General features: G+C 33.2%; 4 protein-coding genes and 1 pseudogene across 5 annotated transcripts in view; 2 read left to right on the top strand and 3 right to left on the bottom strand.

Annotated features, from left to right (window-relative positions):
• Positions 1-1,195: 1,195 nt before the first annotated feature.
• LOC118042299 (phospholipase D gamma 1) lies at positions 1,196-9,410 on the bottom strand. The gene is made up of 10 exons (XM_035049935.2): positions 7,268-9,410; positions 6,734-6,850; positions 5,973-6,167; positions 5,528-5,776; positions 5,298-5,366; positions 4,985-5,132; positions 3,783-3,931; positions 3,120-3,296; positions 2,553-2,750; positions 1,196-1,824 (listed from the first exon to the last, which is right to left on the bottom strand). Exons 1-10 carry the CDS (start codon positions 9,128-9,130, stop codon positions 1,531-1,533), a joined length of 3,459 nt encoding a protein of 1,152 aa, XP_034905826.1. The 5' UTR covers positions 9,131-9,410; the 3' UTR covers positions 1,196-1,530.
• Positions 9,411-11,770: 2,360 nt separating this feature from the next.
• LOC118042258 (subtilisin-like protease SBT1.1) lies at positions 11,771-14,006 on the bottom strand (annotated as a pseudogene).
• A 2,690-nt stretch (positions 14,007-16,696) lies between these two features.
• On the bottom strand, positions 16,697-21,947 carry LOC118042298 (subtilisin-like protease SBT4.14). The gene is made up of 11 exons (XM_035049934.2): positions 21,186-21,947; positions 20,985-21,079; positions 20,745-20,842; positions 20,495-20,638; positions 20,277-20,382; positions 19,568-20,081; positions 19,377-19,471; positions 17,957-18,181; positions 17,768-17,876; positions 17,466-17,679; positions 16,697-17,380 (listed from the first exon to the last, which is right to left on the bottom strand). The coding sequence occupies exons 1-11, from the start codon at positions 21,282-21,284 to the stop codon at positions 16,839-16,841; spliced, it is 2,241 nt and encodes a 746-aa protein (XP_034905825.1). The 5' UTR covers positions 21,285-21,947; the 3' UTR covers positions 16,697-16,838.
• Positions 21,948-25,478: 3,531 nt separating this feature from the next.
• LOC118042297 (lysophospholipid acyltransferase LPEAT2) lies at positions 25,479-32,948 on the top strand. Its single transcript, XM_035049933.2, has 14 exons — positions 25,479-26,103; positions 26,505-26,685; positions 26,832-26,891; positions 27,212-27,375; positions 27,476-27,539; positions 27,650-27,718; positions 28,010-28,105; positions 28,732-28,776; positions 29,588-29,658; positions 30,412-30,478; positions 30,861-30,911; positions 32,027-32,137; positions 32,232-32,279; positions 32,496-32,948. The coding sequence occupies exons 1-14, from the start codon at positions 25,646-25,648 to the stop codon at positions 32,661-32,663; spliced, it is 1,653 nt and encodes a 550-aa protein (XP_034905824.1). The 5' UTR covers positions 25,479-25,645; the 3' UTR covers positions 32,664-32,948.
• A 21,760-nt stretch (positions 32,949-54,708) lies between these two features.
• The window catches only part of LOC118042296 (MADS-box protein SOC1), a 9,908-nt gene continuing 3,668 nt past the window's right edge, over positions 54,709-60,948 (top strand). The window contains exons 1-4 of one of the 2 annotated variants that reach the window (XM_035049929.2): positions 54,709-54,889; positions 55,103-55,147; positions 55,288-55,385; positions 55,532-55,723. In XM_035049929.2, coding sequence (XP_034905820.1) covers positions 55,542-55,723 — 182 coding nt within the window. In that variant the 5' untranslated portion in view covers positions 54,709-54,889; positions 55,103-55,147; positions 55,288-55,385; positions 55,532-55,541. Of the gene's footprint in view, positions 54,890-54,955; positions 55,148-55,287; positions 55,386-55,472; positions 55,724-60,948 lie in introns of those variants that run through there. The other variant, XM_035049931.2, reaches the window with a different exon arrangement.

Below are 60,948 nucleotides of genomic sequence, written 5' to 3'. Positions count from 1 at the left end.
TATGACATATATGCAATAGAGCTCAAATTAAATTGATCTAGTTTGGAATTCAAGTGGCATGTTGCTTTTTCTATTTTTAGGTAATGTTTGACAATAAAAAAATAGAACGGTTGAAATGGTAATGAAATTGTATTCCATTGTATAGATGTTTGACTAAAACGAATGGGATGAAATCGAGAATGAAAAATGAGAATAAAAATTAAATATAATTTTACTTTATGAAAGAAGTAGGGGAAAAAAATAAAAAATGTGAATGACTTTTTTTAAATAATGATATTTTATTTTTACTCATTATATATCTATTATTTTTATCACTTTTATCATCGTTTCAATTACCATCAATATCACAACCATTATTAATACTAATAACATCTCAAAAGATTATTGTTATTTAAAAAAATATTTCTCTCAACGAGCGAGGCTTTGAGATTGCAACAGGGCGTTACAGATGAAGAAGATAAGCCATTTACGAGGAACTTATTGGATGGGAATTCCAAAAACAAACTGGCAGCTGCTGAACTGAAGCTTCAAGGGTCAGTCGATCTGCCTGAGCTAGCTGGACTTGGTCTCGGAGCGGAGGTGGACCAAAACACCCAGCGTGCAAAGCTTGTTAATATCTCATGATGATGATGCCTCTTTTGTCTCGTTTTCAAAGTGCTATTGATCCAGTTAGTGATAACCCAGCTTAAATTATTATTTCCAAGAACACAGCTAACGAGATATTACAAAATCATGCCTCTTTTGTCGTGATTTTTGTCAGGTTGGTATAATTAGAATGATCTGACAGTCGTCTCCTCAATCTCTGAGGGAGTGTAGCAAGAAATATGAGGGAGGAAAACCTCACGAGCAATTAGATGCTTCCTGCAATTTTACTTCTCATTATCCGATATCTGAAGGGTAGCAAGGTGATTGCTTTTGTTGAGAGGTGTTTTTTCCCTTTTCATCCAATTTCAAACAATTGGTGAGGGTAACTCTCTGATTCTCATGCTCATGCATTGGGATCTCCAAATGTTGAAAGGAATATGGTGAAGTGTCAGCTTATAATGTCTGAAAGCACAGCACCCTAAGCATAAGTCAACTGGTAGATGAAGAAGATGAATGGCATATGGCCATAAATTCACTTGTGAAATATGAATGCATGTTTCCTTCATTCAAAAAACAGCAATCACAGCCTATCAATGCTCACAAACATCAGTTGAAATAAAAAACTCTCAAACGTGAAACATTCAAGGTAAAACATTCATGTACCAGCTGTTTTTACAAAAATATAAAAAAATAAAAACCAAGCTCTTCAATCTCAGTTCGCCACAAGAAATATTTTCTTGAAGATGTACCATCCTCCATACAAGGGGTTTTGTGAAATTTATCATGTTAATGCCCACAAAACAGAGTGAGGGTGAACATACAATATTATTGGCGCTTTTTACAAGTAAAGGTGTGTATTTTCAAAACTGTTTACTCACTATCCTATACGTATGTTCATCCTATTTTGATCTGATAGCCAGTGGAAACTGCGTGTTAAAGATTTATTTAGATAGTCAGATTCTCCTGAATTGCGAGAAACGAACCCGTTATATTTCCTCCGACATCTGGGAAAGTTTCAGATCCAGGGATAGGCCTCACCTTGCCCTTTCGATCAACTTCAACCGGGTACTTCAGCAGGTGCCCTCTCATCTCTGATACCTCCTCAGCAGCAAATTGTTTCCAGTTCATCTCCCCCATTGTTCTAATTCTCCTAACACATTCAAGACTCTCAGGTTTTGTAAAGGAGTCCTCAATAACTCCAGTATGCTCTGCCCAGAGAGACATCCGATATCCATGGATCTATAAAAGATGCATTTTGTTCAAGAAACAGCATGTCGGTAAATACCAGAAATTTCAGAGTTTCAAATATCAAATAAAATGAGCATGTTCTTTTGGATATTTTAAAACAAGTTGTCTAATGTAAATATACTTTTGTAATTTCCAGAGATATCTACAACAAATTCATCATTGTTTGGGACAGTAATATTTCCTGGCAATGACACTCATTTTCTCATATAGGTTTTCTAACTACATTCCAAGGCAAGGGCGAAGGATAAATAAATAAAATTTCCATCTCTCCCGTCATCTTTTCATGCATGTATTGTTGACAGGAAAGACTGACATTAAAAGCTGGTCCTGCTGTTGAGCAGCACAATAGTTCATATTCTTTGAATTTTTTTATTTCTTATACTAATTTTTATTTTTATTTTCATATTTAATTTGTTCATGCAAACGTACACAGATAAAAACATTTCTTCAAGCACCAATAAACAATTCTTCTTTAGCTTTTATGCAACTGAGTACATTGGCTCACCATTTCAATACTGCCATTCACTATCATGCCGATGGATCATTAATTATTATTGTTCTTTTAAACTAAAATTTTCCGCTATTTTATGCAATTCTCCATTTTTCCAGCAGCAACTCCTTTTCCTAGTGAATCAATTATCAATTATCAAATATTGAGTTTCTGTTTTCGACCATGACAGAAACAAATGTGGTTTTTGTATTATCTAACTGAAGGTTACCTGTCCAAGTGGATTAGATTGTTTTCTTGCCCAGGTATGTTGAGGTTGGTAGGCTCCCATTGCAATCTCAGTGTCTCTAGTGCCCTCCATGGAACGCTGATTTATGTTTGCAGATCCCAGTATTACATACTCATCATCAACTATCATCCCTTTCGAATGAACATAAATCATGAACCGCCGGCTTTTCTGACAAAGTGCCTGGAAATGCCACAATACAGCACGTTATTAAGGAGAGAAAAGGCAGGGGAGAATCTGAAAAACTTAGATGGTCACAAATGATCCAACATCTGACCCTGTTCATACAGAAGCAGATAAGGAAATAAAAATAAAAAGTGGCAAAATCATCAAATTGCTGCAAATTCTCATGCTGTGCATTGGAAGCCATCTCATGTATAAAAATAGTGGTAAGGTATCTAAGTGTGAAATTCAAATTTTCACTACACCAGTAGGATAATAGGATTTATAAAGGACGTGATTTTGCACTAGGAGGTTTCTCATTTCCCAAAGTACCAAGCACTGCAAAATACATAGCATGAATGAAACAACTGATTTCAAGAATGAAGATACCTGAGGAATGGGAGAACTTGAAGGAGTTGGCATCCCTGAAGAGTTGAATTCATCTACAGCTTCACGATTACCAAGACAGAAGAAGTTCAAAAAATCCTGTGGTGAGAATGCATCCTCAAGTCCAACCTCCACTAGGGCCTTGTAAATCGTCTCATACATCATTTGCATAGTTTTATGCTGCAGCAGTCATCAAGATTCCCAGATTAACAAAACACGGTACTGACATATCACGCAAACATTTTCTATTTCATGAAAGATCTTAGTTCCATTTGGCTGTCCAGTTCTTGGGTCTAGAAACTCAAAGGAGTAAATATGATAAGACAAGAAGTTAAGCTAGTCAATATTATAATGGCTGATGCTAGAAGCTAGCAAGTAGAAAAAGTTGCAACAGATAAAGAAATTAGGCAAATTAGTTCTGATGTCAGCTGTGACATCAGCAGTTAACTAATTAGCTTGTTAGTAGATTTTGTAGGTCATGTTGTCACATGATGCAATCCCCTGAATCACAGTTAACAATAGCTTTTTTACAAACTGATTTTTTCTATAAATATTTTCTGTTTTTACAAAGGGAAATAGTATTTTATCATCGATATCACTTGCTTGTCATCTTTCCCTGTAAAAAAAATATAGGTTTCTATTGCCAAATCCGTAGTTGGAGCCTACCTGCCAAAACAAAATCCTTTGCGTGGCAGCACCGGTTGGAACACCCTCTGGCCACATCGGAACAATAATGTAGGCAGCAAATCTCTCATGCGCTCTGATTTTATTGGCAATCTTTAGTGCAATTTCCATAGGAATCAAATTATTAGCCCCTGCAAGAAGGCAACATGACAAGAGTTCAGCATCTAGATAAAAATGTTGCAGGAACCATAGAAATCAGATATTTACAGCATTAGTCCATCTAGTTGAGATAGAGAAGAACAAAAAAAAAAATGTGAATATTGGTGAGCTGATGTTTCAGACGTGGGAAATTTTTGTTGGAAATAGTAGCAAGTGTGAAGTCTGCTAACACCATATTGCATTCCATAAAACAGCGCAAAAAGGTCAATTATCTATCTTAAAGTCGTGCAGGACACCCAATGAAAGCATAAAATTTAGAACTTTTTTTTTTTTTCTGGCAATCCAGAAGGATCCAGGATTAGCAACTGATGTTCAATAATTTGAATTAGAGGACAAAAAAGTAACAGAATATATCACTCCGGGAGTTGAGGGTGTTTACGGTGCAGATTTTGAGAAGCGTAGCTACATAGATCTACAATCATGATTGCTAACATAGAAGTGTAGAAAGACTAGAAAATTCATCAGGTTGGTGGCCTGTCTTAGAGTTTGACTCTCTTGGTGTGTATATCCTAATTATTCTGTTATTCCTCATTTAGTTGTTTTCTTTCTATTTAGTTTCTTATTTGATAGAGATTTCTGTATAAATATTGTTGTGCCTTTTAATTAATCTATCCTCCTTCAGCATTGTTCAATCAAAGTTGAGACTTCCACCATTCATATTTTATTTAATTCTTTCTGTTCCTTAATTGTGCTAATACTTTTGCACGTTACTTTATCACTAGCCTTCACTTCAAGTTTTCTAGTACCTTCAATTCTCCATCCTTCACAACTGAGCCCTGTTAAACTCCATGCCAAGCTATTTTGCCACGTTTTCTTTAAAGAAGGGAATGACTGAATAATAAATAAGGAGGGAGGAATCAGGTGCCACTACATCTTTATGCCATCAAAACTGACTACAATCTTTGTTACTAAACTGCAATGCTTTTCATGTTGGCTAGAAAGCAAGGAAGGCAATGAAATGCAGTCTTCGAGGCAACATCTTTTAACATGATTTTTTTCATACAATAAAAAAAAAGGTTCCTCACCTAAATCTTTATATGAACTCCAGTTGTACGAGGACCCAATAAAATACTGGTTCTCTATGTAAATAAAATGTTGGGCAGCACGAATGGCCTTCACATATGCTGTATGTATGCTCATGTCAATGAGCACATTCTTTCCACACACCAGGTTCTGTTACAGCAGAATATTCAGTCAACTTCCACATGCAGCCATGGACACACAAACACGCTCACACTTGCACAGGCTCAAAAGAGAAGCAACAGGCAATGGATTGCCAGATATTCTCTTACCTTGTTTGTAATTGTCAAAAGAACAACAACAACAACAACATCTCACCTTTTTTGGGGCATCCTTCGGATCCTTTGGGAAGTCTTTCACAGAGTTCGAATCAATTGAACGAAAAATCTGCAGTTTAGATAAGACAACTTTAAATGCAATTTCATTTGCAAGCCCAACCCCATGTTTCATTGCAGCAAAACTATATTCAGATCCAAGACCAAAACAACCCCTTCAAACAAATCACACCTTAGTGCATGATCACTTGAGCCAAGGCTTGGACGAATTACCTGAACATGCCAAGCTTCAGGGTCATCCTCACTAATGGAAAGAGCATCAAAAACACCTATAATGTCTGGAATTCTGTCTATCCTGAGTAAAGCATCATCATATGATGTTTTTAGTTTTCTAAGGCCCTTAGGTTTTGCAGCCTTCATCCAACGGTCCTCAAAGTTAGTTAGAACATCATACGCTGCTGGACCATCTATTCTGCTGTGCAAGTCATGCCATGGTTCTCTTTGGCAATTTGCGACACTACCCTGCTCAGTATTTAAACAAATTCATAACTAAGGAAAGAAGAAGTTGATTTCATCACTTCTAAAACTCAAATCTAAACAACAAGATCATGCCAGCTTATCTTTTATATCATCAATAGCATGCCAAATAACACTTCTACAACTGAATCATGTAGCCAATCACAAGTGTGCAATTGCAGAGGTAAAACTTAAGACTTACAGTGAAAGTAGGGTTGTGATAGTCATCTTTGTGCACAGTTTGTAGTGTCCTAAATAGAGAGTGATCAGGATTATCATATCGACCATCACATAAATCAAGTCCACCAACAAAGGCTATGATTTTTCTTCTATTATTGCCAGCATCAGCATCCACAATTACAGTTTTCTGATGATGTGTATAAATCGTTCCGACCTCCTGATAATTTGAAACAGCAGAGGAAATTCAGTTATAATTTCTACTCCATTGCTAAAAAAATCAAAAAAAGAAAACTTGCTGGAACGAGACAAAGCTCTCAGGTATTGTTGATTGATATAAAGTCCCCTGCTTCACCATACTGTGCAAAAAAAAAAAAAAAAATACCAACATGAAGCAATAAATTTCAGAAAAATCCCTTTTAAAACCATGGAGGAGAATCAAGAAGAAGAGAATATATACGCTACAAATTTCCTAACTACTATAGCCAAAAAAAGCAAGCAATGGTCAGCTTGTAATACCGAATTAATCATAGCAGGGCTATTGGCCCAAAGTAAACTAAATTTAGTGAAGGTTTATAAACTTGGCAATTGCAATCTCTGATGAAAGAATTATGTATAATTGACTGAACACTTTTAGCAGTTAATAACAATTGTAGCAAATGCTTTTGTTATGGCTGGTAAACTGACATGCTCAACATATCAAGTATGTTTGCCACTTGCCAGGCACTAGCACTGCTTTAAGCAATGACACAGTGCAAAGAACAGTAGTATTATGGGATAACTAACCCTTTGCTTGACCCAGCTATGTTTTTTCCCAGCAATGCGAGGACAAAGCAGCACTTGAACTGATGAGCGTTTGAAAAAGCGGCGAGTTTCCTCATCATGGGTTGCCATAATTCCATCCTGCATTGTGAGGAGGTTTAGTGGAAGAGTTAAGAAGCTTTCCAGTTGAAAGAGAAAGTACATAATAACAGGTAGCATGATTTAAGAATTCAGTTTGAGGATCTAGCAGGGCATTTCCTTGAAATCATTGATTAATAGACACAGTGCTCATGCTCTCCTCAAGAGCCCAGACAGAACATACATGGATCACAATGAACACAAGTAGAATCATACAACAGACAACAAAAGCAACATTTTTTATAATAGCAATAATCAAAGATGCAAGCATAAATCAAATTTGCAAAACTAATCACAGACAGGTCAATCATTTGTTAAGGATTGTAACAATCAGAAGCAGTGGTTCCAAGAACATGTATTTGACCACAAACTACAGCAGAAAATTACAATTATACAATTAAATATAGGTAAGATTCTCACAGTTTTATATCCCAAGACATTCCTTGAAGTAGGATCATCCCAAACAAGAAGCAGAACTCTAACGCCTTCCTGGGACTTGGCCCTCAGAAGATCCCCAAGGGTGACACCTGAATGCTGATCACCATCCCGGACCAGAGCAACTTTGTGCCATACAGACCACCCGGTTATGTAAATTAAACGCCGGGCTTGACGTATAGCATCAAAGATATCTTGCCAACACTTTCCATGCAGATAAGGCATCCCATTATCAAGTTGCACATTTGGAAGGCTCCCGTCAGGAACATGGGCATCTTGATAAAGAGTAACTGTTCCACCTTTCCTAAGAGGAAAATAGGTACCAGGCACACCATGATAATCAGGACCAGCACCAACACCATGTTGATAAATGCCAAGTTTCTCTATGGGCATGTACTGAATTGAAATTCTCAAAGAAGCACCTGGCTTACATTGTTTTCCGTTGTTATTCAAAATAGGGTAAACTCCCTCAATTCTTGCCCCTGAACATATCTGTTCAACTGGAATTGCCACACCTCCTATCAACTGCGACCCCACAACATCACTGTCTTTAACAACAAAACGCACTTCTGCAGCGGAATGTGCAACAGGAACATAAAAATGCTGCGTCCATTCAGGGTTTTCACTATTGCTAATCACATAAGTCCTCCCAATCACAGCATCAGCTACTGAAATTGAAACATAAGGGTCACTGGTAATCTTGGTGTACACTTGTCCTTCAATCTTGCTACTTATACTTCCAGGTAATTTGTTGACCATATCACCCAAAGTCTTGTGGAAAATGTCCATGTTTGGGAGATTCTTTGCATCATAAACACAAATATCCAAATTCCCGTGTAAGAGCAAAACCCTCAAAGACGACCCTTTACCACTCGACACTGGCACAACCTCCATACCTTGGCCATGCTTTGATCCATTACAGGAGGATGCAGGCGCACAAGGAGAAGCAGGATAGTGACCAGACGAATCAACTCTGCCCCCATAATTCTCCTCCCAATTAATTGAAAATGAGTCATTAGGATAACCATATAATTCGTGTGGGGGGGCATGTCCAAAACTAGAGCCCTGATAGCTTTGAGGGGAATAAGGCACTGAAGGCGCTGGTAGGGAAGCAGGGGCAGTAGGATGATTATTCGTATCATTCAAATGCAAATTACTTATTAAATCATCCAAAGGTGGATATGCAGAAGAAGTACCAGCAACAGCAGCATCAACTTTATCGGGATTTGATGAAGATGATCCAACTCCTAAAGATGAAGAGCTATCTTGTCTATGAATACCGGAAAAGCTATTAGCCCTAGAGGACGATTGTGAAATGCTATCAGGAGAAGGATATTGGCTCGACTGAGGTTGAGCAAAAGGGTAATTATGAAAAGTTCCACAATTTTGAAGGATTGAATTTGAAACATGAGGTACTGGTGGATATGCAGCATATGGTGATGTTGCTAAAGGACCAGAATAGTGGCGATTAAAATCTAAAGGTCCCGAATTCGTTATTGGATGTGGTGATGGTGGTTGGTGTTGAGAATAGTCTAAAGAACTCGAATGACCAGTTGGTTGTGGTTTTGAAGGATTGTGTGAATAGTCTAAAGGTCCTGAATGGCTTGTTAGATATGGTGCTGAAGGATTTTGGTGAGAATAATCTAAAGGCCCTGAATGGGTTGGTGGTTGCGGTGGTGGTGGATACGCGTAAGCACCGTATGGAGGGTATGGCCCCTGAGGATAGGGATGAGGAGGATAGCATGGATCTGAAGGTGGATACCCATAATTTGGAGGAGGAGGAGGAGGATGGTGAGGGTATGGATATGGATTGTTATAAGGGTATGGAGAGCCATGATCATTATCCATTTTTTCAACGATCAAAAATCAAAAGAAAAAACTGTGTGATTCTCTAAAACGGGAAAGATTGTTCATAACCAAAACATGCAAAACAGATCTCAAAGACTCAAACTTTTTCCCCTTTTCTTGACCAGAATTCCCTGAACAAGAAAAGGGAAGGCAAAAAGTCTCAAGATTTTAAGGAACAGCGAGCCAAAGAGAGAAGGAGTTACCTTTTTAGAATTTGTGAAAGAACATAAGGTGAAATGTCAGTTTCTGGAACCTTGAGAAAGCACAAGAATGAAAGAATCAGGAACTGGAAGAACTAAAAAAAATCTTTTATTAGAGGTGATTTTTTGCTTGTTGACAAGTGACCACGTTACACGTATACTGTACGAACAGTCACCGGCGTTTTCAGGTTGCAAGGAAGCTATCGTTATTTAGGTAAAAATCTAAATCACAGAGAAATTTAGGTACTTTCCAATTCCACATGGGAATTTTACGTTGGGTGATATTACATTAACAAAACCAGCTTACTCTTTCTTTTTTTTTCTTTTTTTTTTTTTTCATTTCAAAAATATTTTATAGAATTTTTTTATATTTATTATGACTTTGATTAAAACACAAGATTTACTTTTAAGTTTTTAGCAAGCTTATAGTGAATTATTAGGTTAACACTCTTTTCTAAAAAACTACTATTAGCTACTGTATTTGGGGTATTTGAGAATAAGTTTTAATATTTTTTATTAAAATTTCAATATTTTTATTTTAAATTAAATATTTTTGTATTTTTAAATTTTTTTGATGTATTAATATAAATAAAATTAAAAAAATATTATTTTATATTTTTCCAAATAAAAAATATTTAATAGATAATCATTATTACATTTTTGAATCATCCCTTTAATATAAAAATTATAAGTGAGGATTAGATCATAAATAAATATAAAAGAATAAAGATTATATGTTATATTTTTTTAATCAAAGGAACTAAAGTATTAATTTTTTTAAAAATATAAGAAGTAATTAAAAAAACTAATTCATAAGTACATCTCTTTTTAAAATTGTGGATTAAATTTTTTTGTTATTATCATTTTTTTCTGGATTTGAAACAAAAAAAGAAGCTTGCGGGGCCTATCTCAAATTCTCTTGACAAAATACAATTTAATCCATATACTATCCACAGTCTTCTTCTTTGGTCCTTTTATTTTGGCATTTTTGTTTTTGATTCAAAATTTTATTTTAATCATGTTTAAGTTCTTGAATTTCAAAAAAAAAAAAAAAGAACAGAAGGAGTCATAAAAAAAACAGAGGTGAAGAGAAAAAGTTGTTAGTTACCTAAATTTCAACTAAAAAAATTTATCTTATTGTTAATGAATTTTATTTAATAAAAAGAGTTTTATTGAGATATTTTTTATCTTTTATCTTGTTGTAAAAAATAAATAAATCAAGTCTTAAAAAATCTTATTTAAATTGATTTTTATTAGTACATCAAAACAATTTAAAAATATTTTTTTTTTTTTTAATTTTTGATTGCTGTAACAACAACTCTCTTTGACTTCTGAAGCAGTAGACACCACCTCAAGTAAATCTTTTCATATAGATTAGGGGTGTTCATAGTCCGGTTCGGTCTGGTTTTAACCCTTAAAAATTCAACTGAATCGGAAAATAACATTCTTTATTAATATAACCCGAATTGAACCGAGAACTGGTTCAAATCGAACCGGTTTTGTTCGGTTCGAGTCGGTTTTTTAGCATAAAAACCAGAAAAACCGGACTGATCTTCATCACTGAGCTACTGAGATTTTCTCGCATGAATTTCATTGTAATTGTATAGAAGCATCGTTCTCAAGGTGAGAAAATTTCATTGATGGCTACTAAATCCTTGACGCTGCTCAATCCAACATATAAAATACTCCTCGGTCCCTTCAAGTTTGAGCATTAAACAATGGCGCAGTACGGATCTATCTCGCTCGCTCTGTATTCTTCTCACATGAATTTCAATTTCATTGTAATTCTATAGAAGCATTGTTCTCACTGGTGATGAGAACCATTCTTGAATGATGGTTCCCTCACATCTGGATTGTGAAACTAGAAGGGAAAGTGGAAAGGGGAAGGCTGGGAAGGGAAGGCTTGAGGGGGGAAAGTGAGTGATTTGGAGTTTTGGAAAGGGGAAGGCGTGGCGGCTGGGAAGGGAAGGCTTAAGTGGAGAAAGTGAGTGATTTAGGGTTCTGAAAAGGGAAGGGAAAGGGGAAAAGGGGAAGGGGGGGTTAGCGGCTGGAAAGTGGGATTTAGGGTTAGGGATGGTTCTTTTTATACTTTTTTTTTTAAACCGGTTCGGTTTAGTCCGGTTCAATCAGTTTAAGTTTTTTTAAATTGGAACCGAACCGGACCGGGTGGTTTTTTTAATTTTTTAATCGGTTTATTCGGTTTTTTTATCAGTTCGGTTTTTTCGGTTAATTTTGTTCTCGGTTTTTTCGGTTTAATCGGTTGGTCGATTTTTTTGAATACCCCTAGTATAGATAATAACTCTTTCAATACTTCATCATACATTGCAGATCCGACAACTTTTATTTCTTAGAGGAGAGATTAACTTAGGCTCAAGTATTAAACTAGGAAATTTGTTTGGCTGTGAAGCATCTTTGTTTTATTTTTATCATATAAAATAAGCTTCCTGGAATATTTCTGCTTGGTCTGCTGTCTGCACCTAAAACAAAGTATTCTTATTCTATGTACTAAAACTACTGCCAAGTTACCGCAATGGGGCTTCTAACACTACATTTTCCTAACACCAAAACAAAAGATCCAGAAGAGGAACTACTTGCGCTATCTCTTCCTCCTGACTCGACAAAGGTCACATTATAGCTTAGTTTCTGTCCCAATTTTACAAAACTCAAACTCTGAGGCTCCAATGTCACTGATACTCCGCTGGGTTCTTTCACTTTTACTGTGTAAGTACTGAAAGGGAACCCGACATTTGTCAGGGTTCTCTTGAATGTCACCCTGTTATTTTGTGCTTTGCCTTCAAAATTCACGGCGAAAGAAGGGTAGTTCAGGTCCCCAGTCTGGAGAGCTTTATCATCAGGACAAGTTACAGTACTCCTGGACACTTTGAGTTATTTGAGAAGATGTGTAGTTTTGGCTGCACAAATAGCTTGCATAGTCTTCTGTGGTAATATCGTCTATCAACCCTGGATCTGAAGCACTCTCTGCGTCAACATGACCCGAACCAAAAGCAAAAAGAGGTAGATGATGCAGAGTTACTGGATCCAACATCCGCAATTGGAGATTTTCTGTTGTCTGTAAGACATATATGCTGTTGTCATTATTGCTTATTTAATTGCTTGCCGGGGACCATTCTTTGTGGACTGACTTAAGTGGTGCGGCGAGGCCACTAACATGAGGGCAGGACATTGAAGTGCCTGAAATTATGTTGAACAATGCGCTTCTTTTGTCACTTTTAAGTCGAGTTGGGCTAGTCAATGGTGGCCACACTGCTAAAATGTTCACCCCTGGTGCAGTCACGTCCGGCTTCATCACTTCTGATCTTACTGAACTAGGCCCTCTAGATGAAAATGCAGCCACCATTGGTGCAGGATCACCATATATTGTCCCTTTGAAGGCAATCGAAGCAGTTGCCCTCTTAGCCGAGTTCACATACTTTTTGACAGCCATACCTGCTGACGCTCCTAAAGAACTTGCCGGCAATGTGAGTCTCTGTTAAAAGCTCTTCACCTCCAGATTCCAGGTTGATTAAAAGCAATCCTTCTCCCGCTAATTTTACTTGCTCTCCTTTTTGAGCTCGGCCATTCACCCCCGTCTCGCAAACAACAATTTTTCCTTTCACTAACTTCTTTTTCAGTGACCTACTAACACAATACGTAGCTCCTTCGCCACCTGCAGTCCCTCCATACTCTAGTGGTAATTGTGCTGTTGATTTGCCTGAATATAGAGACGCACCTTCAAAAGTTTGTCCATTTCCAAGCTTGACAGTTGCTGGAAACCTCCGGTCAGTGTAGCAAGCAGCTACTGTCATGATCCATGGTGCATTGTTGGCAACCGAGGATATTGAAGGGCCTGAATTACCAGCAGAGCAAGAAACAAAAACCCCCTTTTGGATTGCCCCAAATAAGGAACCTAACTTAAGCTTAAACTTTTAGGATGAGATGTTTTTTTTTTTTTTGACAATTATCACTATAAACCCCCTAAAGAGAGTGATAACACATCAACTCCATCAGCAACAGCTTGGTCTATGGCAGCCAATAAATCAGTGTTGTTACAACCTGATGGCTAACAAATTTTGTAAGCTGCGATTCTTGCCGTATACTTCATTCCAGCTGCTGAACCATTCGCCAATCCATAAAAGCTTGCCTTGTCTACAAGGTTTCCAGCAGCAGTTGCTGCAGTATGTGTTCCATGGCCTTGTATGTCTCGAGGGGATCGATGATCAATTGTTTCATTAATTCTTTCGACAATATCCTCGTACCCTTTGGGATAGGCTCTTGCACCAATAATCTTCTTGTTGCAATTTCATGATGAGAATTTTGTGCCGCTCTCGCCTTTTCCTTTCCATTTTGAGGGTAATACAGACATGCCCGAGTCTTGGAAGCTAACATGTTCAGGCCAGATTTCAGCAAAAAAAATGCCAACTATCACATCTGAAGCCAGAATTTGAGCATTCCAGAGTCCTTTTCCACTCTGTAGTCCAAGAAATTGAGGGTGTGTGTGTGGTGTGGAGAGTTAGCTTTTCATCAGTAATGGCAGAGAGAAAGCCATTGACTTGGCTCAAGGCCTCAATTTGTTTGGTGGAGAGCTTGACAGCGAAACCAGAAGTCACTGTTTCCTAGGTGCAGAGAAGCCGAGTAAATGTTTTTTTTTTTTCCCAAGTCAAGACCTTGCTCCGCATCTTCTCTTTCCGGGTATTTGTACTAGAGATAATAGATGATTATGAGTTTCTTATGAATTTTCCACAACTACATGAAAATCAACCTTAGGAAAATTACATGCACTTAACCAATATATTTATGACCAATAAGACATATCTAGATTTAAGAAAAAATCTGGTTACTACATTCTAGAATAATAATTTAAAAAAATCATAATTTTTAATTTGATTATTAAACCAGATTTAAATTTTTATAGGAGTTTTCAGAAATTTTTTTTTTGCTATATAAGCTTTTTTGGTGCTGTGCATCAGATTTTGATCTATCAAAAATCTTGCTTGGGGTCTTGATTTCGGACTAATTTTGTTGTTTTTTCTTGTTTTTCTTGAATTGCATACATTGTTATAGATTCTATGATTATTTTTTTTAATATTTTTGTATTTTTTTTAATTAAAGTTGAGTTTTTAATGTAATTAAGGTTTTGTAAATCTCCTAAAAACACGTAAGAATTTTTTAAACATTATGTTTTTTTTTTTAAAAAATTATAAATTCAGATGTCACATTTACAACCTCTTTTACTCATCAGATTTACGTGTTGTACATTTGTTTGTTATCTTTATATTTCGCCTCCATCGTAAGGTTTTTCCTTTATCCTTGAAAAGCGCACGCCTTCAAATGGATTGGAGAGAACAAAAGAGATTGAGCAGAGCTAGTGTAAGCTTCTACGAGCTACAGAAAGATGGGTTGTGGGACTGACCTAATCAGCGTTTGCATGATTAATTTGATAACTTCAGTATGGAATCCTTGGGAAAATTGTATCGACTGTCAACTGGTTTAGACGAATGATTAAGAAATAAAAACACTATATGGTGAATGATCAGATAATGGACTTCCAACTCTCATGATTAAAAAAAAGAAGTTCATGCCTCGTTCAATGGTGTTGAATTATAAATATCACATCAATCGAGCACCTTGCTTGTTTCTTTTTAGTTTTTTCTTAAAGCAACAGAGGCAGATTCAGATTCTAGTCGAAATCCTCTCTTGCTTTGGATCAATTGCTGATAGTTGTTTGTTTCAAGTCCCTTTTTAGTCATGAGTTGAAACTCCGGGGTTACAATTTCTCGGTGGAGCACGGTGAAATCCACGAGTTTGGACTTTAAACCATATGATCACGAGAGGAAATATACCTTTTTAACAACCAGGAAGTTGTTCTTAAGGAATCAGCAACATTTATTAGATTTAGCATCAGGAAAACAATGCCCTTATGCTTATATGTGCAAACAGTGGATGGCAACAAGTTCAGACATGCTAAAATGATAAAAAAAAAATAGGTTTCTTCTTTTCACACTAGAGTTAGTTTAGCACACAGTGAAGGAATAGAAAGATAATTAGAGCTGATATATAAACAAATCTCTTAGAAGACACGATCGAAGCTTGCAATAATGCCCTCCAGGACATGATGCTTGGAGGAGTGCGATTGGTGATGGGTTTGGCCAATTTGAAACAGAGCTTTTTATTTGCCACGAGCTTTTGTTTTCATGGACCTTCCTTGTGTGTTTCAAGCCTTCTTATTTTGATAAGCAAACTACAAGCAAGAGAAAAGGCTACCCCTATGGAAACAACCACTGTACCGGAGACAATCTCTCCAGGAGTCGTCTCATTGCGAGTAAGTTAAACCTAAATCATTGCTTATTTTGATAAGCAAACTACAGAATTAAGCAACGAATGAGCAGCTTGCTTTTCTTACAAAGAAAGAGAAGAAAATCATTGTAGCATGCAAGATTAGAGAAAGCAGGGATTTGAGCATGATAATCATGGTCGAGGCTGGGGTTGAGCCCCGGTCTCTGGTTCCTCAGTTTCGAAGGGTGCAATCTTGTGAGAAGTAAAGATAAATCTGATGGAATCTACACATTGTACGATTGCAAAAACCACAAAAATGACAAATAAAAAGGCGAAAACTACCAGAAAGAACGTAGCTGAGGCATGTCGCTGTGGGGATTTGGCTTGTTCCAAGATCTTCTTGTAGTCCATTATGCCAAAAAACATCAAAAGAGCTCCCATCATAAACCCACAATTAATGGCTAAACTCTTTATGATCGTTTGCAAAACACTCTTCTCCTCTCTATGAGGTGATCCGCAAGCAATGGACAACATATCAAATATAACCAAATCTGCGAAATATCGTAGTTGAGGCTCTATGAAGATCATGCCCTTAGTTTTTATCTCCTGAGATTTGAAGAACAAAAAAAAAATAGCTTGTGTTGAATGAAAATGGCTTTTGTTAAGAAGGGCCAGCCTGGAACGTGACAAGAGAAGCAGAGAGTTCTTAATTTAGAGTATGGTGCCAACTATCTTGTTTACCAAAATATTTCTTTATTTCAAGGCTTCGAAACACGAAGCCTTGTTGATTTTTCCAAATAAAATAATTGTGGTTTTTTTTTTCTAGGAACGGTTAACCTCTGTTCTTTCATATAGTAAGTAATCTGTCTTCTTCTCCATTGAACTTTGCACTGTAAGATTAGGGTAGTCCTTGCTTTAATCTAATCCCTTCCACTAATGTTGAAAGCAAGATCCATTTCCAAATCCCTTTATACATTTAAGGCAAGCATTCCAGCCTTCCTGGGTAAATCCAATTTCTTAATCACTTTCAGCTTATCATTGTTTGGCATGCCAAGAATTGGCAAATTTATCTAGAATCTTATGAACACCGAAATTTAACAAGGCAATCATCAACAAACTATATCAGCGTGACATAATTTACCAAGTACATTACACACACACACACACACACAAACTCGTATGGTTGTATACAATTCAGAGTACTTCTTTCCCATTATCAGATTTGTATTTGAGTATTAGTCCAGTGGTTTAAAAATAACGATAGGGCTCCTCACAATATGACGATTGCTTTTCCATACGAGTGAACCTGACAACATTTGAGAACTTCGCATCGGTTTTGCCTTGACCACAACCTTAAAACTTCGCTTCTGCGAGGAACGAGAGAAGGAGAGGCTTATAGGTTTTACCACGATATCTACTCCTTTAGGAGCCTGGATGGTTGCCTTGTAGATGGAAGGAGAAGGACCTACATTGGTAACTGTCCTTATAAAAACACCGACGGTCGGTTCCTGCTTATTTTTGACACTAAGTTGCATAGTCGGATAGTTAAGAGCATCATAGCCAATTCCAGGAAGCAATGAGGAGCAATTTACGGATTTTGAACCAACTAAAACAGCCAAGGAGGATCTGTTATAGCCTTCGTGACATAGGAACTGAATGTAAGACATCTCATCCATGTCATAGACCAAGCCAGGGTTTCTAGCTTTTTCAGGATTTACTTGACCAGCACCGTAGGCAAATTCTGCATCGTTGTTCACTCTTGAGCTCATAGGTTTTGCTTGACAAAGATTGGATGGAAGTGTAAGCATGACAGTTGATTATAGCTGAATTGGGAGCTACTGAAGCAGGGATTATATTTTTACCTGTTGTCAGGATGGCGGATTTGATTGCTGCTGCGGTCCAATTTGGATGGAATGACTTTATATAGGCGGCTACTCCGGCAACATGAGGGCAAGCCATGGAAGTCCCTGACATAAGAGAAAATCTTGAGTGCTGTGTATCACCTTTCAGCCCGGTGAGCGACCTCAAGGGAGTGTATGATGCCAAAATGTCAATTCCTGGTGCTGCGACGTCGGGCTGTGTCTCAGAAAATCAAACAATGAGCTTAGGCGTCAGGTGTTTATAGAAATCAATCTTGTTTGAGTTTTTTTCCCTTATAATATACCTTGAGAAGGCGTTCTGATCCTGGATTTGGACCCCGAGACGAAAAGGAAGCGATAAAAGGAGCAGGGACCTTTACTTCTTGGGTTCTGTGTATCACGGCTGACGGAGATCTGTTTTTATCGAAGTTAGGCAGCCTGAGGACAATATAACAGAAACTGGGAATAGAACTAAGAATAGGAATGCGAATTACTTGGTGGAATGTATATAATTATTGATTGTGTCGCTGACGGTGGCGTTGACTACGGTTGCCGGAGCCATAAAAATTTGGGCAGCATCAAGATATTGCTCACTCTCAAGAATAGTGCCTTTTCCTCCAATTCCTTTAACAACAGAGTCAGCACCCCATACTCCTAACTCACACAAGACAAGCTTCCCTTTCACCTTCTTAGGGTTCAACGAGCCATCGGCACAGAACCTGTGATGAAGTTTAGAACCATTACCTAATAAATCTTTCACTGCATATTGCTTGACAAACGAACTAGCAGAAACTGTAGCAAATTGATTTAAAACACGGTTGGTCAGATATATTTATTTTATTTGAGGTTAAATTAAATGTGAGATCCATTTATTATATTTGTTGAAGTATTTATTGAAAATTGACATTTAATATAAATATTTTAACATAAAATATTCACATATTTTAAATTAATTATGTGTAAATAAAGAAAATAATTTCAAATAACTCTTAATTGATAAATTTTTTCAAATACAAAACCTCAATCTCACGTTTAAAAAAATATATAAGATTTATGCGGCTTAGATAATGTTGGCTTGAGAAGTTGAAATTAGGCCTATAAAACAACAAAACTTTTAGAGATCTACTTTAGGATATGTGGGCACCAAGCTTAAATTTAAGTTAATTGTAAAATAATTTTTTAACTCAAAAAATTTATTTTTTATCAGCTCATTAAATAACTAATCTAATCAAAATTAACTTCCACTACATAAACTTTTATTTTTAGAAAAAGGAAAATGTTAGGTATTATTTGTATTTCCACTGCCTCCACTTGGATCCCCCCTTTTTAATTATAAAGGAAAATGTTATGTTTTATTTGTATTTTATGGCAAGTATTTAAAAAGTTAAAATAATTATCAAATAATTATTTTAACTCAATAGTTTAAACTCTTAACTAAAGTTTTAAGATATAATTTATATTATATTTTAACAATAAAGAAACCAAATTCTATTTAACAGAACAGCTTTTTGATTCCTTACTGTCTATTATAGAACTTTGGAATTTGAGTGTGTTTTTCAAGTTTCTAGGATGACGTTGGAATTCTAGGGGATTGGTTGCATACAAATTGTTTATAGCCTTAAAGATAATTTTTTTAATTCTTGGCAATATTGTTTTTAATTTTGTTATTTCATCCAAAATTCATCAACAAGTAGATATAATTTAAACATTTGATATATATTTCATTGCATATATATAATTATACGTAGTTTGGTGATTAATTTTATGCTCAAGATAATTCTACAATTTTTTATCTATACATCAAAGAATTTTTGAGCTCGTTTAATTTAATATATACTATTTATATTTATATAGAATAAGGTGGCTACGTGAACTAAACAGTTAGGATTTATTTTTTTTTCCAAACAGTACTACCTTGCACCATCATCGCTTCCAGAGTAACCAGCATCTGCCGCACTGACAATTGGATATAATTTATGTTTTGGTTCAAAAGTGTTCACTCCAATACCCTACGTCACATTAAATGCAAAAACATCATTATATATAATCTGTTGTCTGAAATATATTCAAATCTGAATTTAGTATTCTGGGATGTTGAACTTTACCGAGACAATCTTCCCATTGCCTAACTCAACTTTGCTCCTGAACTCCCTGTCAATGCCACTAGCTGCAACGGTCAGGAGCCATGGCGCATGGTTCGCCACGGAGCTTGAAGATGGTCCATCATTTCCACCTGAGGCCACTGTGATAATTCCGTTCTTCATGGCATGGAATGCACCTATGGCTATTGCATTTGATACATAATCAGCGCTCATTCCACCAATCGATATTGATAGAACATCAACACCATCATGTATAGCAGCTTCAAATGCAGCAAGTAGGTCCATATCTGAGCAACCAGAGCTGACCCAACACACTTTATACATGGCTACCCTAGCGTCTGGCACTGCACCACGAGCAGTCCCTCTTGCTAGCCCAAATAGGCTGGCATCTGGAACTAGGTTTCCTGCTAGGGTGGATGATGTGTGTGTCCCATGGCCATCCACATCTACTGGAGATAAGATGTCACTGGGATCCGGATTGCCGTCGAGCTTGAAGTATCTAGCCCCTACAAGCTTGCTTTAAGATCCGAGATGAGGTGGGGAAAAAACAAGAAAGAAATAACTCAGAGATTAATAAACCAATGCAACTCCTATCAACTAGTGATCATTAAAGATTGAAAGAAGTACTGAAACGAATTCTAAAAATTAGTATCCGTTTGGGAGGACAAAAAAAAACAATTCTGTTTTATTTACACAATATACAGAAATTTACTTGTTGCATCCTGAGAAATTAGCATAGTGACCGCAAGTGCCTCTCCATTTTCTAGGTGGAGGGCCAAAACCATCATCCTTAAAGCTCTCAGACTGCGGAGTGATCCCTGGTATACACACCAAGAAACGGAGTTTTTTTTCATATAGTAATAACTGTTTTGCTGTTGTGAAAGAAACTTAAAACAAAAGTTACTTCAGTCATCAAGAAGATCCAAAAACCTGTATCCAGTAGACCCACAACTATGTTCCTCTCCATTTTCAGGTTTCTTTTTGCAGTGCTAGGAAGCCCAATAAAATCCCATGATTTGGTTGTGTGGAGTTTGTGATACCGATTGGGAAACACGGAAAGAACTTCGTCCAGGACTGAACATTAATATTCACACCAGGAATAAACTGGATCAAAATCCAAAACTGGAATCTATAATATTACCAAGGAAACATACATACACTAATGGAGCGTTACACATACGTGACAGCTTTCTGGCTTCCGCTTTAGATAGCTTTGCAGCAAATGCATTGAAGATCTTTGTGTAGCTATATATGATGGACTCCTGAGCTTCTAGATCACTGTTTCACATAAAAAGAATAATCATCTGCATGCAGGTATGGCTGTTCCACCCTCAAATCGAATATCAGACACAATTAAGGCCATGTATTAACTGCACAATCAAGAGTGAGCAGTTTGAAGGGAGCTAGAAAGTGGACTTACCTTCTCTTGATGGACAACAGAACATCAATATGTGTTTGCACCGCAGAGACATTATTGATCACCGGTTGATCTCCAAGATAAACAATAAAGAATTCCTGTTCATTTAACAAGATTCAGAATTATTGCACTGGAAGATGAATGACACGTTAGAAAGTGGAAACATATATAGAGATGGCTATTATGCAAGAGATAAATCTAAACCTTCTGTTCATCTTCAGTTGCAGCAGAAAAACCTAGCAAGATGAAGATAAGAACATTTGAAAGAAGAATGGAAGGAATAATCAATTTCTTCCTTGACATGCTTGCTGGGAGGATTAATTAATAAGGTCTTGGTGCAAATCTTATCCTCAACTACCTCTCTTCAGGACTTGTAATTTAGTTTATCAATAGCAGCACTTCAAACAAGCTTCAAAGATGATAAGAACCAGAAAAGTGTACTCATTATTCAGTTCTGTTTGAAGAGGTACTAGGTTGGGAAGCCTTAAAAGAAAGAAAACAAAGTGATGGTGCTCTTATAATTCTCTCGTCAATCAATGTCATAGGTAGCTCAGTTTGGGATTGCTTCTTTTGGAGGGACTTTGTCCTCCATTTCCTTTTCCTTTTTGTATGCTATCAATCCCCAAAACCCTCAGAACCGTACATAACAGAGTTCCTATATTAGAAAATGAAGAAACCCTAATACTACTAAACATGGAAAGTAAATAAAATAAAATATAGTTACCTAATAAGATTCCTGGCCTAAATAAATTAAAATTACCTGTATTTCGGGATTGATAATGATACACAGATTACAATAAATATTATTAAAGCAGAAACCAAATTGTAGCATTGATTGCCATCCTGATTAGTCGATATGAGGCCTAACATCTCAAATTAATGGCCGCACATCAGCTGAGGGATGGTATTATGATCCATAAACTTTCTTACACTACAGTAAGCTAGTTTCTTGGCTAACCTGCTTCTGCCACACCATCTGTTTGGCGTAGTGGAAATGACAGATAGTTTTTAAAACTAGAAATCTTCGGACATAAATGATATATAACCTTAAAAGATCGTTGTCAAATTAGGAGAAGTTGCTTGAAAACAAAGTGCCAATAACATCAAGCTACCCTCCTTGAATTCCAATTCAAGCAATTCAACTTTTTCAACATTTGAGAATAGAATTTAGGGTATTGGCTAAAAGTTTCCTTAAGAGACAGTTTAATTGGAATGGCCCTTAGTTTTTTTTTCTTACAGCAATGCAAGTGGCTTTAGTTTATCTTCAGAAAGACATCCCCGTCAGGCGAGGCCCAGGACTGAAAGAAGTTGATGCTTAGATTCATAACCAAGATTTGGTCTTTGATTTAAACAAATACAAAACTTGAACTTAAAGAGACAAAAAAGTACAAGAAATAACCTTAAAGAGAAGAAAATTAATTAAAGAATAAACTTGATTTACATGAAAAGCTTAACCAAGTGTTGGTCTCGGAAGTAGGTCAAACTAAGCTTGATACTTATATACTAAGTGTTGCCCCAGCTAATTTAAAACTTATACTAGTTAAAGTTGAAAAAATAAATAAAAAATTGATTTGGTTTTACCTGTTAAAAATTCAACTCGGTCTAATTAATTTGGTCCTTAACCAGTTAATTTTTTTTAGTTAAAACAATGTTATTTTAATATTTTAAAAATATTAGGTTTATGGGATAAGATTTTATAATTATGATTTTAATTACCACATGTGTACAACTAGTGTTTCTGGTTTCTCTCTATGCTTTTTTTATATAACTTTAAAGGTATGATGATTAAAAAAGTTTGATATTTAATGTGTCAAACCTATGTAAAAGATATATTTGAAAGAAAGTGATAAAATTTAAGAATAAAAATAGCTATAAATAAGGAATGTGTGTACTTTTTATTTATTACTATTTATCTTTCTAATTCAAAATTCATTATACCTCGCATTGAATATAGAAATAATAATACTAATAATTTATCATTGCATGAAAAAATTAGTAGAGAAAACTTTTATTCAACAAAAAATGTTTAGTGTTGGGAAAAAAACTGGTTAGAGAGTTTAAATAACCTTTACATCATTTTTCTTTACCTCTACAAAACCCACAACTCTAATTATAGGAATTATGCTGGATAATATGTTTCAGTTTGTTTTTTATTTAAATTATTTTAAAAATATTAAATTGATATATTTTTATATATTTTTAATAATTTTGATATAATTCTATTAAAAAAAATTAAAAAATCTATTATTTTAATAATTTTTTAATAATTTTTTTTTAAAGTAGCCTAAACCCTACTAATAAACAAACCAGGAAACCCTACTCCATGTTCCTCATACATCTCTGCCGCCAAAAACCTTTCTCCCTCGCGCGCCACATCTTGTCCTCCACAGCCTCTTCAAAACTCCACGGCATTCTGCTTCAAGCCGCCGCCGCCGCCGCCGCCACCTTCCCTCTCCCCTGAAAACTCCCAAACCCCAACAACAATAAAAAGAGGCAAACCTTCTTCTCTTTTCTTGATCAAACCCACAAGAAACCCCTACTCTCTGACTCGGCATTTGTTTTCCGTTTCAGTCACAGAGAGTAAATCCAAATATGAGGCCCATCGGGCTTAGAGATCCCAAGTACTCATCTTTTGGGCAGGGTCGGCTGGACCGGACATGGACTGTAGTTTGTGCGTTGGTTGTGGACCGTGAAGCGAAGACCTCGTTTGGAAATGTAGCGGAAACGAAGATTTGCAAAAACTTAGATTTTTCTTTTTGTTTAAATTTTTTTATATATTTTAATTTTTTTAAAAAATATTACTATTAAAAATAAATTTTAAAAAATAAAAAATATTATATTTATATATTTTTTTTAAAGATCATTAATACAATCTTAGAAACTCTAAAATCAGTTATTGATAGAGGTAGGTGATGAAGATCATCGGGTTAACTCTAAATTTTTTTATAAATCAAAATAACATTATTTTAGTTAAAATAATAAATAATTAACAGGTTTTTGACTCGGTCTAGTTCCAGTTTCAAGTCAATTAAGTTCTGAATCAACCCACCAAGACAAGCTAAGTTTTAAAACCATGAACCCAAGTCGACTGAAATCCTTATATGTATATTTAATTTTTTTTTTCAAAATTCATCACTCATTTTTTATTTTTATGGAGAAGTGTATTTTGTTGGTTTTTTTTTTTTATTATTATTTTTTTATTGTCTTCTATGTAATCAATCTTAGCCTCATGAACATGGTAACACAGGTTGAATTTCATCTCTCTTTTTTTCAGGTTTTTATAGTTTTTTTTGTTGAAAATGATCTTCGGCCTCTTTGGTTTTTTTGACAGCAATGAGCAGCAGCAATGATGTACAACATCATGTGGGCCGAGATCTAAATTATTGTGACCACCCTCTCCCGTTGATGTCAAAACCTCCAGAGGAATTGGGAAAAATAAGATGACGCTTACTCTGCCGCGAATCAGATGGATTTGGCTGGCTGTTTATGATACACATATCACTGTCACATGAGAATCTCAGGCCATTTGGCAGGCTGTTTATGATTTCAGAGTTTTGGGGCAGAACATGCAGGACCAGTACCGAGGAATCTTGTAAATCTAGATCCGTAAATGAAGGTATATACCTTGAATAACTGATTTATGTCTTCCACATGATGCCTAATGATTCTTTTCATGTGCAAAATACTGCTCGCCACCTTTGAATCTGGAAAAAAGTTTGCTGACTTTAGATATCCCCAGGTCAGATTTGAATCTACAAGTTCTCATTTGAAGAAAGTGTTTTACATTGTATTTTGGAAATTTTTGTCAAAAAAATTGATTTTTTTTTAAATTAATTTTTTTTATATTATTTTAAAGTGTTGATATTAAAAAATGAAAAAAAAAATATTATTTTATGAAAAAAAGACTCGTTTAAGCAGACCAACATTTGCTTATGGTCTTTCAAGAATACGAGTTTCACTTTAGTTTTCTCACTCTCATCACAAGCTCTTGTTGCTCTTGTCTCTTTCTTCTTTTTTATTTCTCCGATGATTTCATACAATAATTATTAGTTTTTAAAATTGTAGTTACATCACCTGAATTTTCTTCACCGAGTATTTACCATATATATTATTCAGAATAGCAATGAAGCTGATTTTATCAAAAATAAAATTTTAAATAAAAATTACTTTCATAAAACAACCTAAGAAATTAACTTTAAATTGATTTCGGTTTTGTAAGAAATAAAATTAAAAATAAAAAAACCACATGATGACGACAGTGTTTGGGAACGCGGTACAACCTGCGTTGTCAAAAGATTTGAAAGTTTTTTTTTGTTTTATTAAAATTGAGTGCGATTTGTATTTTTTGAATCGTTTTGATGTATTAATATTAAAAATAATTTTTAAAAAATAAAAAATATCATTAATATACATTTTAATACGAAAAATTATTTCAAAATCATTTATTATTGCACTGCTAAATACGCTCTACACGTCATGGGAGATAACATTAAAAAAATAAAAAAACCCATTCACTCGTTCACTTTCTAAGAAGCCAAACAAATAAAAGGAAACAATCCATCCACCTCTCCGTCACTCCTTCCACCTCCGATTAGCAAAAAAAAAAAAAACCCAAAAAATTCCTTCCCTTCAAACCCCTCACCTCACCTCACTAACCATCAACAATGGCAAACCATGATCTTGAATCCCCTCTCATCTCCTCACAACTTTCTGATTCTCCACATCTAATCCTCTCCGTTCCTGACTCTGACTTCTCCATTCAACAATCTAATAACATCCACCACAACCACAACCCTAGCCCTAACCCCAATACTTCTTCTCGCAACCCTTTTGAATTCCTCGGCTCAGATGGATTATCCGTACCCGCACCATCAACCCTGGATCCGTTTAAAAATGATACGCCTTATATTGAGGGATTTTATGAATTGATTAAGATTGTGATTTGTTTGCCAATTGCAATTGCAAGATTGGTGCTTTTTGGGGTTTGTTTGGCTATAGGATATGTTGCAACAAAAATTGCATTAAAAGGATGGAAGGACATGCATAATCCTATGCCCAAATGGAGGTCTAGGTTAATGTGTGTCACTAGGGGTTGTGCTCGCTGTATTTTGTTCTCATTTGGGTATGTTAAATTTCTCTTTTTAGGGTCTGTTTGATTGCTTAAAGGTTTTTTTTTGTGCGCGCGCGATTTATTAGGGTTTGCTGTTTTCAGTTTTTGGTTTTTTAGTTGATGGGGATTGATGTTTTTTTTTTTTTTGGAGGGGTATGTTGAATTAATTTTTACCCTTTTTTTTAATTAATGACCTGTTTTTTGTAGAAGTTTGAAACTTTCTGGTCTGCTTAGTTGTTGGAAAAAAGAATTGATTTTTTTTATGTGCTTGATGGAGGTTTTGATTATTAATATAGTGGGCATTACTTGTATGAAACTATGGGGATTTTATATTCTTAAAGAATTGACTTTTATGCGATACTCGATTGAAGGTAATTGATGTGATTTGTTTTGTGGTTTGGTTGGTGTTGCAGTTATCATTGGATTACAAGAAAAGGAAAGCTTGCTCCAAGAGAAATTGCACCAATCGTTGTGTCTAATCATGTATCATATATTGATCCAATTTTTTATTTTTTTGAATTCTTCCCTACAATTGTTGCAGCCGAGTCGCATGATTCTATGCCCTTTGTTGGAACTATTATTAGAGCAATGCAGGTAATCTTATTGCAAACCATCACATTAGGTGCAATTGACTGGGTTTTTTACGCCCCCCCCCCCCCCCCAAAAAAAAAAAAAAAAAACAGTAAATAAATAAATAACTGCTTTTAATTGGCACTTTTCTTGTTTTGCTGTGTTCACAGGTGATATATGTAAATAGGTTTTTGCCATCATCAAGGAAGCATGCTGTTAATGAAGTAAAGGTAGAAAGTTTCTATAATATTTACTAGTTTATGCTTCATTTATTCAATAATATTAGTGGTTAGTGAACAACATTAATTATCTAATGCTCAGATTCATGAACATGCACCTAATTTGTGAATGCTCTTTTCTGTCTGGATGTATTAAACTTGTCACTGTGTTGTTTCAGTAGTATTCCCAGTAGATCTTGAAAACCTAACAAGTCTATAAAATTGGGAAATCCAGCAGGCATATTATGCTTAGTTTGCAAAATAAATCTAAATAATTTTATCAATTTATAAGCTATTTGATACAGAAATGTGCTTTCAAGATCTGAATACAGAGAAAAGCTACATGTGATAAATTTCCTCGAGTGCTTTTGTTTCCTGAGGGAACGACTACTAACGGAAAGGTTCTTATTTCATTCCAACTTGGAGCGTTCATCCCTGGTTATGCAATTCAACCCATAATTGTCCGCTATCCCCATGTTCACTTTGATCAATCTTGGTATGACTTTCTTCATACATGGAAATTCCTTGTTGACTGTCTAGCCTGTCTCTAATGGTGTTTGGTCAACCTTACTTACCATGTTTTCTGTTTTTGTTAGGGGGAATATTTCTTTGGGAATGCTCATGTTTAAAATGTTTACACAGTTTCACAATTTTATGGAGGTATGCTTTCTTGTTACCTGTTAAATATGATCCTGGGTTACCATGTAATACAGTGACCTTAAGCTCTTATACATTCAGATAACTGTGATGATTCGTTTTAAATTGAACAGGTAGAATATCTACCAGTTGTTTCACCCCTTGACAATTGCAAAGAAAATCCTGCTCATTTTGCCAAGAGGGTAAGTAATTGATTTAATTCGTTTACTTTCAGTTCTTTGATTGATTGTACTTTTTTTTTTTTAATTTCCTTTTCTTTTTCTTGATGTGCAAATGCTCCGTATACTGCTGCTCGTTATGGACCTGTATTGTTTTTAATTTTTCTGTACGCATCTGTATTCCTTTGATGTTTGCAAATGCTCAGCATTCTGCTGTTCATTATGGACCTGTATTGTTTTTTATTTTTCTGTACACATCTGTATTCCTTTGATGTTTGCTAATGCTGATACATTGATGAATATGAATCTATGCAGACTAGCCATGCTATTGCTTCTGCTCTCAATGTTGTTCAAACGTGTCACTCTTACGGCGACGTGATGCTTCTCATGAAAGCATCTGAGTCAAAGCAGGTATAACATCTCTTTGTCAGCATCTGCCTCTCAAATTTATCTTGCTTATGGGTTTGCACTACATTTTGAAGTATTTGATTGGTCTGTTTAGGGAATGGGCATGAAAGACTAATGATACAAGGTTGACTTAAGAATATCTGGTTTGCTTTGTGTTTCCAGGACTTAACATCTCACACTGCTCTTAAGTCTGGAGTTCTAAGCTTACACCTAATAAGTCTTTAACTTCTTTATGTGATGATTAGACATGAAAAAAATTAGAAAGAAATATTGGTGTTGATCCAGGGTGGCCTTATCTCGAGTTCCTGACACTGAGGGACTGGTCATCTCAATCCTTTGCTACTCTTGAGCTGAACTGGACATTTTCCTTATTTATTGGCAACCATGTCTTTTCTGTTTGGTGTAAAAACAAGTATTATATCAAACTGGCTCTATTTTTCTCGTTTGTATATAATGTGTTTGCCGCATCTTGCTAGCATAGTTATTGCATGATGGAGCTTTACATATCAATGTGTATTAGTCTGATTAATTTGTTTAATACAATAAGAAGGTGACATTGTTGTCAGAGGAACTAAAAGGTAGTGGAATTCGTGCTGATATTTCATTTTTCTCGTGACATTGTTTTACAGGAGAAGCCCTCAAGTTATATGGTTGAAATGGCTAAGGTGGAGTCGGTAAGTATTTTGATTCAAATACTTTTAATTTGAGTTTCTTGTTAATTAAGAAAATTGAACCAGAATTATATATGTGATCTAGAAACTCAAAGAAATGGATTATTTTTCTTTGGGTGTTTTTGCCTTTTGTCTTTGGTTATGCTAAAATGCTCGTGTTCTAATTTTGAATTTTCTTCCTTGTAACTGTAGCAAGACACCTATGGGTGCTTGTCTGATAAGCTGGTAAAGTCACATGTGGTTTTGATACTAAAGACCCTTTCTCACCTCTAGTTGGGGTTTCCAGTGAGGATGAGTGTTTTCATAGAAATAACACAGTAGCAAAATCATTTTTAGATATTGCCCTTACCTGTAGTTTTGAAGTAATTGACAATGCAGGATGGATTTTCCTGAAGATTTCTGGGGAAAAAGAAAGAAGAAAGAAAATCGATCCTCATATTTCATGGTTGGGATTGTAGTATAAAAGCTAACTTATGTTTTTTGGGTGATTGTGTGTGTGAGTTTGAGAGATCAAGATGAATTGGTTGCTGCTCTTTACTCTGAAAGTAGCTCACGAATTATTCAGATAAATTGTGCTTGGCCATGTTTTTGGTAACATGAGTTTCTGCAATTTGCATCTGCACATCTTTGCTTCATTCTGATGTATCATTTTCTTAAGCCCATTGAGCTGCCAGAGCATGTGGTTTCTGCATTGCACAAGTAAAAAACTAAGTCCTGTAGTTTTTTGAAAAAAAAAGGCTTTGCATCATTCTTATTTCCTATTCACAGCTTATCTTACCATATTTTTCCTGATGTGGTTATTTTGTTTTTTCAGTTGTTTCATGTAAGCAGTTTGGAAGCTGTGGACTTTCTCGACAAGTTTCTGTCTACGAATCCAGATGCCAGGTATTGAAGTTTTCTGAACTGAGGAATTTATTGCATTATTTAGCTTTTGATTGAAGGATACTTGAATTTAGAGGCTACTGTCTAGTTATGGACCACTAAAGTGGGATCATGGGATGAAGAATTTGATGACAGTTCCACCCTTTAGCATTCAGCTACTCAGACTACTCAATTCCCTGGCAAGCACCCCCAGGTGGAATTCTTGCACCTCTTGAACTCAGTGGCAAAACTGAAGACTGTCAAGTTCCCTTAACTGTATTGTTAGATAATTTGATGCAGTGTTTGAATTGTGGCTTCCCACTTTCCTGTGTTTGATTTGCCATACTAGCTCCCTGAGCTGTTAAGTGATCTTGTGGTGATTGCTATTTTCATTTTTCTTTATTAGGATGAATATCATGTTTATTTGATTTTATATATGACTGCCTGCACTCCTTCCAGGCATTGTAAGTAGGCTTCTCTTCTCATCTGTCTCTCAATTCTAGTTGTTCTACAAGTCTGCAAGTTACTGCGGGAACATGCTTCCATGTTATGCTGTCCATAACTTTGGGTTTATTCTGTTATGTTGTCCATAAAATATAGTTTATTCTTCTTCTTTGTTGCTGACTGCTATGCTTAACATTGTAATGGTTTGACGATGCATCTAAAGTTTTAATTGAAAACACTGAAACTCTCATTCGTGACTATGATCATTGAAGTCCTTTTGTTTTTTCTTACTGTGATAGCAAATGCTTATGCTCTGACTCTTTCTTTCTACAGTGGTCGTGTTAAATTCCATGACTTTTTGAGGGCTTTGAGAGTGAGGACTTGTACACTTTCAGAAGAGGTTAGTTATCCTGAAAAGTAGATTATTGTGTAGGGCACTCAAATAAAAAAATTGTGATCTAACAATATTTGAATTAATGTTCTTGCTCATGGCTTTCTAGTTTATCTCTCTTGACTGGGTTGTGTTAAGGGTAAACAAATTGAAGATTATTATTATACTGTGGAATGGAAATTGACCAAAGCAGCAAGGCTATATCATTTAATCATTGACAAGAAACAAGGATAATCACTTGTGCTATATGAAATTTTTTGAACTCTTAATATATGAAGTTTGATCTATGTAATCTATAATTGAACAGGCAGCAGATCATGATTTTTAAACTATTCTCACGCACGTGATTCTGCGCTTTCTTGAGTAATAAGTGAGTTTTGTTGGATTGCAGTTATTTGGGTTCCTTGACGTAGAGAAGAAAGGATCAATTACATTCAAGCAGGTAAATTTGCCCTTTTGTTTCATCTTTGCCATGAATGCAGTTCACCTGCTTGAGTTAATAAGTTCAATTATCATTAGAATGGGTATTGTAATCAATTTGCGATCATAGAGACCTGAGCAGCTACCAGTTGTGTGCCCATATCAGTGACTGCTTGCTAACTTTTCTGGCACAACAAATCTATGGCACATTTCTAGGCAAATAGAAACCCAAGCTTCTTATTTCTCACTGAACTTAGAGATCTAAGAAGTTTTATTTACAGATATTTGGCAATTCATGATCTTAAGACCAAGATTAAAGTGCTCAACCACTAGGTTCTGATGGATCCTTGAACACTCTTAACTTCATCCACTAGACTCACCGGAGTTTTACTCCATTTTGGTGGTGCAAAATTCTGGGTTTTGTCAAAAAGGATGCAAAAGATTAAAGTGCTCAACCACTAGCTTCTGATGGATCCTTGAATGCTCTTTGACTTCATCTACTAGACTCACCAGAGTGTTACTCCATTTTGGTGGTGCAAAATTTTGGGTTTTTTTCAAAAAAGATGCAAAACAATGTAGCTTGTATTCTGGCCGCTGTGAACTCAAATGTAAAAATGGTCCAAACTGACAGCTTTTGGCTGCTGTTTGACCCAATGCAAAAAGGGTCGAAAGATAATTATCTGCTCCTTTCTTTATCCTTTTCCAGAATTTCTTATATTTATTGGATTTCCAAATACTTTGCAAGAGAAAAGTCAATGTAAAGTGATTCAAATTTTCAAATGTATTGATCTGCTACTTTTTTATTTAAGTTTTTTTGAATTATTTCTATACTAATTGGAGCTCCATTTGATGCAAGAGCAAACTTAATGGATATTTAGCAGATAACACACTGCACTTAAACGAATAAGAAAATGTTTGTTGTATGGGCCTACAACATATATGTGCTACTCAAATGGAAAAGGAACACTTTTTTTAGACTTCTACAAGGATTTCCATTGCCAGGAATGACTGCAATCATTGATATTATGGTAACTGTCCACTAACAATTTTTGGCTGAAGGGATTGTGTGAAACTGTGTTTTGATAGTCTCATGATATGCGGCTGGCTTTACAAGATCATATAATTTGTTCCTTGCAGTTTTTGTATGGATCAGCACATGTCTTGAAGCAACCACTATTCCGGCAAGCCTGTGAACTAGCTTTTACTGAATGTGACACTGGAGGACATGGTCTAATTTCAGAGCAAGAAGTATATTAATCCTTTTCTTTTCTTGTCAATTTACTTATCTTTCATTCGGGAGAATCCTTGCTCACATTCTTGTTTTCTGTTGTGTTTTGATCAGTTGGGAGATATGATAAGACTAGCAATCCCAAACCTGGATGAGGATGAGGTAAACAGTTAGCTGATCTGTCTAATTTGTTGTAAATGAATTCCTTTTTGTGGGATTATTAATTGGATTATTATGGTTAGCATTCAAATTTTTGCGAAGAGACGTTCAATTTGATTTGCATAATATCTTCCATCCAATTTGTCATTATTTGTTCTCTAACAAAAAAAGAAAGAATAGTTTTTGATAACAAAACGTGTATTCCCTGTTTACTCGCAGATCCATGAGCTCTTCAATGTATTTGATACCGATGGTGATGGGATTGTTAGCAAGGATAGTTTTATTTCTTGTCTAAGACGGAATCCGTTGCTGATTGCACTTTTTGCACCTTGTTTGGTGCACAAGGACTCATCACAAGGTGGTTACAGGATCCTGGAGGTTGTATAACAGCATGTGTTTCAGGCCTCATGTTGGGCTGTCTCATATTGTGTGCTTAATTCATACCTCTTGATGGCTTGGTTTTGTTCTGAGGAGGATTTCAGGGTTAGTAGGGGTGAGAGAGGCAGGGACTGTTTTTAACCTTGCCGCTGTGTACTGCTGTGTACTGTGTCCATGAGAGTTTTGACCAGCCAGAAAGGTTCCTCTGTTGTATTTTAGTTGGTTCTCGAACTTTGTTCTCTGTCTACCAGCGGTAGAGAAATGAAAGCATTTGCATTTATTTCCTTGTTAAAAGCTAGCAAACTGAAATCCATCCAAATTGAGATGGTCGGTCACTTTCATATCAATAGATGCACGTTTGAAATAAAATGATGTGGTCAAGACGATGTAGTAATAACTGAGGCATCTATGAGCCATGACTGATCGTTTGAAAGAATTTTGGACGTTCTGACAAGAAGAAGAAAAGAAGAATGTTCCATTTTTTCAAAAAAGAAGAAATACCTGACTGAAAAATCTCGTATTTTATCTGAGCCTGGTGTTAATAGCCACCACACCGTCCCATTTGTGGATTTGATGCATGAAAAGATAAAGGGAACAAAAGGCAACCACGTGAAAAACATAGACCCGTCAAGAGGAGTATGAAAAGATAGAGGGTATTGGCTGCACGTTAAGCCTCATAGCTTCTTGTTATTTTTAGTACACGTGTTCATGGTGGGCATATTTTTCATGACAAGGCGACGGAGGAGGAGCAACTGGTCCCCAACGGCGAGAATCTGCCTTGCATTAGCGTGCCAATCACTTCCTTCGCTGTGCCCTTCTTTGTTGACTTATGTGCTCGTCTTACCATCAATTATTTTGGCTGATAAGTTCAACATACATTCGCACATGTTTAACGCAAAACTTCAGTTCAACAACTTGATATGCATTTAACATTCACTGTATTAGGAGGGAGGGCTCGGATCGATCATGGTTCATGTATCTTTGACAAAGTTATCACTAACCACGTGCTTTACTAGTTTTCATTATATATATATATATATGCGCGAGCGATTTTCTTTTATTAACAAAAGCTAATTGTGCATTAAAAAAACATTGCAGACACGTACAATTGACATAAATGTCAAATGCCTTGATATTGGTATTTAAATATTTTGAGATACCCATTGGTCATTAAATGATTGACAGGAAATGTATATATCTTTTATTTATTTATTTTTTAAGTATAGTAAAACGATAAAGATAAAAATATTATTGGAAGAAAAAAAAACTGCTCTCAATAAGCTTTTTAGTTTTTTCACAATGATTTTCTTGTAATTATAAGGTAAGTTAAGGGGGAATTTAGTATTTGACTAAATACAAAAAATAAAAATAAAACACAGTAAAATAACCAAAATATCCTTGGAATTAAAGCAATTAAAATTAGCCTTAAAGGGTTTTTTTATTTATTTTCACAATGGTTTTTTTTCACTATTATCAAATCAACTATGGGGCAATTTGATCTTTGACTAAATATAAAAAATAAAATAAAAATAAAAAAGGAGGCACCCACACCATACAGATGACGTGAGCGACGTATCATGATAGCCAAAACCCACCCTTGTTAAAGACCAAGCAATAATACATTGTTTACAACATTTATAAGAGATCAAGTTTTGGCCAAGACAAATAACATAGCCACTTTTAAACTCTTTATCATCAACACTACTAATCCATTTAGAATCGCTAAACTAATTGAGAGGGAGATCACTTTGATAATTCAAGTGTAAACAAAAAGATGAAGTATCATATAGATAACACAAGGTATGATTAATTACCAACTAATAAATATCGGTGGGAGAATGCATGTATTGACATACCTTATTAACCATGAAACATATATTAGGTCATGTGAATTTGAGATACTAGAATACACCTACTAACTGATTGAGTTGGGTAGGATTGGGATAAGGGAACCAGTTGATTTGGATAAAAAAAAAAAAAAAACTCACTACAATAGGAGCAATAATTGGTTTACATTCAAACATTCTAGTTTTCACCAAAAGTTTAGCAATGTAATATTGTTGTGAAAGAAAATAAACCATATATAATGAAAGAAACCTTAATGCTAAGAAAATAGTGAAGTGAACCAAGGTCATGAATGGAAAAATTCATACCAAAAAGAGTAATAAGATGTTAAAGAAAGACAATATTATCACTAGTAGGTAAAATGTCATTAACATTAACTAACATAAATATTATAGCCCCAATAAAATAAAGAATGAATAAGGAAATATCGACTTTGAAACTATGAAATTCAAAGAAACTAAGAACTGACTGAGCTAATCAAACCATAAATGAGGTGCTTATTTTAAACCATAAAGAGAACATTTTAGTTTGTAAACATGGTTGGGGTATCTAAGGATCAACAAAGCTACGAGGTTGAGCCATAACCACATTCATATTAAGAAATCCATTAAGAAAAACATTACATACATCAATCTGATGAGCCAACTAGCCTTGACCAACATCAATATTGATCATTGTTCTAATAGTGCAATGCTTCACCCATCTACAACCTGCGATGTTCATAGTCATATCATATGATATTAAGGGCCAAATGTCTTTAAAAGACAAGACATAAATTTCAGCAACCATAACATGTATTTAATTAGGTCATTGTTTAACCTTAGTAAAAGATGATGTTTTCAACAAGGTATAGATGACTACCCTTTATGAATTTAAATAATTCATGGACAATTAAAAAAGGGTAAATTTAAGATTTCTAAGACATATAGTTGTTGTTTGGAAGTTTCAAATATAGATAATGGTAAGCATGTTGAAGGTTGATACGGATAAGACTAATGTCATTAGAATTGGTAAAGGGTGGATAGATTTACCATGGTTTGTGATATGGAAGACATGTTTATGAAGTAGCCACGTGTGCAGTTATGCAATAGACTTAAAATAATAGTCGCGGGATGAGAGAAAGAAGAGAAAAAAGTAAAACAAATATTGATATTGCAAAGTGGTTTTGTTTTGATGCAAAGATTAATGGTTTAAATATTTTAGAAATTAGGCTTTATTACCATTATAGAATATGAGAGAAAACCAATGAGAAAAAAAAAAAGAGAAAAGAAAAATCAAGAGTTTCAAAGAAATTTTAAAGGCAAGATCTAGAGGTATCTAAAAATAAATGTCTCTTATTTGGACTAAAAATTATTAGTTTCAAGATAACGACATATAATGATTTTTTTAATCCTAAAATGTATTGTTATATTAACAATAATATTTATTGTTATATTGTTGTCCTTGATCAATGACAATGCATACCAGTTTATGATAACTTATTTATGCATAGATATTGTCAATAGATAATCATTCAAGATCAAATATTGTGATTATTATCTTTGTTTTTAATAATCATTACTTGAAAGGAAAGAAGATTTACAAATAAATAAATTGACCAACTTGTTACTTTCAATCGACACCTAAAAGTAATGACTTATAAAGGTTTATTCACATTATGATTCATTGATTAATATTTGATCAAGACACTTATGTATTTTGAAAGAAAATTTTAATCTTAAAAACTAAAGTAGAATAAATATGCTACCCTTAATCAATATAAAAAATAACAACTTATGATGATTCATTTATATTTGACATTGTAGGTGTCTAACAAACTAAGAACTAATGTTTTTTTACTTAGAAAATGAAGTCTTGATAATTAATTTTTATACTAAAATGGAATATTTATTTAAAAGGTTAGAATGTTTGTCTTTTATAAGTAATACATTTTAATATGAGTTAAACCTCTCGTGTGATGGGTCTTGTAACCAAAATACAAGACTCGTCACTAACATGGAGAAATGAATATGTATACATGATAAAGAGTATCATTTCTATTATTTGAACTGAATGATATTAATAAATATACTCATGCTATTGTGATGCTAAGGATAACATCGAAATGATTATGGATGCATAAACCAAAAAACAAGATGTAATCTTGAATGATTTCGTTTAAATGATTTTTTTTTCTCTAGCATAATCAACCTTTATCTAGAACTCTAAATACTAGTTAGGATTTCTAGTTACTATAAAATTAGATAACAACTCCTTATTTCTTTTTATATTTTACTTTTTCAAAATGTTCACTACAATAAATTAATAAAATTAAGCTTAAGGTAATTATACCTTTGTGTACATTTCAAACTCAAATTTTCATTTGAGAAAACATGTTAGAAAATTATATGAATTATTTATTGAAATTCATTTAATAACTTAAATTTTTAGATTAAAATAATTTTTTTTAATAAACATTAACATTAAATAAATAGTAGGAGGAGGAGGAGTAAGAGTAAGAGTAAGAGTAGAAGTGCAATATATGTTTTGATAAATAAGCAGGGGTCTTAATACATACATAGATCTTCCTCTTTGTCCTTAAAGCTACTAGCGCGTTGAGAAGTAACGACAAATTGATGTCAAGTTCCATCTGTCTCATGTTATGGTAACAACTTCACTATTGCTGTTAAGATAGTAAATTCGTAACTTCCGGACAAGACCACCATAATTTATGTCCTGGACAATATTGCCCTGATTAAAAAGAAATGTGCTAGGTTGGTAAATTATATATATATATATATAAAATCTGTTGTGGACAAGTAAAAATTAGCAAAAATAAATTAAAATATTAATAAGAAGAAAAAAAGAAAAAATTCCAAGCATGAATGGTGGATACTGTTAGAGAGTAATATAAATAATATCTTGAAATCTTACTTAACAGCTTAAGCTATTAGACTGAAATGATTTTTTAATATGGTATCAGAGTTTTGATAATTAAATGGTCACGAGTTTAAATCTTACAATCCTTATTTATTTGATAAAAAATTAAACACAAAGTAATATGAGTTTATGCAAGTTTCAAGCATAAAAAACTTTCACTTAAAGGTTGTGTTAGAGAATAATATAAATTATATCTTGAGATTTTATCTAATAGTTTAAGTTATTGGGTTCAGATGACGAGTGCAAATTATTAAATTATACAACTGCAGACTATTAAATTAAAATGGTTGCAGTGGTATATATTAAATTTCTCAATTTGTGCATCGTACGTAGGATAGTTGTGTATGACCATAAATTAATACCAAACTTATTAAAGGTAGGTGCAATATAAAGACGACGATACTTGAAAGAGAGGAATGGCTTTAAGCAATCCATAAAAGCAAACCAACCTTTACAAAATTAAGTTTTATCGACTCCTTTAGGCATTATTATGCATTGGTTCGATTTTGATGGGCAAAACTTAGGTAGGTGGAGACTCGTTTTTGGTTGCTTGGTGATATTTTTTTCTTATGTCGTTGGGAAGGGTTGGATAAAATGAATAATAGTTCCTTCAATTATGATAATAAAATATTCTTAATATTCTAAGTATATATTTTTGTCAATTTTTTTTTTCAGCTATGCCATGTGATGATTCCTTGAATTATCTCTGTATGTAAGTACTAAACCCAAATTTAATAGGCTTAAAACCTTCAATGGCTAAAAAAAAAAAAAAAAAAAAGGATTTGTGCATTGCCTAGACCCAACAATCATGGATCCCTAGAAGCGCACCTGAGCGTATTTTTTTTACCTCTAATAGGTTTAGGCAACCCGTATAAACCCAACACTTCCTCGATAATTTTTCTAGACCTCCACATGGGTCTCTTAATATTTTATATTGATTCAATACATATTATTTTGAGTGGAATACATCTCAAAATATCATAGGGAAGAAATGACTCTCCAACTTCTTCTCTCTATAAATACATCATGAATCCTTCAATTTCCATGTTTATAATCTTTATTCTCTATTACATATATAATTTTAGAGTCTATTTTTGTAGAATATCATTGCACTTTCTCTTTCTAAAAAGATATTTACTTAAGTATCCGAGAGTCTCTAAATCTATAAAAATAGACCTTTTACGGGTACCCGTTTTTTTGAATAGGAAGAATGAATCAAATTGTTAGAATCAAGAAATTAACCAATTATCTAATATATAAGTTTTGCTCCTAAACTGCTTAATTTTTCAAACCTCGTCATTAATGTTATTAATGAGAACCTGAATAAAAAACTAGTTTATTTTTATTTCTCAAAAGCTCCTTTCATGGTTGACAAAGCCTCAACACAATGGTAGCTATACCAATGGCTATGTTTAGGACTACATCCGCATCTAAACCCAAGGCTACACCTATAATTTTTATGGTGGCCTGTACACATCAAAAAATGTCACCAAAACTTGAAAGCTTTGATAATATATAAAAGGTGAATTCCAGCTGACATATTAGGCGAACTCCACCTCCTAGGCAAACTCCACCTAAAAGTTTTCTAGGATCATTATTTCACTTAAATGATAGTAAAAGTCTTCAACGCACAGAACAAGACGAAACCATCCTTTAATTTATATCAATTGCAACAATTTACTAAAGATGTTGTGAATTTATTAGCTCATCATATGTCATCAAAGTTCAGTTAATGAATTATTCCCTTGGTCTAGAATGTAGTTTAATTTTGTATAGAATATGCCTTGATCATATTTTACACGTTTTTGTCGCCTGTAGTCCTGAATGCTGGCTGGGGATGACCGCTCAAGTTTTATTCGCTACTCCTCGATGTATGGTTAGATTGCTCGTGTATTTGTATGTCCGTACTAAAAAATAAAATTTTCATGTTGGGAATGTAAGATAGATTATGAAAGCGACTGGGAATGTATATGGACATCTATATGCATTTTCGGTTATATTATAAATACATCTAAAAAATAATTTATGAATAATTAACCAGATTAATATATTTTTTTAAGTTATTTGTTTAACAATTTACTGTCATAATTTGTTTAAAAAAATCACCTGATCTTGATCTCGAAACAGGCCTAGCCACGCTAAGCCACCTAGGCTCCCATTTCTGGGTCCTTTTATATTAGCCATTTAGATTTTTTACCCTTTCTCTTTTTACCTTTTGGTTTGTTTGTGTGTTTTTTTTTAATTTTATTTTTTAATGTGAGGTTTCTTGGCTCATGCGCTTACACTTTGTTGTAACAAGCTTGTGACTTTTTTTTATTAGTTATTTGAGTTTTTTTTAACTTTTTTTTTGTTTTTTTTCTTTCTAATTTCATTTTTTAATGTGGTTTTTTTTTTTTTTTTTATCATTCAGTATTGAGTTAATGGTAAATTAAATTTGTATTTTTTTTTATCATATAACAAAATAAAAAAAAAAGACCTAATAGAGTCAATAACTCGGGTCGCTGATTTAGCAAGTTGACTAGGATAAACGTAGCCTATTTCTTTTGTTTTTTTTTCCTTTGAACCTAACTAATTGACAATGTTACATCGAGACAACTTTTATACAATTTAATTTCAAAAGTAGGCTAATCATATAGTCAAATCAAGATCTTTCAAATTTAAAATCATTGTACACCTAGACTCGGTTTAATATTCATTGCTACAATGAAATTACTTTTTTATCCTCGGAAGAAAAACAATTGAGATGCCTTAGTGCTAGGGTAATTAAATCTTTTCACATGGATCATTGATTATTGAAGGATTATTTGGGGGCATATGCATCTTTTTTAAAAGTTTGAATCGATAAAATTACTAAATTACCACCAGAGTTAAGAAAATTTAAAGTTGTTGATCAAAGGTGTTTTAGTCATTTTGCTTTCTAAAATACAATAAAAGGCTTTTATACCTTTGAAATCAAGAAAAAATAAAGCTTGCATCCAAGGGCATTTTTTTTTTTAATTCTAGAACCATGAAAGACAATTTGGTCTTTCTTGCTTGATTAATTAATATTTAAATTTAAAAAGTTGGTGTATGTTGTCCACTTCAGTGCTTGTAGCGCCTCTCGGTGTTCCATGTTGTGAGATCAAATATATTGATTTATATTAATTTCTTGGTTTTTTTTAATTATCATTAATGACTTTTTATTTATTTATCTACATGAATGGTTCTTAATTTATTTAATTAGATGCTTGCCTTGGTTTCTCGATTTATATTTATAAGTTTTTTAAGTGAAAAAATGCATCAAAAAAATTTGTATATCTATTTTTTAATACACACACACACACAATTTCATGTGGAACACGAGTCAAATAGCTATCGTTGAAGACTATAACGCATTGGCCTCGTGAATCCCTCAAACGAGGGTCTTCGCCAAGTGCAGTTCCTAGCTTCCATTCTCTAAACAAAAAGCGTGTTGGCTTGATAATTATTCACTTGGCCGAGTCGAATGTTCATCCACTTCTAAGACTCTGTTTGTTTTTACGTTTGAAAAACACTTTAAAAAAATGATTTTTTTCTTTATTTTAATTTTTTTATGTTTTCAGATTGTTTTAATGTGTTGATGTCAAAAATATTTTTTTTAAAATAAATTATTTTGATGTATTTTTTTAGTAAAAACACTTTGAAAAATAATCGCTATCACATTCTTAAATATCCTTAAGTCTTCATCGGTATATAGCAGGGCACGTGATAAATTACAATCAGGAATTAGAGAGAAATAACTATGTGGTCGATATATAGGAAAACAACTTGTCAAAATCAATATAAAGACTTTCAAATGCCAAAATCCAAACAACAACAGGTTGTTCTTCGTCTTCTCCTTCTTGTATAAGTCAGGTGACTTTCCCATAGTATAAAAAACAATTAATAGTCCCTTAACAATCATGAATTGTCATTGATATATAATTTTTTGTCCAAAAAATGTATTTTTTATCAATCCCATTCTTCCCACTTCTCTTTTTTCCTTTTTTTTTTTTTAATTTTTCAAAAGAAGAAAAAAATCATAAAATTAATTTGAAAGGACATAAATTAACAAAAAGAAATAATGTTATACTCATATTTAACATATGGATATTAAAAACATACTATCTAAACCTGCAAGAAATAATTAATTAATTTTGTTATATTGAAAGAACTAAGTTAAAATTAACTCAATAAAACTATTTAGGATGTCATAATCCATTTCTCGATTATTCCCTCAATTCACTTTTTTTTCAAAATAAAAAATCAAAAAATAAAATAAAGACTGGAAATGTGGAGAAAGCAGGCCAATAAGGATTCCAAAAAATACATAAAAATAAAGCTGTAATTTTAGATGAAATTCAAAGTCTAATTGTACCCCATTATACCAAAAACTAAATAAAAAATGCAGATTCAAGATCAAATTAAATTATTATTGGATGAATATGCATAAACATTAAACCTAAGGATATAATTAAATTTTTAATAGGCCAATTTGATTTAATCATAGGTCAAATTAAAGTTTAATTATGTTTAAAAATTAATTTGGGTTCAATTGAAGGATTTAATTAGGTGCATGACTTAATTATACTTTAAATTGGTCAAATTAAGTTTAGTAGAGGCTTAATTGGTGAAAAAATAAGTCTGGGAGCCTAATTTGAGCTTAATTGAGAAGATTGAAATTTTAAAAGATCAAATTTACTTTTTACTGAGTCAATTGATAGAAATCAATGGCAAAATCACAAGAAAATCAAAGTTTTGGGGTCAATTAGGGGTTAAATTGAAGAAATTTACAGTCAATGATCAATCTGCAAAAGGTGTCGAATTATGGGGACCCAATTGGTTGAAATAAGGGGTGAAATTAAAGGAATTGAAAGTTTAATTGTCAATTAAGGATCAAATTGCATAAATTCAAAACCAAGGATGAAAGAGGAAAAGGTATGCAAATCCAAGGCTGAAATTGAAGATTTCTTAGGGATGAAATTGCATAGAATTAAAAGTTTGAGCCAATCAGGGGTGTCATTAAGACAAATCAGCAATCAAAGGACTAAAGTGAACTTTACTAAAATGGCGTCGTTTTGGTTCTTATTCATCTTCTTCCTTATTTTCTCTATTAAATAACAAGTTAAGAAGGCTACTTTGCAGGTGTATTTAATGCCTCTAACTTTTACCAAATTTCACAAACCTTGCAAGTAAACGATCACCTGACATTCCTTTACAGCCTAGTATGGTCCTCACTAGCTAATTGACACCATATCAGCTATAAAGGCGGCTTAAAGAGGCCAATTAAGACACCATTTAACTGTCAAATTTGACAGTTCATGTTGACTACTTTGAGCCAACAGTTGAGATTCTTTCTAACTGAATCAAATGCCAAATGTTTTTCTCAATGAAGACAATATTACCCTCTTCCATCCCTTATAAATAGTGGTGGATTTCATGACCCGAGCATGAAGAAAATTGGGTTCAAAGTTGGCAAAAAATCAACTTCCCCTAGTTTTCTGCCATTTTTTTTCTCTTTCCACCGTGGCCTTCGACCACCACCACTCTCACCATCATCTTGTGCACCACCATTTCCACCACAAGCAGCCACGTGACCACCTTACATGGTGGTTGCACCACCTTTCCCCTTTGCAGGTTTCTTCCTCTTCTTCTTTTTCCTGCCTCCAGCTCAGTTGCGAGCCACCAACCTTACCACCATCCTCAGCCAAACCAGTGACGACAGTTGTGATCCTTTAGCCAGGTAAACTCCCTTTCCCATTCTTCTTCTTCTTAATTAATCAAAAATATCAAACCGATAGAAAAAACCGAATAAACCGATTAAAAAATAAAAAAACCACCTGGTTTGGTTCGGTTTTGGTTTTGATTTTAAATAGCTTAAGTCGATTAAACCAGATCAAACCAGACTGGTTCAATTGAATCTGAATGACTTAAAAAACAAGGTATAAAAATAAACATCCCTAACCCTAAATCATTTTATCACTTTCCAACAGCCTCCCTCTCCTCTCTGCTCTTCTCTCTCATTTTCTCTCTTGCTAACCTAACATTAAATCCTCCTTTTGAGTTTTTACATTGAAGCTCCCCACCTCCTCCATCACTCTTTGGTTTTTCATATGATTGCGCCATCCATAATCTTCACTTTACTCCTATCATCAAACACCGACAACAACCCACACATCAAGAACCGGTTTCAGTTTTTCAGGCTCGATCTAGATCATCTTCTATATGGCAGCGTCGTCCACAACCTTCACTTTACTCCTATCAACAACCATCAACAACAACCCACACATCAAGAACCAATTTCAGTTTTTCAGGCTCAATCTAAATCCTTTCATCTAAATGGAGTCCTTTTCTATTTAGTGGAAAATAATAGAAATTTTGAGATTGAAGCCGCTCCTTAATTGAGTGGCAAGCAACCTAAAAAGGAGAGCGAGGTCTAAAATAAAAAAAGGAAAAATAAAAAAGGGCAATAAATTAAAAAGAAAAGGTCTAATTTGTGTTTGTGGACTGCATCTAGTATTGGAAGAACAGGGATTGCACCTTTTTTGGTGGTTGTAATGACTCCACATACATTTGCAAATCTAAGCATCTCTCTCATCTTTGGTTTATTGTGAAATGAAAGAATTAGAGGGCTTTGGTATAACGACAGCAGCAAAAACAAGCCTATTTAATTGGTTTTCTGTTTTTCCAATTTTTAATGCTAAAAAACCGACCCGAACCATACAAAATTAGTTTGGTTTGAATCGGTTCAATCCAGGTCATATTGATAAAGAATATTATTTTCCGGTTCGGTTGAATTTTTATATTAAAATCGGACCGAACCGGACCATGAACCCTACTAAGGGTGATGTGTCTTCTTTTTACAAAATTAGTCTCTTATCAAGACTATCGCTAATCATAAATTTCTAATAACCATAATAATATATAACAATTTCTGAATTTTAATTATAATTTATAATTAAACTTGAAATTTTATTTTCTTAACAACAATATGTTATTAAAAGATACAAGTAGCTCGCCAGCATCTCGCGCCAGCAACAAAGGAGACAAATTCCAGCAACCCGCCAGAGTGGGAGAAAAAAAGACGAAGTCGCCAAATTTATGGGGAATGGCGTTATGGCTCTTGATCTTGATGTCTCCCAAATCTGGACCGTAGGATCACTATCAAGTTTTTAGGATAATATATATATATATATATATATATATATTAAAAAAAAAAAAAGGATCAGAGCATGCCGTGTGGGTCCATTGCACTAAAAAACACACACCATACCTTAATTTCCTCGGTTAAGACTGAACTGAACATCATCCCCCGAAAAAGCAAAATCTAGATCAAATAAAGACAATGACCATAAGTGTCATGAAATCCACAAACTCACTGACAGGTGTCGACATAAGATATGTGAAAAGTATTAAAAAGTTGGTCTTGGTAAACATTGGTGCTCTCAATAATTAAATTTGATGAAATTATTGGTTGTTGAATCTTGTTTGTTAATTTAGTGAAATTAGTGGGTTGACAATTGATTGACATATCTCGTCAACAACCCGCCTGCTGGCTCCTTTTCCTGCTCAACATGCTTCTATCAACATTTCATTAAAGAAACGCAATTTCACCTCAATTTGCCGGCTGTCTTGTCACTCATAAGGTATTTGATAGTGATATAGTGGTTATCACTTATCACAATGTTAAAGGAAAATTTTGGCCATAGATTGATACTTGGTTTTACATCATAAAATAAAATCATGTTAATATAAAACAATTAAGTATTAAAAAATAAATAATTTAAAATGAAAAAATATGATTAGCTAGGATAAACATGTAATGCAAATTGATTGGTACACGTGTTTCACACGCATCAATGTGTAGAGGCTAGTTTTTCGTGTTCTGATAAAGCATGCAGCTGCTATTGATTACAAAACACTATCATTCATCATTGCGTTGAAAGCGATGAAACGAGAACTTTTTCTTAGTGTAGTGCATGTCGTCCCCCCTTTTGTTTCTTCTCCTCTCTCCTTTGATAGGTATCAAACTGCTTTACAAAAAACCAAATTTGTCGTATCATTTTGTTTTTGTTTTAAATTTGATTTTATTTTTTATTTTTTCTTACTTTAGGTCCTCTTTTAGAATTGAACTTGTTTTAAATTTCATTATTTGATATTGAGTTGGTTAGGAGTTGGTCTTATTGACATTTTTTTATTGGTAATCTCAGTCTCATGACCCAAGTCACTATTTAAAATATTAACCCTGGTTGACATCAATATTTTTTTTTTATCTTTTTTTACACCAATTGTTTTTCAAGTTTCATTCTTCAATATGATATTTATTGGAAATTGAACTTCATGATTTTCTTTGCTTCCATTTACAAGTTGGTTATTCTAGTTTTATGACCTAAGTAGTAGGTTTTAAGGGTTACCTCATGTGAATCAAGTTATTTTTTAAAAGATTGAATATTTTTTTAGTTTTGTCTTTCAACATTGAGTTAGTTTGAGAATTGAGCTCCATAAATTTTCTCATTTTACCTTCTATTTGCGTGGTTTGGCAGTCTTGCTCGGGTTTGCAGATTTTTTTATCCTTTTAGTTAATTATTTTTTTTTGTTCTTTTATATTTTAATTGTTTGAAATTAAGAATCGTCATTTTTTTTTTAATTTGCTTTATATAGGGTTATTCTGATCTCATGATCTCAATCACAGATTTGATATTCTAACTTGAGTTGATTCGAATCAATTTTTTTTGTCCCTTTTTAATTTCTTTTCAATTTCATTATTTATCATTAGATTATCTGAAAATTAAGCTTTATAATATTTTTTTTATGGGAAGCTCTTCTTATATGCATGTCATCATAATTGCACTTTTGTTTTTCAGCCCATGTACTATTGTTATTCCCCCCATCGTATAATCAAATGAAGTCATCTTATTAGATTTTGTTGGGTTTATGATCTAAATCATAAAATTTTTATTTTTTTTACACTAGAAAGAATTTGTCCCTGCCAAAGATTATGTATTAAGGTATCATTGGACTAGTTTTTGACACCAAAATTAAGTTATTGGATTGATTTCTCCTACATAATTCCTCAAATTCAAGCCAAAATTGTAAAATAAGAAGCAAAATCACTTAACAACTGCATAGATCAACATGCTCCCTAGTTAAATTATAAAGCAAATATCTCTCATTAGTTTAATTCCTCTTATTCTAAATTTTATTGATTTTACTAAAATGGAACACAATTATTATAAATAAAAAAACACGAATATATCATTTCATAGCCTTTCCTACTGGCATTAAATAATAATCTTATTATCTCAACTAATGGTGCCCACATCATTTTAGAAAAGATCCATGAACAATCAAGATTCTAAGAGCTAATAGATATTATTTATTAGAGTATTTTTAAAATATATATATATATATATATATATATATATATATCAGAATAATATTTTTTATTTTTTAAATTTAATTTTAATATTAGTATATCAAAAAAATAAAAATTTTAAAAAAAATTAAAACTTTTAAAAGATAATTTTTTTATAAAAACATGATTAAACTACAATATAATAAAATCCCAATCAAAAATTATATTTCCATGCATCATGCAAATATTCGAATGCCATTCACAATTTATTACTAAATTGCAGTTAGAACAACAAAATAGTAAGTTATATATATATATAAAAAAAACTATCCGGACAGAAAATGAGCATTACACTCGAAGTATGAATAATAATATAATATAGCTTATCATTAATGAAAACAACATTCACAATTTATATTTATCATTAAATTCATAATTGTTATAACTTCCCTTTTAATTTTATATTCAAAAGTTAAAAGACACCTTCCAAATCACATCCGAAAACATACATTCAACAACTACATACACCAAAAATAACCGTTCGTATTGTTAAAAAAACCCAAAACATTTAGGATTTTACCATAGATGAACTCATATATTGTGAATTTGTGATAATATTATTGTTTTTTTGGTCGTTGGATTTTTTATTATATTTAATTTTTTAAAATTGAGTTGATTTATTATCAATCTTTATTTTCTACTTCGATTGGCTTTGTGTTTGGTTGTTGAGATATCGAGAAAAGAATTTGATGCTTGATTAATGCTTAATTTGAAGAATAAAAAATCACTTTCATTGATTTAAAACATTTGAAATTGAAATAAGGGTTCAAGGACTGAACTAAATCAAAGATCAAGAATTGGCTAACATGTGTATTATACGCACTAACAAGTAAAATAGACCGCTGTACTTGGAGGGCGCATGCAGTGTTCACCGAACCCTAATGATGTCCTTTCTTGATTATAGCCGAATTGTCTCAATATCCTCTTCATGTAAAGGTGGCACGTGCTCCAACAACTACACACACCAAAAATAATCGTTCGTCCTGTTAAAAGAACCCAAAACATTTAGGATTTTACCATAGATGAACTCATATAAAAAACATTTAATTTTTATGTCAATTTTGGTCTCATTCTTTGGATTTTTTTATGATTTTATCTTTTAATATTGAGTTAGTTGAGAATTGAGTTTCGTAATCTTTTTTATTTTTTTATAGAGTTATCGCAATATCATGACTCAAGTCGAGGATTTGATAGATTAACTCGGATTGATTCAAATTGTTTTTTAGGTCATTTTTTTAATTGAATTTGTTTCTCAATTTCATACTTCAACTTTGAGTTAGTTGATACTTGATTTTTGTGATTTTTTAATTTGTTTTTCATGTAGTTATCTCGGTATCATGACCTAAGTTTCGGGTTTGACAAGTTAGCTCGTGTTAACTTGAGTAATTTTTGTTGGGTACTTTTAGTTAGTTGCTTTTTTTTTTTTAATCAAATTCATCCATTAATATTGGGTTGGTTGGGATTTAAATTCGTGATAGTTTTTATTTGCTTTTAATAGGCTTATTCTATTCTCATGAACCGAGTCATGAGTTTGAATAGGCTGATTCAAGTCATAGATTTGATAGTATAACTCAAGTTAACTCAATTTTTTTTTTCAATTTTATCCTTAAATATTAGGTTGGTGGGGGAATTGAGTTTCCCCACCAACATAATTCAACATTGAGTTGGATAGGTCATAAATTTACCTTTTTAAAATATAAAAGTTATTTATTTTATATTTCTAAAATTGTTTGAATATAATATTATTTATAATTTTAATTTTTTAATCATTTGTGAAAAGTAAAAATCTTGCCAAGGAAAACATAAAACCATGTTTTTCCAAAACTTAGGAGAACTACAAGAAAACTAAATGGAGAAAGATTGCCATTTTCCAGTAATGATGAAGGAACGTGAACAAACAAAATGAGTTCAGGCAGCGTAGAGTTTGTATTTGAGGTTAATTTAAAGTTTTGAACAAAGATATGAATATATTTTGCGTCTTTTAATGAAAGACACGAAGGAGTCTCATGTTCTTAGGGCAAAGAAGTGAAATATATTGTAGTTTTCGATCGCACCATGATATTTCTCCAATAACTTTTATCTTCTATTAAATATTTGTCCAATTGTATTAGAAAGAAAAAACATCCAATAATCTTCAATTGAGTGTAAACAATATTTTAAGAAAATCATATAAACAATATGGTTTTCTTACTTACTTTAGGCATTAAATATGTTCTAACATGTGGAGACGGAGATGCTTTTAAGATGTCCATGGTAGATAGCTGGCATCGTGAGCTGTTTGAAAGTGTGGTTATAATTAATTTTAAAATTATTTTTACTTAAAAATATATTAAAATAATATTTTATATATATATATATATATATTTTTAATATTAACATATCATAATAATCTAAAAAATATAAAAAATATATTAATTTAAAATAAAAAAATTTAACTTTTTTAAAAAATATTTTTAAAACATCACCATTTCTATCCTAAATTCCTAGAAGCGGTGTGTGTGGATGCAAAGATCCTTTTCAAAAGAGTGAAGGAAAAAAGAGTAGTACCAAAACCACTTTTCATTTTTCTTCCTTCTTTACCCGTACTGAGGCGTGACGCACCATACAAGACAGAGAGTGAGGAATGAGAGGGAGGAGAGAGAGAGAGGAGAGGGAGGGCAGGGCTGGTCCCAAAATCCACGTGCAGGCAGAGCCTAAGTAGGTTTGACAGAAAAATAGTAAAAGAAGTAATCTCTCTCCAATGCGTTTTCGAATCCTCATTGGCTCATAGGTTACGTAATCATACGGATGGATGCTGATATGTTTCTATCAGTGTACTATGTAAGCCCGCCTTTCCCTTGGAATGGCGGAGTCCCCTCTTTTTTACCTACCTTTATCTATAATAGTGACTCTTCAGGATTTTCACTTCTCAACACTTTTTTATATATATATATATATATATATATCAATAAAATAATATAAGAAGTTCCGTTATTCATAAATATCAGAATCAAGGCTGAAAAATAGCGAGGAATTTGAGTGCTGAAAACTATATATCTAATAGCTACAGCTTGTTTGATAGCTTAATTACAGTTATTTGTAAATAACTTTTCATATTAAAATATATGTTAATAATAATTTTTTATATTTTTTAAAAATTATTTTTAATATTATTATATTAAAATGATTTAAAAACACTAAAAATATATTAATTTGAAGATAATAAAAAATTAAATTTTTTTTAAATTTTTTCAAAAATACTTTTAAAACATAGAAACAAATAGAAACAAGTCCATTCAAGCACAAAAAACTCAAAATCAAGGCTCACTATGTTTTAAGACACCAAAAACAACACAAGTAAGATTACGAGGAATACCATCTTCAACTTTATCAGTCATCGAGCACAAAACAATAACTTTTTAAGTTTTGGTTTTGTTGCTGAGAGAATACAAGAAAAATAAAAGTTAGAGAAAAACAAAAATACAAAAAGCTTCAAACACTTGTAAACCTATGTTTATTTCCCTACTACAAGAAAAACTCTGGCCATAAGCTCCTGTTTGATATTGCGTTCTAAATAAGAGTTAGGAAAAATTTTAAATTTTTTTTGTGTTTTCAGATCATTTCGATGTATTGATATAAAAAATAAATTTTAAAAAATAAAAATCATTATTTTGATTCATTTATGAATAAAAAAACACTTTAAAAAGCAACCACTACTATATTCTCAAACACCCCCTGAACCCTTACAAGAAACTACTTGATCTTTTCTTCTCTATATATATTTCTTATAGAAAACAAGAAACAAATACCATCCTAAAAGCTAGAATGAGTGATGTATCGATACATTTTATACGACTCAAGCCCATAAATGGAAGGACCAAAGATACAGTGATGGCCTAACATGCATAAGCTTGATAGGATAACAAACTCGAGTGATGTGGGTTAAATTCTTTTGCCAAACCCAACACCCTTGAGCTTAGTTGTGTGCTAAGCCCAAACGCCTGAGAGCCTGATAAGATGTCAGACCCAACGCCCTTGGGTTCACCTAAGTGCTGAGCCCAAGCGTCTGTGGGTCTGTCAAGATGTCAGACCTGACACTCTTGGACCTGGCTACGTGTGGAGCCCAAGCGTCTGTGGGTATGACAAGATACTAGACCCAACACTCTTGAGCTTGGCTATATGTTGAACCCAAACACATATGAATCTGGCGAGATACCAGATTTAACCCCTTTTGGGCTTGGCTATGTGCAGAGCACTAACACCCGTGATATAAAGAGATGCCAAACCTAACACTTTAGGGCTCAACTACGTGCTGAACTCAAATACTTGTGGGTTTGGCATGATGCCAGGCCCAATCCTTTGAGGGTCTGATGAGATGTCTTGACCAAAAATCCCTCGGGTTCACACCAGGCCCAAGTGTACGTGGATTTGACACAACGATAAATATTCGAATAGTCATTTTCTTACACCCCTAAGTGTTTGAAATTGCTCTAAGAGCTGAATATGTTTCAATTAACATTTATGCTAAAAAAGAGTTATTCTTATCCACATTAATTTGCATGTAAAATAAGGCATAAAAGGTGGGTCTGTCAAGATGTCAGACCTAACACTCTTGGGCCTGGCTACGTGTGGAGCCCAAGCGTCTGTGGGTATGACAAGATACTAGACCCAACACTTTTGAGCTTGGCTACATGTTGAACCCAAACACATATGAATCTAGCGAGATACTAGATTTAACCCCTTTTGGGCTTGGCTATGTATGGAGCACCAACGTCCGTGAATATAAAGAGATGCCATACCTAACACTTTAGGGCTCACCTATGTGTTGAACTCAAATACTTGTGGGTCTGGCATGATGCCAGGCCCAATCCTTTGAGGGTCTGATGAGATGTCTTGACCAAAAATCCCTCGGGTTCACACCAGGCCCAAGTGTACGTGGATTTGACACAACGATAAATATTTGGATAGTCATTTTCTTACACCCCTAGGCGTTTGAAATTCCTCTAAGAGCCGAATATGTTTCAATTAACATTTATGCTAAAAAAGAGTTATTCTCATCCACATTAATTTGCATGTAAAATAAGGCATAAAAGTCTTCTATAGCTCTACTATTTGTCTGTCAACACCAAAGATGTGAAAAGGTAATTCCCATCAATATTGATATTGTGTAAGAGATATTTCCATCAAAATTAATGTTGATCTAATGGATTTCTTCCTTACTAAAATATTTGAAAGGAAAAAACTTTCAACTCCTTGAGAAAAAGAGCATGGTTCGTAGAACAAGGGCTATAAATACTCTCTAAACCATCCACGTAAAAGATTTATGATATTTATTCTTTTATCATATATTATCAAAGCATTTATTACCAAAGACTAAGAACAAAAAATCTTATTCTTAGAGTTTAATGCTTATTTCTTCATTTATTATAATCCTTTGCTATAAAGTCACTAAATTAATCATTAGAGGGTCTCAAACCCCCCATAAAAAGGACTGTTTTGCAGGAACTAAGACCTTAACCACCAATCCTCTAGTCTTCCAGTTTCTAGAAATGGAATATTGACGTGAACGTGTGATCATCCATTATCCAAACACCGAAACCCTATTCCTGAGCATAATATTGGATACCAAGAGATCATCAATAAGATAAATATAAATCACTAACTCGGTTTTAACATATGGACTATCAAAATACTATTTAATTTGATTATAAACACACATATCCCACAACTCAACTCCATTAATCCACCACAGCTTTAAATCACCAAAATCCAAAGATATAATATACCAAGCTTCAGACTTTAACAATTTTAAGGATGTAATATTTTGATAGGAAGAATTCCAATGCACAACTATATATTTAGTGCAAAAACACCTTGATTTTCAATCAAAACATCAAATTAATTACTAAAATATTCCAAACACATCTCCATACTAAAATTATACTGCATGTTTTCCAAATTTCTACTAGCATCAAAGGCCAACAAAAAATAACATCTTGCAAGTTCACATAAGCATTTTAACAAACACAAAAAACCCACAACATCATTCCTTTAACACACACATCTACGAATAACAAATTGTAAGCAAGATTATACTTTCACATACATAGCTCGAAGATGCATTAAATGTTTTTTTTTCTTTCTCTCCCACGTCTTCTTATTGTAACTGCGTAGTTGTCTCTAGATGAAGAGTGTGCCCAATTTGTTAGTGATCTCCCTTCGTGTCATTAAATTCGTTTCGTAAAGATCTCTATGATTGTACAAGTGATATTATAATCGAAGTTTCGATGTGTCTCTAAGGTCTTTTGTAATTTCCAAGATCCCATTTAGTACTCATTTCATAACAACCCAAATTCAATAAAAACCCAAATCAAGGTTGTCAAAAATACTTTTTTGACACGACACGAAATATACTATATAAACTCATATCGTAAACTCAAATCGTAAAATCATAAGTAAAATAGTTTAACTAATTATATATTGAAAATTTCAGTTAAGTAATAAATAATAATATAACACAATTAAAATAAAAGTTAAATAAACAATACAGAAGTCCAAACACATTAAATTAATCACTAAAATATTCAAAACCCATCTCTATACTAAAATCATACTGCACATTTTCCAAATTTCTACTAGCTTCAAAGACCAACAAATAATAACATCTTACAAGTTCACATAGACATTTTAACAAACACAAAACACCCACAACATCATTTTCTTAACATAACATCTACGAACAACAAAATGTAAGCAAGATGATAATTTCACACATATAGCTCGGAGATGCCTTCGAGGTTTTTTTTTTTTCTTTTTGTTGTAATTGTGCAGTTGTCTTTAGACCGAGAGTGTGCCCACTCCTGTTAGTGACCTCCCTCGGTGTCATTAGATTCATTTTGTAGAGATCTTTATGATTGTACCAATGATGTCATAATCGTAGATTCGATTTACCTCTAAGATCTTTTGTAATTTTCAATATCCCATTTAGTACTCATTTCATAAAAACCTAGATTCAATAAAAACCCAAATTTTAATTTTGATTGATAAGATAGAAGATTCAACAAAAACACATCCCAATTGTCCATGTTTTCATATATCAAAAGAAGAAAACCAAGATGAAAATGAGGGTACTATTGAGAAAAAAAAATTCTTTAAACAAGTCTCATTCATCATGTATTAATATGAGACGAATAAAAAAAGGAACAATTTTTACTTTTGCCGACTGGTAAGATAAAAAACTTGATTCAAAAAGTACCAATTTTCCGAAAAGAGGATAAAAAACCTAACTCGAAAAATCTTAAAAAAGACAAGTTAAAGCAATTGGCCCTTGCCAACCCTCTCTCATCTTGTTTTTTTCTTAGCATCACCAAGAAGAACACAATTATCAAGTGTTAGATCTAAAATCAACCCTCCATTGTAAAAGAACCCCATATCAATCTCCAAATTCCAAAAGAAAACCATTTCAAATATCAACTTTGGAACCAAGTAGTTGACCCAGAACAAGACAAAAATAGCTCATCTTTCTCTAATCGTTTGATTTATGAGAAAACAAGAAAAAGAGTTGTTATTGTCATAGAGAAAGAGAGATAAGAAATCAATTTCAATGAATAGTTTTCAATCAATTCATGTTGGTTATAATATACACGAGGGTATTTCGATCATTTCCTCAAATTAATTATTTTTTTATCTAGTATGCAAATTTTGTTTTTCAAAACTTGACAGGCAAAAGTAATTTGTTATTTTCATATGATAGTAATAAGTCTTTAAATTTTGTTACTCTTAATAGGTGGGTTCTGAGGAATTTTGATAAAGATGAAAGATTGATGAATAAGGAAAGGTGGGTCGTTTGTGCGAGGTCTTTGCTGACTCTCTGGGTGGTGGTGACTAAAAAAGGGAATTTGAGTACCATCAATCACAAAAGAGACTAAAAAATAGTAGCCAGACAAAAATCTTTGTGGTTTGGCCATTACCCACAAACCTCAGGTTTTTACTGTTTAACAAGTTGTGTTCCTTTTTTGTCACCTTTATTTCTTACCGGTTGCTCCTCAAGTACAGGCCCCTCTAGGTATCCGCCAATTCGGTAAGATTTCCAAATCTCCCCTCTTTGACTGCTTTTTTTTCACCTCTCCCGTGCTATATGAATTGGAGAGCATGCCTTGTGGCTTGCCTTGCACATCCTCTTTGAGCAAATCAACCGCATCTCTACTTCTCTCAGTAAAAAACTTATTGGCTGTTTTTGGGTACTGCCTTTTATCCTCGGATTTCCTTAGCTGCTTCCTTTTCTGGCTTGTAGCGTTCTCTTCATGATTAAATATCTCGTGGGTTTTTTGCCTATTCGGTAGGTTTCTCTCATTTTCATTAAGGTTCTGTCTATTCCTTTGGCTTCTTGAAACCATTTTTCAATTGATTCCTTCCCTAGCATTTACTCTCTTGCATCCTTCAATCAATCCATCAAGAGTACTGTTGCTTCTTCAACAGGGTTGTCTGGTCGTTGCTTCCAAAGTCCAGATTTTTGTAGTTCTTCCTCCTCGTTACCTAGAAACTAGAAACCCTTTCATCTGGGTGGAGTCTATTTGGTAAGCTTAACTTTACTCACTCCCTCTTTGAATCAAATCCTTTTTGCTTCACGAAGTCTATTTTTTTTGTTTTGTTTTGAATTGAAGAAATCTGTAAACTAAGCCAAGTCTTTTCAACATGTATTGGTCCTCACATGCTTGAGAAGGTAAAGAGAAATGGTGAGAGGAAAGACTCAAATGAGGCGCATAGAGAACGCTACAAGCAGGCAAGTCACCTTCTCTAAGCGGAGAAATGGACTACTGAAGAAGGCTTTTGAACTATCAGTTCTTTGTGATGCTGAGGTCGCCGTTATCGTCTTCTCTCCTAGAGGGAAGCTCTATGAATTTGGAAGCTCAAGGTATCATCTTTTGCACTACTTTTCAGCGTTCCTTTCATGGTTTATACATATATATATGTAGAGTTAATTCATGTATCACTCTCTCTCTCTCTCATCAAACCACCCTCCTCTTTCCATGGAAGCTTTTGAGTTCCTGCATTGTTTTTCCTTTTCATTTTCATATACCATGCGGGTATGGTTCCCGCACCCTAGGGTTCTATATGCAAGATCTCATTAGTGTGTCTCTCTCTCAGAAACAAACAAGTCAGACACGTGTACACATAGTAGCACAGACCTTGATCCTTGCAGGACTTTGGGATTCTCTTGTTATCCTCTACTACGATCATAGTGATTCCTTTTCTCATACCCTTTTCCTTTCTAATTATTTTTCTCTCTGGGATTTGAAGTTTTTGTGTACGATATAGAGGCATGTAGAGTTAGTGAAAATCCGTATTATAAACTCTACTTCTCGTGCATATGGACCCCAAATAAATCTGAACTGTGCAGATAACGGTCTAGGCGCCCAACTCAGGGTTCAGTGTATTTATTGGTATACTTGTAGAGATAATATTACGACTGTAGGCTTTCCTGTTGATCAGATTTGGGTACAATGCCAGCGGAATAAAACACTTTAGCAGTTTCACTTCATTACTAACAAAGTGAACACAGACTATGAGTTCGTAGATCAACTTGTACCCGTATTTCCTATAAGTTTTCAAGCTACAAAAAAAGAATATATATATATATAGAAAGAAAAAAAAGCATCCAGAGGGGTATTATTTCGGTAATTAGATTAGCGGAACAAAGCCTATGCCAAGTTGAAAACTAATTATCGATTAGTCATAGAAAAAAGAAAAAGAATCATGCAATACTTATGATGCATGCAAACACCTGTTATATGTGGTAGGGTCTCTTGTCCATTAAAAAAAAACAGAAGATGTTAGGATCCCTTGTAATAACAATTCGTGATCTCTTCTTATATACATGAAGTAGCATCACTTGCCAGTTCAAAACAAAGAGGTAGCATCCCTTACAGTAGTTGTTGATATGGAAGAAACAGCGTATTTAGATTTTATAGTCAATAAGGTACTTCAATTCTTGAACCAACTTGGATGTATGTTGAAGTTAAGTTTTTCTAGTTTAGCTTGAAATAAACTATCTAGCTAGGGATTGTCGAGGAAATTTTTCAACTGCAGTCTGTCTTGAGAAATTGACGGTATATGTCTCTCTAGTGTGCTTAGAGAAGGAAGGACCAGAGGGTACCATGGATAGACTCTTTCGCAATAATAGTCTTAGAGGCTGCTCAAGTGCAAATGTTCCTAATAAATGGGTACATGAACGTTTCAAATTCTTTTGAAAGAAGATTAACACGAGCTATTTCTACAGGAAAGGGAAGAAAAAGGGTTGATTAGATTCCGTTAGTTGTTTAGTAATTTTTTAATTGAATTATTACTGGAGATTGGATAATATACCCTGGTTTCTGGTTTTAAGCTGTAATAGTTTGTTTGAAAATGGTTGCAGTTGCTTTTCAAAGTACTTTTCACTTTAAAATGCATCAAAATGATATTTTTTTATTTTTTAAAAATTAATTTTGATATTAGCGTATTAAAATGATTTGAAAATACTAAAAATATATTAATTTAAAAGCAAAGAAAAAAAATAAAAAAAATTTTAAATTTTTTCAAAAAATTTTGCCAAAGTATCCACATTTGTGGTAATGTAGTGAATTTCCTCACTTAGAATGTCATCTTAAAGTGATATTAAGTTCATGGAAATATCGTAAGATTATGAATATTTTTGTATTTGGTTTATTTCTGTTTAATTTCTTAAGGAATCTCACATTCTAAAAATGTCGCCTCCCCTGGTTTTCCTTTCTATGGAATGGAATTGATTCCATCACTTAATTTATAGAATCCCACTTTTACAAATTAAGTTTTCCTTCAATGGAATGGTAATACATGTTTGGTTGTGGTTGCTTTTTAAAATGCTTTTCACTTGGAAATGCATTAAAATAATATTTTTTAAAAATTATTTTTGATATCAGCACATTAAAATGATCTGAAAACACTAAAAAATATTAATTTAAAGCAAATAAAAAAAAAAAATTTCATTTCATTTCATTTCAAAAACGCTTTTGAAACACAAAAACAAACAGGATTGTGTGATAAATTCTAAATATAAAATAATATGAACTTAATTTGTATTTTCATATGCCTCAGTATAAAATGACAAATATCCAAATTTTAAAAATAATCAAGGAGAGCTTTCATGATTTTTCATACAAATAAACTTTGCAATTTCAAAAGACTAGATTTCATTATAACACCTGATGACTTGTGGTAAGGGTGTGATAGTATCATGCTAGTTACCTTAAGAATTTGTAATAAAAACAAAGTTCATTCACAAACATCGAAATACAAGAATATTGAATTCCAGAATCATTTCTCCAATCTCGTTTGATAAAGTCTGCAGTTTACTTTTTTCAAATTACCAAAACTTGTTTCTAGTTTTCTAAAAATTATGCCATGTTTTAAAAAATATACCTAAAGGAAAATTTTTCATTTATAATTAGCATATGAAATATAAAACATATTATTATTATTATTATTATTATTATTATTATTATTATTATTATTATTATAACAATGACGTGATAATAATTGTAACGAGGTGACAGTGTGAGAAACTAAAACCTAGGAATAATATGTTGTGGAAAATTACCTCATGACTTAGAGAAGAGCAAGTAGAAGAATATCATGAAGTGCAATAAGAGAAAATAAAATAAAAAATAAAATTCTCAACTAATATAATATTAAATGATAAAATTAAAAAAAAATATTAATTTAAAAAATTTATCAAAGTAAATTTAATAAAAAAAAAAAAAAAACAAGTAAAAAGACCAAAAATAACGAGTTATTTTGAAAATTTACAAAAGTTCTTATAAAAAAAAAAAAACAGATCTTAATCATTAATAATGTAAATGCTAAAAAATAAAACTGAAAAATATATAAGTTTTTTTAAAAAAAAACTAAGTAAACTCGGGTGAACTTTCAAAACTTGAACTAATATTTCAAACTCACAACTCATGAAGAAATTGAATTCCTAACTAATTTAATATTGAATTATAAAATCAGAAAATACATAGATTTTAAAAATTAGCCAAAGATAATTCAATAAAGAACAATAAACAAAAATACCTGAAATAACCAGATCATTTTTTAAATTAGTGAAAAATTCAGCAAAAAGCAAATAAAAAAAATAACAAAGCCCAGTCTCTAATTAAATAAATGTTGAAGGACAAAACTGAAAAAATATAAGCTAAAAAAAGAAAATTCAAGTAAATTTAGACAAACCTTCTAAACTTGGGTTAACTTTTAAAGCTCGCAATCCTTGAAATCCTCATTCAAGAAGTTTGGTTCCCAACTAATTTAATATTGAAGGATAAAATCATGAAAAAAAAATACCAGTGTCAAAAAATTTCCATAGTAAAAAATATATATATACCAAAAGAATGAGGATCAAGTTTGATAGGAAAAATAAACTTAAAAAGAATGAAATTGTAAAAAAAACCAATTTAAGAAAAGATCCCAAATAAAATAAATAGCAATCATAAGAATGAAAATCAAATTTGAAATATAAAAAATGATAGAGGGGTGAAATTAAAAAAAATAATCTAATTTTATAGATTATTAAACAAAAAAGAAGAAATAGTAATTCAAAAGGACAAAGATTAAATGTTACATGGGAAAAAAAAGGCCATTGATGTCAAACCAAAGTTGTGTTTGGTGCGCACGTTGCCTCATCGTGGAGTGGACACCGAGATCTTTTAAATGCCACTATAAAAGGTAGTGTTTGGTAACTGGATGGCTCAACACGCGCGTGTGAGGTCCGCCCACTTGTTGGTGTGGGTGTGACACGTACCAACAACTTTTTGAGAAAAATAATATTTAATAAATACTTAAATACAAAACTTTCCCTTAGTCTCCTTAATATTAACCAAAATACCACAGGGCAACTATGTAATTTTATTGTGTAAAAAAATAAAATGACTAATTTAACCCTTTATAATTTGAAAAAAAAAAACATTTGTATCATAGTGAAAAGATTACCTTGTTCCTAATGTTTAATTCAAAAGTTTTTTTAGTTCAAGGACAATTTTGTAATTATACTATTACAATGAATAATATTTAGAGTCTTGGTGAATAATAACTTAGCTAGTAGACTTGATTTTTTTTTTAATAGGAAACTTATGGTGGCCATGTTTGATAGTGATTATGGTGATGAAAATAGAATTAATGATAGTTGTTCTAATAACAAAACAGATGATAGCGATGATGAAAGTGGTGATGCTTAGGAATTGAGTCATTTAAAGAGGAGAATAGTAGTAATAATGTATTGTAATTTTAGCTGTTGTATAGCAGTGGTGGTGGTGTGAGGATGTTGGCATGTAGTAGCATGATTTAAAGGCAAAAAATAAAAAATAAAAAACCAAAACGTACTTTTTCTTTAAAAATTTGATTTGATTTTTAAAATTGTTAATTTTTTTTTTAAAAAAAAAACCATCCCATCTCATTTTTAAATAAAAACTAGAAATAAAAAATCATAATGGTAACAAGCAACAACTTGAATTCTAGACTAATTCCTTTATGAACTCTTAAGAAAATATAGTTATCACATGATTCATAGATTAAGAAAAAGTCACCAAATATTCACCGTATGGATGGCAAAATCTACATCACAAAACTAAAAATCTGCCTATTAATATTTGTAATAAAATTGAATAAAGTTTTTTTTGGGATGTTGTAATAGATTAAGATTTAGGATTTTCATTTAAAGATTTTAAGTTTTTTTTTTTATAGTAATCAAGAGAGAATATTATTAAGATTTAGCCAGTATCATTAAAAAAATAACAAACTGACTAAAAACACTTCCAGTAAAAAAAGCAAAGAAACAACAAAAAATATTAATCATGAGCATTAGACCATCTCAAGGTACAATCTGAACATATAACTAGATTAACTTATACAAGTAAAATTTTGAGATCTAACATGAAGCCATTGAGCTAATCGATGGAAAGTTAAATTATAAATTTTATTCCAATTAGAATTAACAAAAAAAACTAATTTGTTACGGGTAATCCAAATAAACCACAAGATATCACATCAAAGCATATAGATGTTTTAGATGTTTTTGTATTGAAATTTTCCAAGTAACAAATGATTCTATTACTGCAAAGGAAGCTGAAC

The sequence above is a fragment of the Populus alba genome, chromosome 2, assembly GCF_005239225.2.
Source record: "Populus alba chromosome 2, ASM523922v2, whole genome shotgun sequence".
In the NCBI taxonomy this organism is placed as follows: Eukaryota; Viridiplantae; Streptophyta; class Magnoliopsida; order Malpighiales; family Salicaceae; genus Populus; species Populus alba.
Note: the sequence above shows the minus strand (reverse complement) of the source record. Positions and strands in the feature narration are given on the sequence as shown.

What these genes read in the sequence shown, in the direction of transcription:
- LOC118042299 (XM_035049935.2), bottom strand. Translation starts at nt 9,130, where the DNA reads ATGGATAATGATCATGGCTCTCCATACCCTTATAACAATCCATATCCA. An exon ending in CTGAAGCTTGGCATGTTCAG is followed by an intron (nt 5,367 to 5,527) that starts GTAATTCGTCCA and finishes TCTAAACTGCAG; the next exon opens with ATTTTTCGTTCAATTGATTC. An exon ending in GAGTTCATATAAAGATTTAG is followed by an intron (nt 3,932 to 4,984) that starts GTGAGGAACCTT and finishes GCCTTCTTGCAG; the next exon opens with GGGCTAATAATTTGATTCCT.
- LOC118042297 (XM_035049933.2), top strand. Translation starts at nt 25,646, where the DNA reads ATGGCAAACCATGATCTTGAATCCCCTCTCATCTCCTCACAACTTTCT. An exon ending in AAGCATCTGAGTCAAAGCAG is followed by an intron (nt 28,106 to 28,731) that starts GTATAACATCTC and finishes ATTGTTTTACAG; the next exon opens with GAGAAGCCCTCAAGTTATAT. An exon ending in TCTACGAATCCAGATGCCAG is followed by an intron (nt 29,659 to 30,411) that starts GTATTGAAGTTT and finishes TTCTTTCTACAG; the next exon opens with TGGTCGTGTTAAATTCCATG.
- LOC118042298 (XM_035049934.2), bottom strand. Translation starts at nt 21,284, where the DNA reads ATGTCAAGGAAGAAATTGATTATTCCTTCCATTCTTCTTTCAAATGTT. An exon ending in CTGTTGTCCATCAAGAGAAG is followed by an intron (nt 20,843 to 20,984) that starts GTAAGTCCACTT and finishes TATGTGAAACAG; the next exon opens with TGATCTAGAAGCTCAGGAGT. An exon ending in GATCAGAACGCCTTCTCAAG is followed by an intron (nt 17,680 to 17,767) that starts GTATATTATAAG and finishes TCTGAGACACAG; the next exon opens with CCCGACGTCGCAGCACCAGG.